A 70309-nucleotide genomic window follows, 5' to 3' on the forward strand; every position below is an offset into this window, starting at 1 on the left:
TGGAGAAAGCGCAACGCTTTTCTGGAGAAAGATGTTTTGGGATTTGAAGTTTTGAGATTCTTATTTCTGTATGCAGATCTAGCTGTTCTGGACTTTACTGACGGGGTAGCTTGAATGCTATTTGATCAGTTTGGATTGTTGATCGTGGACGTGTTTAGTTTACTTGTCCTCATTAAGGAGACGGAGATGGATCAAGGGTTTCTAGTGATGCTATCGAATCTGCTTCACTTGCAGAACCACTTGGATCCCTCCTCCTCTGTTTTCTCTTCTGATGCCACCTCTTTATCAAGCTCATCCACATCCTCTGTTTCATCTCTCCTTACCTCCTCCTCTGCGGCCCCACTTCTCTTCTTCACAATTGCCTCAGTTCTCTCCTTTGTTGCCGCTTCTCGGCCATCCTCTTCTTCCTCTCCTACCTCCTCCTCCCGCTCTCCATCTCGTTCTCGGTCTTCTTCCCCTTCTGACCACTCCCTCTCTGCCTTCAGAGCCCTATCTACTGAGCTCATATGGTCCATGGACCCACCTGTCCGTGATGCACAGTGGCGCTCTTCCTATGGCCTCTCCTACCCTGTCTTTACTACTGTTGTAGATAAACTCAAGCCTTACATAGCTCAGTGCAACCTCTCACTTCCACCTGATTATGCTGTTGCCATGGTTCTATCTCGCCTGTCTCACGGTCTCTCTGCTAAAACCCTTGCCAAACGCCACTCCTTAGACCCTTACCTTGTTTCCAAGATCACCAACATGGTCACCCGTCTTCTCTCTACTAAGCTTTACCCTGAATTCATTAAAATCCCTGCTGGCCGTCGACGCCTCCATGAGACTACACAGGCTTTTGAAGAGCTTACCTCCCTTCCTAACTTGTGCGGTGCCATTGATTCAACCCCTGTCAAACTCCGTCGCCTTCCTACTGATGTTAGTGATCCGTCATCTTACCATTGCCGATATGGGTACCCTGCTATACAGCTCCAGGTGGTAGCCGACCATAAGAAGATATTTTGGGATGTTTGTGTCAAGGCCCCGGGAAGTGTTGATGATGCCACTCATTTCAGGGATAGTGTTCTCTACAATAAGCTCATGTCAGGTGACGTTGTCTGGGATAAAGTAGTGAATGTGAGGGGACATCCTGTTAGGCCCTACATTGTTGGGGATTGGTGTTTCCCGTTGCTGTCGTTCCTTCTGACCCCTTTCTCTGGTACTGGTAGAGGCACCCCTGCTCAGAATACATTCAATGCTGCTCTGATGAAGGCAAGGTTAGCCTCAGTGGAGGCCGTAGGACTTCTCAAAGGGAGATGGAGAATTTTGCAGGATCTTAATGTAGGTCTCCATCATGCTCCTCAAACGATTGTCGCCTGCTGTGTGTTGCATAATTTGTGTCAGATTGCAAGAGAACCCGAGCCCGAACTTTTTAAGGAGCCCGAAGAAAATGGGTCTCTTCCTAGGGTCTTGGAAAGTGAGAGGTCATTTTATTATTATGGTGAGAATTTAAGGCAGACATTGGCTGATGATCTTCAGCAACGACTGTCGTCTAGATGAAACCCAAAGATCGTAAGAGGTAGATTGTATGCTGTTAAGAGTTGATATACTAATTGGAAATAAGGATGACCTTGGATTGTTTCTCAAAGGCATCTGTTATTTCAGCATGCCTTGTTGTAATTTCTAAATACATCAATTTTTTTTGTACTGAATTGCGAATGTAATAGTTAAGAAGAAAGCAATGCGAAGTCTTATTAATCTGATCCAACTCTTGTAAGCTGTAACTTCTTTTAAGTGACTAATACTAATAAACCCTTTGACCTGCAGAATTGTTGGGTATTTTATGTTTTAATACATGATGTATGAATGCATTTCGTAAACCAACTCGAGTACCTTGATTTTTACTACTTCGTATTGCATACCTTAACATTCTCTTATCAATTTTACTCGCATCTTTTATAATCTTGTCTTAATAACACATTACAAAGACATCATCGTATCCTTCTCTATTGTCACTAAAACGTGTTGTTCGGGTAGGGTCATTTTGGGTCAATCAATTCCAGTTCGGTTTCGGTTTGGGTTGGATCAATTTGGATTTCGGGTTGATTTTGTATCGTTGTTTCGTGTGAAAATCGGTTTACGAATCAGTTTTTTAGGTCGGGATTAGTTTTGCCAAGTCTAGTTACAAGGCTTGATGACAAACGTAAATGTGATAGTTTTTTCCGCCTCCAAAGACGCGTTATGATTCTTATGAAGACTATGTCAAAAAAAAGAGTTGTGGGCAACCTAATAACACATTACCAAGACTTTCTCAATCAACAATTGCATAGCTATTAACAAATGTAACTGAATTTCTCCGGTGTCTGATTGCTTAATAGAATATGTTTTCGGAAAGGAAACGAACTCATCGCTACGCCGTGACTGATGGGCTTTTGAAGCCATCCGAGTTCGTCTAGGGCCCGACAGTTAATTATTTCCGAATTTTGTTTTTAATTCCGTTTCGTAGTAGGGTTTTGGGTTAACTATTTAAACATTTTTGATTCGTCATTAGAAATAAATTATTCTTTCGATAATAAAATTCTGAGAGTTTATGTATAATCTACGTTCCGTTCTATTGGATGTATTTCGTTTGAACTTATTTTATCTGAAATAAACTTATTTGTGTGTGAAAATGGAGTTAGGATCACTCGACAAACTTGTGTTCAGTGAGCTCAAAAAAACTGTTGAATGGCACAAGTTATATGACATTGCAATAGGGACTGCTAAGGGGATTGCTTATCTGCATGAAGATTGTCAACAGAGGATTATTCATTAGGATATTGAACCGGGAAACGTGCTTCTTGACATGAATTTAAACCAGAAGGTGGCTGATTTCGGAACACCATGACACTAATCTTAGTGGTTGTAGCCAAGAGTGGCTTCCAAGATGGACATATGAGAAGCTTGATAAAAATGACTCTGTATAATATTACTCAACAATACTCCCTCCATGTCCTACTGTTTTACCATGGAACTTCCGATTTTTTACTTTATTTTCCGTTCATATGTAATCGTTATTAATTTTGAGTGTAACACAGAAAAAATCTCATCAATGTATCATGAAATGTGACTACATATCATAGTTAAGGATACAGGGTAAAGGGGCTCTGGTGCAGACTACAGAGTACAGACACTCAGAAATTGGCTTTATTTTTTTGGGTGTAAGGAACTAGAACAAGAGTTAAAGTCACTGTGACTCTATCATCTACGAGAGTGTTTGGTTGGGCGTAAAACAAACCATTTTCCTTTGGGATTGGTTTGTAAGGACCAAGGAGTAGAAAATAGCCCTCCCAAAGTTAGAAAACAATTTCCTTTTTTGTTAAGGAAGCCACTTTTCCTCTCTACTCCCTACAACCTTACGGTCTTACCTTCCTTCTTCTTTTCTCCCTTACCATTTCCATTTTCCTTCTCTTTATTTCTCTGAAAGAACCAAATCATGGAAATCTAATTTACAGCTGTGTCTTCCTCCCTTACAAAAATGTTTTCTAATTCGTATGAAAAAACATTTTTCACTGAATAACTTTTTCCTGGAACAGTTCGGAATAAGTGTCAACAGTTACATGAACAGTGGAGTTAGAATGGAAAGCAATCTGATTACCCAAAATTATCCAACAAATTATATATAATAATTTTGATTACATACAAAGGAGTTGGCTAAGAAACAATGCACAAAATCAACTCTGTGTTTCAAGTATATCACACTATTCACAATTGTTCCTGATAAAAATGAAAAACTATGTAAACAATGAGTGAGTTCAGAATCCACAAATGCTGAAGCTCAATCAGTGTCGAATTCAATCAGCATGTTTTTTTTGACGGATCCAATAGATTAGTGAATTCAATCCATCAAGTCCAAATTGGGAACATACCAACCTAAGTGTTCTACGATCTTGGTCATTCTCTCTATCTGGCCTTTTGAATCCCCAAAAGCTGTTGTAAAGGGGTAGATGTAGGTTACCTTGGAGGCCATACAGCGATAGGTTACAACGTCCCCTCTTACCATGAATTCCATCACGTCTTTTCCAAATCCTCCATCAACCACAGCTCGAAGGTATTGTCCTGGGGGTCATTTTCATTATTAGCTTACACTTTCTCAACTAAGGAAATTCAGGTGTAAAACTTCATCAGCAAGTTCTCATCATTAGAATTAGCACAATGTAGAATGAGTTCTGCGTATATCACCCTATATAAAACAAAGCCTATAAAAGGTGCTTATTATGTTTTGCATTTTTGTCAATCATAATTCAAGTATGCTTACCCAAATAGACACATTTCATACATCATACATATAACACAGAATTCCAAAATATTTACTTGCAAACACAAGTTAAAGAGCATTTATGCTACGATTACCATTAGGTGTGTCTTCCACAACTTGTATTTCGGCATTTTTCTGTGTACTCAAAATTGCTTCTTGCAATTTCTGCAGCAACCCCAACAATAAAATCATGAGCTCTCTACTGTATTTATACTGGAAGTAGAGAATTAAAAAGAAAAGACGGGAAACAAATTGGTTTCTTCTTGACAAATGAAGCAAACAAACAAAAAAGTAAAATAAAATAAAATAAATGAGCAGAACACTATTTAGAATGTTCGTAATAAAAAAAAATTAGGGGGGAGGAGGGAGGGGGCGGGTGGGGGGCAAACATAGGTTAATTTTCAAACAAAAGGAGGAAAACAGTGGACATAGAAGCTTCAGAGAAAAATAGGTTATTTATGTTGCACAATACAAAGTGGAGTACAATTTTGCATACAAGAATAGGAAGGATAACAAAGGAAACACACAATAATTACACACATAAGATGACAAGGCGAGTAGAATGGAACATAACTGCCTCCTCTCCCTCTGCCTCATCGGCCCTCATCCTCACTAAAGGTATCCTTCAGCAAGTATAACTATCACAATGTATTCATCCCCAACTCCTAAGTACATGTTGCTCTTGGCAGTCGTCAGCACTGCAGCTTCCCATGATTGGTCAACTGCTTTGGGCTGCCAATGTAAGATACATTTTTTTGTTTCTATCTTAGTTTTTGCCACTTCTACAATATTTCCAATTCAGATGTAAAATTGAAAAGTTTAAGATGATAGTAACTCGTGCAATATGCCACAGAATGGAAGTTTGGCCAAATCATACTATTGCTAGCATTAGCGACAGCAATTGGTTGCTTTGGGAGGGAGGAAGAGGTGTGAATGTAGAAGCTTGCTTCTTCATCTCTGATGGTTAGTAATAATAAATCTATTAGGCTTAGAATAAAAAGGGTTCAAAAGTCCAAAACTTCAAGACCCTAATCCACTTCTACGAACTTCTTGTCTTCATGACTCTTTTCTAAACCTGTTCGCCCTTATTATCTGAACTTCTCTAAGCTATCATTTTCTTCAAACATATTCACCCTTAGCTAAATTCGTTTGACCATATTAGCCTCATGTTCTGATTACTAAGGAGTTGATTAACATAAAGATTCAGATTTCAGTATTTCACCATTTGAATGATTTTAGAGTCAGTGAAAGTGCTATATAATCTGTAATTTCACTCAACTAGACATGGGCTCCTAGATGCACTTGACATAGAAGTTAACCTCAACGCCCCTCTATGAATCCATGAAACCATTATTGTATCTTTCTACCTATCAAGTATCAACCATAACTGCAAGACATATCATTACATAGCCTACTAGCCGCTCAACAAACCTTAATACATTTCGCAGATTCACATATTCTTCTTTATCAATACGTCTACCTCAAATCCTCAATGGCGTTGTACATTCACACCCTAAAATTTGCTAGCCTTTTTGTCCTCAAAGCTGCTGTTTCTGGTTTTTTCAATCACAATATCTTGCTACTAGGCAGGTCTAAGTCTATATTCCACAACATCTTTTCAATTAACTTTAAGAGTTCCGAACTTCTAATCGAGTTAAAACTTACTTCCTCCATTTTTTAATAATTGCACCATCTTGGTTTTAGCACTATTCACATATTCTTATATAGTTATTTTTTGTGATTTATATTAAAAGAAAAATATATTCATGTGGGATCTTGTTAGATTCGTCTCGAAATATATACTTTCAAATCATCAAATTTTTATAATTTTTTAAAATGTATAATGAGAGATATTAGTGGTTAAAATAGTGCATTGGCAAGCGTGAAATCAAAGATGGTGCAATTAAAAAAAAAATGGAGGAAGTATATCATTCCAACTTCATTTCTACAAAACAAATTTTAATTTCAAACCCCCAAAATGGCTTGTCAAATTGACCTCATTTTCAACATATGGATAACACAAAATAAACTAGCATGAATTGACCAAGGAAACAACAACAATATAAACTAACTACATATAACTAATTTTTAATCAATCCAAATAAAAAAAAAAAAAAAAAAAAGGTGCAAACCCTAATAAAACTTGTTTCCTGGAAAAGAACAAAAATTAAATCAGAAGAACACTGAATAAAATTCTTAATTACCTGAACAGCATTTTCTGTAGAATCAGAAGGAATCTGCCATGGGAATTCGAAATTGGAAGATTTTGGGTTGGTAGTAACACACCCAGGATTAACTGGTGGGCAACCTCTAATTTTCCTGCAATAACAAATCAAACTTTAGCAACAAAAATTACTTTAATACTTATCAAATTAAAAAAATGGGATAGAGAGAATAAATTAAAAATTACCCATTTTCCAACCCAATTGCCAAGTTTTTGGACTGAGAGAAGGGAGTGGTAGGAGAGACAGAAGGGGGTCGTGATTGTGAATTTAGTGAAGGCAGTGCAAAAGAGGATAATGGAGATGAAAGAGTGAAGGTGAGAGAAAGAGAGAGGCTGAGTAAACTGGTGAGAATAGAGCGTTTGGTGGTTGTGGTGGTGGTGGTGGTGGTGGTGGTGGGAATAAGGTGGGGAGAAGTGGGGGTGGTGGAGATTGAGAGTTGCGGAGGAGGAAGAAGATGAGTTATCGAGTACAAGCTCATCTTCTTGGTCCTAATCTTTTCCCTACGCTTTTGTTTTGGGCATTAATGCATTATTATTAAGCGCCAAATTCATAACACTGTCAAAATGTAAAGTAAATGGCGAATGAATTCAGCAAAATATGACTGTCAAAGTGTCAACTGTCAAGCATTATCAAACTACAATAGTTTTGGCCATTTGGATATGGTTGGAGTCCAGATCGTTCGGGTCATATTAGTGGAAAAAAATTATTCGAACTTGAGACTTATTGTAAACAGAGCATCAGTCTTAACTACTAGGTTAAGACATCATTAGTAGTACTTCCTCTGTCTTTAATTATTTGCCCCATATATTATATGACTATATATGCTTTACGAAGTATTAAGAGTTGGGTGAGTTAAATTTAGAAGAGACAAAAATAGTGGGACTAAATATAATTATGTGAGAGTAAAAGTTGTGATCACATGACCTTTTTAGTAATGGAGCAATCTTTTGGGATGGACCAAAATGACAAATGGAGCAAACAAAAAGGAACAAAGAAAGTAGTATAGAGTAAGGTTACCTTTTTTGGGTGAAACAGGGTAGGTTTTCTGCTTATGTACAAAAATATTGATGAGTTGCTACAGAGTAGAATATTTGCAAAAGACATTCTCAATTTTGCTATGATGATCCAACTTTATGTCCTCTTAAGTATTTTGTGTAAGTCATTTGTTATTATACAATCGTTTATTCGTTTATACCATACAAGGTCCAACTAAGGGTAATTTTGTTGCTCATTTGGAATGCAAACTGGCAAATGAGGCGGTGGATGAAAATAAAATGCAAGATTTATGAAATATTCTCATAGTAAATCAAATCACATAATATAACACTTAATCAAGTATGTGAAATATATTATTGACTCTCGTTAAACTAAGTTATATTTTTGTTCTAAAGAAACCCTCGAAAAATCATAGTTCTTGTAGGAATTTGGCAAAACTAGGGTCGGGCTCACCACATTTCCACTAAAAAAGCACTAAGAAATCATGTTTTTTCCGACACCTTACAAGATTGCCACTTTTTCTACAATTATTTAATGACTCCAATTAATTTTTCACCCAAAAGTTTTAGATCTTCAATCATGTCAATAGGATCAAAATAAACTTGCACAAGAGGCTCTATAAATCACTGTTGGAATTTACTACGACCTAATGGAGTGCGGAACAAATCCATATTATGATCTCATGCAAATATCTAGATTAATCACAATACAAAGGGTGTTTATCTTATTACGTACTTCGTATATATATTAGGTGTGTGTTCTCCCGTTTGTACAACGATCGGATACATTGACCCGAATGATTGTGGGCCCTTTACAAGTATCCACACGATATGATCTGATTCGCCTTCACGTTCATTAGCTTAGAACGATAGAGAAATAGATTCACAATCTCACTTTTCCCAACGACGTAAGGTCTAGGGGTAGAGGTTGATAGATCAATATGTTAGGTGTGATGATTCACTTGTTATACTCCATCTAATAAATAGGTCAGAGTATATTTATAAAGTATCTAATTAACATAAGAATCCTAAGTCGACAAGGAGTCGAGGACCCCTTGTGATCGGATCCATCACACGCACTAACGCACATGCTCGAGCACTAGTGCTCACGGGCTGCTCGCGGACCAAGTCACGCTTGGGCCGAGCCTCGCAGCTCGTTCACAACCTCGTGGGCTTGTTGATTGTGCGCTTCTGACGCCATGCTCTTGTGCGTGGCTTGTGATGCGTGGCCTATGCGCGATGGCTTGTGGTAGTGCCTACGAGCGAGCACCGTGGCTTGTCGATATGGTGCTTGCGCGCATATGGAAGAGGTTCGTATAAGGCCTTCATCCAACACTTTGATCTATTTAATTTGTTTAATTAGCGACTAATTGAGCTTTCGGGTTAGTTTAGTCATTTGCATTGTTGTTAAAATCGTGAGATCCTACGATCCAATTTTTGCAAAACGATCTAGATCACAAACAAAATCGCAGGGATGGTGGGATAGTAGCAGGATCGGTAGAATCGCATAGGATCAGTGGGATCGGAATATGATCGGACGATCCTACTTTTCACTTAGATTGATGCAACATCGGTTAGATTGTCCAGGATCGGTGATGATCGGTCGATCCTACTTCTTCACTTATTAAAATAATCCCTAAAACAACTATTTTCTCTTTAAGCCAAAAAAAAAAGATAACCCAACTTTCCGGTGCAAAATTTCCCCCCCCAAAAAAAATTCCTAAAAACTTCTTTACTTTATTTATTGTTTAAATTTTCTATCATTTTTATTAACTATTTATGTATAGAAAAGGGAATAAGTGTTTATGGAAACAATAGATGTCACGTAAATATTGGTTATTTTTTGGCAATATTTTAGTCAAATTAATATGTTAATAATGAAAAATATATTTACTTAATATTTTGGTCAAATTAGCATATTAATATATCAAATATTTTGGTCTAATTAGCATATTAAGCTTATAAAATATGCAATATGTAATCGGACTGAAATTGCAAGATGGTTAAACGAGTAATGTTTAAGATTTATTAATTATGCGGTAACTTATGGGAGAGAAATATTTCAGTCAAATATATTAGAAAAATAGCTAAATAATTTTAGAAAATTTGTGTGTGCACGAGACCTAATCTAGTAGAAGTATATAACAATGAACTTATACATGCATTTTTGCCGAATGTTATGTTACAATTGAGACGGAATTAGTTATCTACTAAGTTATGTAATTTTCACCTTCTTTTTTGGTAAATATTTGATATTATTAACCAAAGTGAGCACAAGCTAAAAAGCCAAATAAGCTAAAACTCTCCATGGGAACACAAGCTGTCACTAATATCCCTTCTGGGGGCTCCCTAGACAGCATCTCAGTCAAGTAAAACTATACTCCACATTCTGGAGGTTTTTTACACATAAACACCGTACGAAACTCAAACAAAATCTGCCTATATATGTTGTTTATATCTTGAGAACAATTTCTGGAACTTCCTCATATTTCGTTCCCTCCGTACCATATAAACAGAAGTCATCATAGTCATACGATACACTTGATGCTTTGAAGAATTACTCTTGATATAATGATTAGCAAACTGAATTTTTTCATACCATGTATCAACTCTTCTAAAAAATCCAAGCCATGTCAAAACTTGATTCCAAACTGCAGCAGAGAAATTGCATTTGAAAAACAAATGGTCTATGCTTTCACCGAATTTACTTAACCTATCACATGTAGCTAGTCGTCCATGGAGTGCTAGCCAACCAATGAAAAGACATTTAGGAGGGGCATGATTGTTGCATATAAGCTTCCTCCAAGGCACACGAGTATTGGTTCCTCGAATCACATTATAGGCATTCCTGATGGAAAAAGTAGAACTTTAAAGTAATGTAGTTCCTTCAGGTGCATGAAGATAACTTCTGCATGTATCCATTATCTTCCTCACCATCCAGGAGGCTTGCTTAGGCACATCCATCTGCAAGACATTCTTGGACGTCACATAATAGGTATGGATCCACTTAATCCACATCCTGTCTTTTTTCTTCACCACATTCCACAACAACTTTGTATATGGTATCTTGGTTCCACCTGTTCATGTAAAAAATGTTCTAGCCACATGCATGTTTTGGAAGACAAAGTATTTCCCACACAACCAAGGCCCTCTTGGACAGACCTGAACTAGCGGTCCAAAGATATGATCTACAAGCAGATTGAATCACTTTAAGGACCTTTTCAGGGATAATAAATACCTGGAACCAGTAGGTTTGCAGACTATTTAACACTGATTTAATGAGTTGTAGACGGCCATCATAAGTCAACAGTTTTGCAGTCCAAGAATCAATTCTTGCCATAACCTTTTAAATGAGAGGCCGATACTGAAAAGCAAGTTAAGTTAGTGATGTTGTAAAATACTTCATCCGATTTTTAATACTCGCTACGTTTGTGATTTCTACATTATTCACGTAGTATACTTTGATCATTGTTGGTGATTTATATGTAAGGTAAAACATAGTCACGTGGGATCTTGTTAGATTTGTCTTAATGTTATTGTCAAAATATTAACTTTTTGCTTAAAGAGAATTAAATATATTAATGATCAAAGTTATGCATTGGTATGCGTGAAAGTGACAAACGTTGCGAGTACAAATTAACGGAGGAAGTAATAAAAGTTAGTGATGTTGTAGAATAGTAAACAAATATAGTAATGATGTAGTTTAAAAATACTTTTTGCCAAAAGAAATTAATTTCACTAAGTAAAAATTAAGTAAAGATGATAAAATATTATTTCGTACTAAATATCGGGCCACTTTTAACTTTCAAAACTAGGGAAAAAAATATTACTTTTATAATTACCATTGATTAGGAAAAAAAATTGTGATTGAGAAAATTCCTAAGTAATATTTTGTACATTTTTAGCCAACTTGACATGTGCAATATTTATTAACCCGAGTTAAAATTGAACCATGGTTAGGGTTTTAACCCATCTAAGAAAAACTAATGTTTAGGTTATAGCCTAACAAAATACCTTTAAATACAAGGAAAACTCACGAGTCCTTTTTTTTTGTTTTTAATTTTTGGGTATTATTTGTGTAAATAATTTCTTTAGGGTTTCTGTATTTTATCAGAAGTCATAATTTCAGGGTGAAAAAAAAAATCTTCATCAACATAATTTGAAGAAAAATGGGAATTTTATATTCATGATCAAAATTCCAAAATATGGGTAAGTTATCGCAATTTTCTATTTCCAATTTTTTTTTTTATTTGATTTGTTACTGTTCCATTTCATCTTTAAAATGTGATTAGGGTTTGATTGGTTAGTGAACTTGAATGTTAGTCAAATTTTGCTTACTGTTTCTGCTAAATTAGCTGAATAATTGCTTGAAATTAGTATGACCTTTTACTGGGATTTCAACCTTGATAGATCTGTAGCAAACGGGTTTTTTCAAAATTTGGGGTTTTCGCAGTTTGATTTGAGCTAAGTTACTGTAAGATGTCGTAGTCGCATTTTTTTGCCGATGTAAAGGTGAAATTTCTGCTGTTTGTGTTTACGAATTTTGCAATTTAAGACCAAAATTACGTTCGTAGGAATGTGGGATTACTTGTTTTTAGTCTTCTGATCTGGTAAAAGAGGATTGGAGGTTTGAGATGAGGAGCTAGTCGGTAGAAAGAATCGTCGAGGGAAAAGCTGTGAATTTTTTGGGGCGATCCCATCGGGAGCTAAAAATCGTTTGTTGGACTGGGAGATTATAGCTTGGATCATTATTTTCTTAGAATTCTTACCCATATTCATCATGATGTTTGTTTGTGGCCACAACTGTATCTATTGCTCTTTAAATAAGTTTTTGTGAATTTTGTTATTTCTTCATTTTGTTACCATACCATAACTGTTCATGTGTTTCCAAGTCCGTTCTATTTCTGAGATACCAACTCGAAAGGAGGTAAATAGATTATTGTATGATATTTTGGCAATCTATGGACGAAGAGAACCTATCAAATAGGCCAGAACAAGAAGCTGCATAGGATATAGGACCAGTTTGTTGATTCAGTAACCATCCCCTAATTTCACATGTAATTTTAGATATTTGGTGTGCCCGAACTTGTTTTTCTTTCAACTTAAACATGATTACACTTGGATGCTAGTAACAAGGACGTTAAGGGCGTGGTAGCAATGGGGTCAATTGGAGTGTAAATGTTTTGATATGCAGTCCTTAATCTACTCTGTATATGCCTGTTTTACTGGATGCTGTCGGTTGGTTTTAGCACTCTTGACTTTAAGAGCTTTTGATATTAAACCCTTTTTGAGAGGAACATTGTGTTTCATGCTTATAATCATGTTTGTGACTAGTTGACGCAATAGAGAGGTCAGCGATGGCTTATCTTATTTAGTTGTCAGTTTTTCAACTTTGATATTTCATGCAGGAACTTGTCTGTGGTAGAAGGCACTTAGTGATCTTTCACAAAAGAGCGAAAGCAGACTCAAGACATTTGGTTCTGAGGTTTAACAGTATACTTGATACGAGAAATCCTTTGTAGAAATGGAATGTAACAAAGATGAGGCTGGTAAGGCTAAAGAACTTGCTGAGAAGAAGTTTGTGGAGAAGGATTTAATGGGAGCAAGGAAATTTGCATTGAAGGCTCTTAACTTGTTTCCTGGACTAGAGGGCCTTCAACCAATGCTGGCAACTCTAAATATTTACCTCTCTGCTGAGCGAAAAATTAATGGAGAAGTTGATTGGTATGGAGTACTTGGTGTTGATCCATCAAGTGATGATGAAACAGTGAAGAAAATGTACAGGAAACTTGCCCTTACTCTTCACCCTGACAAAAACAAATCTGTTGGTGCAGAGGGAGCATTCAAAATTCTTTCTGAAGCTTGGAGTTTATTGTCTGACAAAGGCAGGAGAACAACATATGACCAAAAGAGATGCGTAAAGAAGGTGTTTGAGAAAGTCATACCAAAGAAGCCTTCAAAACCAGTTGGCAAGAACAGTATTCGTCGTTCTGTCAACAATGGTAATTTTAACATGAAGAGTCAGAATGCCCCGAATCCCCATTTAATAAATTTAGTACGTCCACCACAACGTAATACATTCTGGACTATGTGTACCACTTGCAAAATGCAATTTGAGTATGTGCTTGTCTACCTCAACAAAAAGCTTGAATGCTACAACTGCAAGGAGGCTTTTCAGGCAATACAAATCCCACCTCCGGAGACAAATGCTAATCCACCACAAGCTGCTCGATTGCCCCAATACCCCGTTGCCTCAGGTATGAATATGATTCTGCTCTGCTTCATCTTTTTTAAATGCATAAAAATCAAATGTATAAAGCCCAGGAGCTGTCTGAATGTTGTATTTTTGTTTGCATCATAACATTAGTACATCACCATACTATGTGTTTATACCATTACCTGGTTCTCTAGATCTCACCTTGGGCATGTAAAGGTGTTTAAAAGTACTGACTTTTATTGGTAGAATTTTGAAGAGACTATTTAGCCTTACCCATGCAATTTGAGGAGTCTGCTTCAGTTTACAAATAGGTACTGAATGAGAACATGTGAAGTATTGGTTAGTTGAGTTTAAGGTGTTCTGTTTCTGGATAAAATTAGCGTTTTCCTTACTTTTATCAGAATGCTTAAATGTGATCACTAGTACTGTAGATTTTGTTTTTCTCTTCTTAGCCTAAATTGAGCCAAAAAGTAATGTTGTAATTGTGAACATACTTCAGGAAATGCAGGAAGCATGCCTGCTGCAGCTTCCTCAGCTGCGCAAGCCATGAATGGTACGAAGAGAATGCATGAAAATTCACAAGCCAGTGCTACCTTGGAGGCTGTAATGAAGAGCAAAAGTAATACCTTCAAGGGTAATGTCGGGGAAGCTAATGGAGCAGGCTCTACGGTGAACGGTCAGAAGCCTAAAAGAAGAAGACGTGCAAGTGAACATAAGGTGAATGACAGTGGAATTGCAAAGACCGAATGGCAGTTGAGGGGAAATGCAGCTTCTAGCATTGGGGTTTCAAATGGATTTCAGAATGGTATTACTGAAACAGAGAGGGTATCTTTTTTTGGGACTAGATTTCCAGCTATCTCAAGAGAATTGACACTACTTGAGACTCGATATATGTTGATGGCAAAAGCAAAGACTGAAATTTGCAAAAAACTGGAAGAATATAAGAACATGGATGGCAAGCTGAAGGCTTCAAACACAGAGGGTGGTTTGAGAGAAAAAGAAAAGACGAAATTATCTAGTTCTAAAACTCAGCCAAATTCTGTAGTAAGAACCGTTGGAAGCAAGCCTGAAGCATGTGCACAAGTCAAGCACCCAGATATAAAACTCAAGACCGATTCATCCTCCAATGAACCTGACTCCGAGGTAACCGAGCATGTACCATTGTCTATGACTGTTCCAGATGCGGATTTCCATGATTTTGACAACGACCGAACTGAAAAGTCTTTTGGTGACAATCAAGTATGGGCAGCTTATGACAATGAAGATGGTATGCCCCGGTACTATGCCATGGTTCATAGTGTGATCTCGAAGAAGCCATTTAAGATGCGCATCAGTTGGCTAAACTCTAAAAGCACCTCTGAGTTCGGGTCCATAAACTGGGTTGGGTGTGGGTTCTACAAAACGAATGGAGATTTTAGAGTAGGTAGGCATGAAATCAACAAAAGTGTGAATTCCTTCTCACATAGAGTGAAATGGACGAAAGGAGCAAGAGGGGCCATCCGAATATATCCAAGTAAGGGAGATATATGGGCTTTATACAGGAATTGGTCCTCTGAGTGGGACGAGCATACCCCGGATGAGGTAGTGCACCAATATGACATGGTGGAGGTCCTTGATGATTACAACGAGGAGAAAGGAGCAACTGTCATTCCCCTGGTGAAGGTTACTGGTTTCAAGACTGTGTTCCGCAAACAAATGGATCAGGAACAAGTCAGGGTAATTCCAAGGGAAGAAATGTTCAGATTTTCCCATCAAGTTCCTTCATTCTTGCTTACTGGTGAAGAATCTGCTACTGCCCCCAAGGGTTGCTGGGAGCTTGACCCTGCTGCTACCCCAGTCGAACTACTTGAGGTGATGACAACAGAAGTTAAAGCGGAAAATACTGAGAAAGCTGCAAGAGATGGTGTATCTGATATGACAGAAGCAAGTTGGAGTAACATTGCAACAAGTGAAGCACAGAAGATAGGAGAGGGGACAAGTTTTGAGGTGGGTGCTTCAGTTGGATAGAGATCATGAAAAGAAACAGGAACATCATACTGATTTATCGTAATTTATTTGAACATAAAATGGTATGGGGAATTTTTTTTGCGAGTGCTGAAGATTTGAAAGACGTTAGAGGTATCATGGGATGTTTCATGCAGTAGCTGGTCTCCTTTCTTCAGGTTTTGCTCGAGGGAACCAATCGCATAATCATTTTTTTTTGGTATGGGGGATCTTTTGTGTAGTGTACAGCTTCAGTTACCACAGGCAAACAGGTCTTTTTTTGTTCTTATAGGTACAGAAACTTGAAAAGTCCAACCTTCTAATTTAGTTTCAGAATACTAACTTTTGGGAGCTGGCCATGAAAGCAATTCTTTACATCTTTACTCTGGTAGTTCGTCACTGATGATGCTACCTTTGCAAACATTCATTTTGCAAATTGCAGACTTTTCTGATTTATATTTGCCATTTTGTTTTGATCAGTTTCATATTTTATAGCAAACAGCAAGGGAGGGAAAAAAAACTCCTGGATCTTTCTCTGAATTCCTTTTCCTATTTGAGATCTCAGTCATATTTATCAACTATTGTTTGATCATACTTACTATGGTAAGTCTGTGGCTGGTGCTGTAGCCTGTACAATTTCGTTTATGTATTGCTTAAATTATTTCTTGAAAGCCTGTAATTGTTCATTTGTGCTTCAGGCTTCTGAGTATTATATTCAGGATAAACTACAAATGTTATGCCTGCTGAAGCGGTCTCATATAAACTCCTTTGGTTGGTGGACAGTGGTAACCGGCTTTGTGTAGGCACGCCGTTACACGTCGACCTGCTGCGGTTTTTCCAGTAGAGGTTGAGCAAATGAAATATGAAGATAGTTTCTGAACAACTGTTGCATTTTGAAGGAATTGGAGGAAGTACACTGTATATATATATTTTTATCAGGAAAGAAAGCAAGAAGAACTACTTACAATCACCATGAATGATGAGTTACAAGCTTTAGGAACATAAATTTTTTTCCGCGCGACACATGCCTCTCTCGGTCCCAACTGAAAATTCATTCCCGTAATCTTTCATGTACCATACTTTTCATACACAAAATTTTGTAAAAGATAGTCAATTTGCTAATTATCATATAACATATTATGTTTTATCAAAAACAAAAAATATAACATATTATGTCATTAATCTCTATCTGATTGACGTGCTAATACCATAATTGATTCGTACTAATCACTATTCAACCTATTAAATAACTTTTATACTTTTTATGTGACATTTATTGACGTTTTTGAGTGAAAATTATTTGCAGTGTGTTTATAGCAAGAAATCACATATAATTAGGAAGTTCGATCCAAGTCTAGTTTTGCCAAACCAATTTTTTACTTGGATAGAGTAGAAGATTAGAAGCCAACATAAAAACAGAAAAAAAAAAAAAAAACAAAAACAATTGGTCAATGGTCCACCAATGCCAACTCCTCTTCAATAATTATATTTTATTCATAGAATAAAATAGTAACCGAAGTACCTATCCAACCGAACTCCCTGATTGGCTAATACCATCCACATCACACCCCCAAACCCATTAAACAAATAATTTAAAAATTAAAATAATCCAAAACATTTTTTATTTTTATTAAAAAAAAGGAAAAGCGACCTTTCCCTCTTCCCAAATCCCACACCCAACACATTCCCATATCTTACAGAAATCTGTACTACACTCTCTCTACCTTATCCCTCTCTTTCTCTCTCCTCTTCAGACCAACTCACCGGGAAAAATGGAACAACAAACCCCGCCACCATCCCAACCACCTCCTCCACCACAACAACCACCTTCAACCACCGGGTACCCACCGCAACCAGGTCCATATCACCACCTCCTCCAACAACAACAACAACAGCTGAATTTGTTCTGGTCCTTCCAACGCCAAGAGATTGAAACCGCCAACGATTTCAAGAATCATTCACTCCCTTTAGCCCGCATTAAGAAGATCATGAAGGCTGACGAAGACGTGCGCATGATCTCCGCCGAAGCGCCCATCCTCTTCGCTAAAGCCTGCGAGCTTTTCATCCTTGAGCTCACCATCCGATCGTGGCTGCACGCGGAGGAGAACAAGCGGCGTACGTTGCAGAAGAATGACATCGCAGCGGCGATTACGCGCACCGATATCTTTGATTTCCTAGTGGATATTGTGCCGAGAGATGAGATCAAGGATGAGGGGTGCGCTGTTGGGTTAGGGGGGATGGGTGGGATGGTAGGGCCTACTGGGGTGGTGGGGCCACCGGGTGTAGGAGTGGGACCGACAGCCAGTGGGGTGCCGTATTATTATCCGCCTATGGGACAGCCGGCGCCGACGGGGGTTATGATTGGGAGGCCGGCGATGGATGTGGGGATGTATGGGGTTGCAGCGCCACAGCCTCCGCCATCGTCTGCTTGGCAGAGTGTGTGGCAGAGTGGACATGCGGCTACTGGGGATGATGGGTCGTATGTGAGTGGTACTAGTGCTGGTGGGGGGAATAGTGGCCAGGGTAATCTTGATGGCCAGAGGTAATTTTTTCAATTTCCTGTTTTATGAATTATGATTCAAGTGTTTTTGTGTTTGGATCCGATTGAATTGAGGAAACATTTCATGTTTACATGGAATGTCTCCATTATCATTTTTTATTCTGGGTTGTTTTGAATATTAAATGAATTTCTTGGTAGTAGTAATATGAGTTTTTTAATTAGGTGAGTCATTGATGTAATGATTTGTAGTTGCTGATTGGTGGAAGAGCTTTTAGGTGGAGGGGGCATGAATAGGCATGTACTATTACTATTATTATATGCTCCGTACGCACTCCGTACAAACTCAGAAGCATGCAGCCAATGAATGAGCCAATGCTTGATTGAAAATCTCAACTACTTCGTATAGTTTTAATGGTTTCTTGCTATGACTGATGAGGTTGTACACTACTACAAATGATTCTGTTTAACACGACAGGTTTCTAGAATATTGTTGTTGTTGTTCTTAATTGGTCTATTCCAACACTCGGAATAAGCTGTTGCTTTAAGATGGGAGATGTTTCTTATATTGATTTCTCAATTCCCCACTCTCGTAACAAGCTTTATTGCTGAGTGTTTAATTAAACAAGCAGTTTTATTTTGGTTGTGATGTATTTGAGGTTATTGAGCACCTCTTGTCTATGCTTTGCTCGTGTGATAAAATGAGGGCAAATTACACGCTTTACAGCCTTACATGATGTTTCTGAAAAGTTGAATTCTTAATTGTTTTGATATTTGTATCATTCCCAATAAAAGAATCCATCTACTCCAAGGATGGAAATGATGGATATAGCATTGAGTTTTACATTTAAAAAAACTCTGATTTATGCTGCCATGTTATCCTTTGCCAGTGAAAATTTTGGCAAGTAATCATGCTAGTCTCTACTTAGGTCCATGTATTGACAAACAATGGAATGTAGTAGTTGTATACTTCTGATTTTATTTAGGGCTAACCAGTGGTGAAATTTTCTGAAAGAAGATGAGGGCTGATACCATTGACCTCGGCAATGTCTAAATTCATTAGTGCCCCGCCCCCCCAGAGAGGAGGAGGAATGGAGGATTAAACAGGGTCTTGGAGTGTTAGTAGTAGGCTGGCAACGATGGTGCTTAAGCAAGAACGAAAACCACTATGGAGAGATAAAACATTGGCACTTGATAACTCATATTTAGACATGAGTACGTGCCCTTGTAACAGAACTGTGAAAATTTTCTATTATTTGGTCTAAAACAAATTGTAGATGTTTTCATTTCCTGCCAAAGTGTCAAGGATCTAACACGGATAATTGAGGTTACTTAAGTTAACAGTCCGATTAACATAGGAGAGATGGAGGATTCCTCTTCTATGGGGCTTGATGGAGTAATTGCAAGTTGTCACAGCTTTAGAAAAATCGGTTACATCTTTTCTTTTGTGACTCAGGTTTTCTGAAGAGCTCAAGGACTGGTAATATGGACACAAGTTTCAGCTGTTGAGCTGAACACTTAGAAACATAATATTTGAATTGGATAGCTTTCTAAAACATTGGAGAAGAAACAATTCAAAGTCTCGTCCTGAAGCTGGTAGTATTCATAACTATACTACATTCCAGTTGTTCATTGTTTGTGAAAGTTTCTTTATTTTCTATTCTAGCATGTGCATAGTTAGACACTGTAATTCCAGGCGAGAGCTTAACACTGAGGCTTAGGAACATGAATCAAACTCATTTAAGTAAAACTTAACTGAGCACAAGGAGGTTAAGAATGCTGAAGAAAGAGAGAATATAAATGAGCTTTGGTGTGGTATTATGTTGTGCTTTTGTGAAGAATACATTCTGCTGTATTACCTAAAACTTCCCTAATTCCGCTGACAGGAATAGGCATCTTAACACTGTCAAAAGTCGAAGCCACACCCCAAACAAGTCTTAAAAGGCATTCATGATTTCATGACCCATTTCGTCCATTTTGGTTTTCAGTTGAGTTATAATGCTATGCGTGGAAGATCATGCCCTCTAACATTGTAGGAAATGAGGTAGCTTAGGTAGTAGAGACACCAATTCCACAATTACAGAGCTCATGCCCTTTAAGTTTTTTTATTGATGCTTGTTTAAACTACTGTGAAACAACAGTTGAGTTCTTGGGCATTATCTTTGGTTACATATCAACTGTTGCAGCTGTGCTGATCAAACGACAATTAAGTTTTTGTTGTAGTATTGACTAGTTTCCCATGAACTTGTTCGAGGTTTTGGAGCTTGTTTTCTGTATCTGAATTATTGTCTGACACAGAAAAAGGACTAATGCGATGGATTTTCATTTCCATGTTGCATGATTGTCTTCTACTACTGCCTGAGCGATGCTGTTGCTTTCTTCATTCCCTTGTAGAAGTATCACAAGTAATATCTATATTAGTAAATATGGCAACTTGTTTCGAAATATAGAATGCTCCCTTTACTGCTGGGTGATCTGGTTTTTGATGAATCTGTATATTCATTAGTTGGTTTAATGTAATGTTGAAGTACCAAGTCACCTGATTAGTGATGAAGAGCTTGATCTGCTTCTTGAATTTTGTTTTTTTGATTTTTCATATTCCTTTCTACAGGTCTGTCTGATTTATTCCTTAATAAAAAGCTGAGTTATTTATACAACATTTTTGTGTTATTGCAGCTAATCAATTCATTCGCCGATATGTCTACCAGTGGGGGTTGTATGTAGGGTGATGAGGCGTGCTGATCTCCGTACAGGTTTGGGCATGCTTATGAACTCCTAGAGCACAGTTCACCCTGGTATTATTAATTATTAATTAATTTGCATATAATTGCTAATGTAATGACTTCAGAACTGCTAGAAACATTAAATCTTGTTCAGTGGCAGTCAAAACTCTAAATGATTATTGTATTTGCAGTGCATTCTTAGCATCGCTTACTCCGTATTATGTTAGCTGCAGGGAGAACTGACCTCGCACCATTGCCAATTTGCCACCTCCCCTTTAATTGTCAAATAAGCTTTGTTAGAAAAACAGAAAAGGCGCATATATGGGGAAACATAATCAACTTCAACGTGTTCTTGTGTATTTTTGGTTGATTTCTTACAATAGATAACTCATTAATTAAAATCGTATTAGACGCCATTTTTTACACACTTTTGACTAGTTTACATTGCTCCGGAAATAACTATCGGCACATTAACCGCAAACGAAGCATGGCCAGGCCCCGTGTCACTGTCTGAGTTTTTGACAATGGTTTCGTGTGCCGCACTCTTACCTATTGGGCGGCAAGGGCGCGAGCCTTGTACCAAATGGGTGTCTTGGGGTTCGTAGGGTACGAACAAGTGTTTGATTCCAAAGGAGCACTCTTGGCTATTGACGACAAGAGTGAGGGATGGGGTCGATCGGGACGCTTGTGTGCGCAAGCACAACGGACTCAAGGGAGCCTGACCATGAAATTGTATATGTTTTGTGGGACTTGATGTACTTTAGGTTTTAAAGCGAGTGGTGGCACAATATCTATAAAATCATACAACAAAACACTAGCTGTAAAACATGGGGCAACTATTCGATCATCGGTGAGAAATAGGAGTTCATCCATTCACTACCGCTCGGGTAGAGGGTTTTTTCATTAGCTAAACTACTAGTAAGCATTGGATTGATAGAAACATAATCATTCTAACTAAAACCTACGTAGTACTTCATATTAGAAAAGTCCTCAAAAGCCTCAGATGAGCCAAATATTTAATATCAAATGGTATACAACTCAAGTAAAGAAATTTTGAATTCTAACACATTGGCACTACTGGTAATATATATGGTATACATCAAAATAATATAACCATCGACTAGTAGTTGGGTAATGAGTATACCAATACCGTTTTAAGGAAAAACAAATAATTAATAAAAGTAGAAACAAAAGTTAATAATCCAATATCTTACTACTAGTCAAATTGTGGCAAATAGAAACACAATAATTATTCATTTGTGATAATTGAGAGAAACTATCATCTCATAAAGGTCCATGTCCTTCCTTTGCTGAGTAGAATTAATCACATTTCCCGCCAAATAATTATTCATCATATCATCATCATCATTCGGTGCAATTAGCTGAGACATATCTCCATTCAACAAACCACATATTAATGTATCAGAGCTTATAAAGTTGTTAGAAGTACCTTGTTGTAGTGCCGCCATCATCATCAAATGATCCGTATTTGATGAATTCTCATGAGACTGAGATTGATTTTCCATCAACATCAACGTCTCATGATCACTACGATCGTCTAGTATGCTCAACAGAGAACAAGACTCGTTTGATACATCTTGAAAAATATGGGTGTAGGAGCTTTCCGAGCTAAGCGAGGTTGAGGGGGTAATGCTGGTGTTGGGCAAGGTGGTTGTGGTTGTGGTTGTGGTGGTGTTACGTAAATGTTGGTTATTTATGTAATCTTGTAAAATAGATGGTTCATTTTTAGCATCATGTTCAACCTTGTTCTTGTTACTGGTCTTTTTCTTTGAATTTTGCTTCCTTTTCGTGGCATTCCAATGGTTTTTTATTGAATTTTCGGTTCTTCCGGGAATTTTTTTAGCGATTTCTGCCCATCGATTGCCGTATTCCTTATGAGCCGCCACCAATATCCTTTCTTCTTCTTCATCCCATGCATCTTTCTGATATTTAATTCAAAGAAAATTATAAAACAAGTTAAATTTCGCCTTAATTTGTTCTTTTTTTCCATAAATACTAACAAAATTGCCCAATATTATGATAAAACGTTTACCATGACTATTAGAGTAATTAATTTTCCACAGTAGAAAGTCGGAACACCGGTCAGATCGACTAGTTAACTCTTTTTTCACATAGTCATTTCTATTTTTTGTTTAACTTATACTTGGTCCGACGAATTAAATCCATCATATTGTCTTTATTTTATTTATTAGATATAAAATGATAAAGGTGACAAGGCGACAAGCTTAAGGTGTGTATGGCAAGAAATGTTTTGCTTCAAACATGTCATAGCATATTTTGTTTAGATACTAAAAATCTACTCCAAGTGCAAATAAGATTCATTTACCACAATCGTTATTCATGTGTTAAACAAGAAGCCAAATATTAATAGTAGTAGAATAATCACAAAGATTACTTTAAGGTGCAAAAGTTTTTAAAAAATAAATTAAAATTACTTGAAGAAACAATTAATATTTTGATGAATTCATCAAAAATTATAATACCTTGATATTGTCTCGCAAATGATTATGCCATCTTTCACGACACTGCTTCCCTGCCCTGCCTACCATCTTCTTCGCGATTAAAGCCCATTTTCGTTCTCCGTGTTTTTCCACCAAGCTCTTGAGACGACTTCATTAGAAAACATTAAGACAAAAATTAACATCACATGCAAACACTTAATTTCTTTAACATACAAATATTTTAAGAAAATTAGCTTAACGAAATCATAAATGGGAAAGTGAGAAGCCTTCATTGGTAAATATAACCAAAACAAAATCGAGAAACCAAACCATTTCATTTCTTTAACAAATACCTTTTTTATGACAAAACAAAAATAAAGACAAGAACACCTTTTTTCTAATTAAAACAAAATAAAGACTAAATTTCTTGGAAATAAAATAAATTAAGAAAGAACAATAAAGAATTACCTATCTTCCTCGGTAGTCCATTGACCTTTGACACAAGCATTTCCTTTGTTTCGTCTATATTTCCAACCCTTAGACACGAAAGATTGTGCTTCATGGCTTACTTCACTATTACGAGATTCGACTTCTTCTACGTACGACTCATTTACAATGTTCATATTACCATGCATGATACCGCCAATTCTATTATCCCCAACACCGTAAAAATGACAAGGATTATTATTATCATAATAATTATTAGACGACGATGACATAAAATTTCTTAGGTAAGAATGATCTAATGATGGTACATTAGTAGTAGGGATAATGTTTGTTTCCGATTTACTTCGAGTAAAATCGCCACCGAGTAAAAACCTATCAATGGATGTTGATGGAATTTTTGGAGGGGTGAATGTGTAGAGGGAAGGGTTTGGATTTTCTAGCAAATTTAGATAAGAATTATTGCTAATTTCATCTTCTTCCATAACCATGGTGATAAAAAAAAATATGTTGTTTTTTTGTAAGGTTTGAGAAAAAGAAAGAGAAATGAGAGAAATTATTATTATGTTAAATGGGAATGTACGGAATGGAGTAATTAGGGTGCAAAATTAAAGAGAGAAAGTGATGAAATGAGATAGGAAAAGCTTATCTTAAGGCTTGTAGTATGCTTAGTTGACTATAGTCGTTGATTTTAAAGAGAACCTAATGGTTGCTGATTTTTATTTAAATTTAAATTACTTTGTTGTAACTCCTCATCTTCCTTGTAAGAAAAAAATATATGTAGAAATAAATGGGGTTGTAATTAATTGGTTATTTTAATTGCCATCAATTTTGGACAATTTATGGCATACTAGAAAACAAATTAGGGACAATCAAAATTAATTTGCGAAAAATTATTTAAGGAACGAGTCTAAACGAATAGTAAAAGAAGTTTATACAAAAACGAATAGTAAAAGAAGTTTATAAAACGGACCGAGCTGAGGGGAATAAAAAAATTAGACTCATATACAAAATACTACGTACTGAAAATTAGTTTTTATACAAATGAGGTTTTTATTTATTTATAATGTTACATTTGTATTTTATTGATATTTACTCTTGGCATAGACAATGTATGTTTTTTAATATAAATAAACTCATTCCTTATTCTGATAAAAAGCACTCCGGATTTGTTATAAAAAAAAGTCACTCAAGAGATGAGGATGAAAGCTTTAACCAACTAAGCTATGCCTCACTCTTATAATTTATTTCATTTAAGGTAACCATGATATTTTTCCAATTTCAGTTAACAGCCGACCATGATAATAACAATACCAATTGAGTTTGGCATGAGTGGTTAAGAGTCTCTTGCTCTTTAAACAAGATCTCGGGTTGGAGCCTTGGGTATGGAAAAAACCTCAACTGGGAGGGATGTTGCCCTTCGAGGGTACCCATGCAAACTCCCGTGGGAGATTAGTCCACTCACCGAAGGCGTTGGGAACTCCTTGTAGTAGAACCAAAAAAAAATCGTAAAAAATAGTACAGGCGCTCTGCTTATTAGTCATTCATTCTACGCGATTTTCACATACAAGAAAAAAAATGTGAAGGTTTGCTTAAAGTTTGAACCCCAAACTTTATGTTTAAACAATAAAGCTTTTACCACTAAGACATGACATGTTTTATGTTATCATTGCGAAAATAAAAATAAATAAATGCAAATGTAGTAACCCGAGGGGCATTGCCCAAGTCCAAATACTAGTTATTATGTCAAATATAGTTTCCATAAGGTTTGAACCACCAACCTTGAGTTTAAGCAATGAAGTCTTTACCACTAAGATATGACACGTTTCATGTTATCATTGCGGAAAAAAAGAGTAAATGCAAATGTTATTAATGTAGTAACCTGGTGCATCGACCGGGCTTAAAAACTAGTTTCTTAAAAGGTTTTAATTAGGTTGTGTTCTATTCACCTGATTTCCACTTTTGTTTCCTGAACTTATCTTATCTGAACTTATCTGAACTTAACTGAACTTATCTGAACTTATCAAAACTTATTTTAGTTATAAATTGTACTTTGCCAACCCTTATTTTTCCTGAACGTATCTTATCTGAACTTATTTTTCCTGAAATAAGTGAAAATAAGGTGAAACAGAACAGAGCCTAACTCAAATGCAACTTTGGCCTCTCATTAAAAGTGTCTATCAAGTTTTACACTTGTAAACTCACACTTGAAAATCAAAGAAATATCGATTGATCAATGCAATAGTGTTTACGTTATCACATAAACCTTTAATACAATACCACGTAGTACAAAGTATGTACTCCCTCCGTCCCTTAATACTCGCACCGGTTTGGCCGATGCGGAATTTAAGACACTTGAATTGACTTAATAATTTAATGGGTGTTGGTTGATAGTGGAGTATTTTTTTTAATATAGTTAGTGGGAAATGTGTAAGGAATGGGGAGTGGTGAGTGGGAGGTTGTGAATTTTTAAATGATTTTTTCTAGGGGTGTACGTGTGTTAGTAGGTAAGTGAGTAATATAATATTGCTAAAAATTTCCATTTATAGAAGTTGTGCAAGTATTAAGGGATGACTCAAAAAGGAAAGCGGTGCGAGTATTAAGGGACGAAGGAAGTACAAGAGAAGAGAGACCGAAAGATAATACTTGCGACTAATCGATGATTTTTGTATTACTGGTCTAACTTATCATCAATTATACTTTTATCGGTTTTTTCATGAAATGCCCCTGAGGTCACGAAACGCACCAAATACATCTGCGCGTTTCAAATCAAATAATATATCCCTATTTAAACTTTTGGTGCTACACCAAATATCCATAGATTTAACGGAAGTCTAACTCCGTTAACATTAACTCTTAATTAATCTAACTGATCCTAATTTAACCCTAATTAACTATTGATTAGCCTAATTAATCCTAATTAACTCTAATTCCCCTCTCTCCTCTCAATCTCATGTCTCCTTTTTCTGGGTATCAAAATGGTGAATCCAACCACAAATTTCCCTTCTTCAAACCATATTCATCAAACATCAATTGCTAATTCAAACCCCAAATATTCGAACCCATTTTTTCGAGTGAATTGAAATCGTGAATTGAAGTTTGATGAAGAAGGGGAAGTTTAAGACAATGACGAATGGTGATGATGATACTGCGGCGGCGGTACTGGGTAATGCAAAATTGAAGATGAAATTGATGAATTCAGTCAAGTAAGTTGAAGATGAAATTGAAGATGAAAACGGCGAATGGTAATGCAACATTGAAGAGGAAATTGATGAATTCAGTTAAGTAAATTGAATCGCAGCCCACACCAGAATCAGCGCGCCTGTAGCCCCACCGAAGCTTCATTTGAAAATGCTATTGTTTGCAAATTGATGTTGCAGAGCCGAGCACCAGTATCAATTTCGTGCCGCTACACATGAACACGGTGCTGCCCCTATTTCTAGGCTGATTTTTTTGCGAATTCGGGGGGTTGGATTCGAAAGACGGAGAATAAAAATAGATAGAGTAGAGAGCATAGAGGGTAGCTGCGATTAGTTATAGAGGATAGAGCAACAATTAGAAGAGAATACAGAGCTAGAATTTCATTTATTTTTTTTGCAGATTTCGTTCACGAATTCGTTCTTCAACATTTATGTTCTTCTTTTTGGTTCGAGGGATCAACTGCGATTAGAGGAGATAGAGAATACCGCAACAACATTTGTTTTATGTTTTTAGATTTTGATTTTCGTTAATTTTCCTATTTTAGATTTTGGAGCTAAGTTCTTCGTGAGCATAGAATAGCAGCAGCAACAAAGGACGAAAACAACATAATTTAGGTAGATTAGAGAGAGATTAGAGCCACTTAAATTCAATTTTGTAGTTTAGATTTTCGATTATAGGAATTAAACTCTCAAAATTTCATATCCTCTTCTTCAATTTTATGGGTTTTGTTCTTCAATTTTCAGATTTATTGTTCTTCAATTTTTGGCTTCAAATTCAATTATTAATGATATAACTCTCTTTTATTCTTTAATTCTCTCTTTAATTGGTTGTTCATAGTTTTTTATTAGTTTATGCTAGATTTTGTGATTTGAATTGTGATTAGGTTATTTGTTAGCTAGAGTTAATTAGAGTCAATTAGAGGTTAATACTAACGGAGTAAACGGCCGTTAGTCATTAAGGATATTTAAGGGCATTTGGTGTATTTTTTAAACAACATGGGTATATTATGTGATTTGAAACACGCAGGTGTATTTGGTGCGTTTCGTGAAACCTCATTGGAATTTCATGAAAAAATCGTACTTTTATTTCCCATCAAAAAAATACTTTTATATATTACTCATCAAACCATTTTGTGGTCAATTATATTCAAACATGGTGTTACATAAGAAAAATAATGAAGTAATAATATTAGAGCCTATAAAACCTAAAATAATAATTAAAACTAGTATGTAACCCGGGCGTTGCCCCGGATTTTAACTTTTTTCTGGTTTTCTTTTAAATATGTGCACATAGAGATGGTGTCATCTTCAAATTACGGTGGTGACATAAGATTAATGGCCGATCAACAACCTCCCCGATTAAACCCCACATCCAAAAATATAAACAAAGTTGGATCTTTTTCTTCAAAGTAATAATTATACATTTATGAATTAAGTAATCATTCCTTTTTTGGCATTCACTTTTATTTAATGTATTTGTTTATTGTAAAAAGAATATATAGGCTGTGACGGGGTCGAAAAAGCACGAGGCTAATGCGTGACCTCGTCCCTCGTGGGTGTGACGATTCTTTTTATTCAATCAAGTGTAATTGGATTCCCTGTGAGTATACACCCAATTGACAAGTAATATAGGAGTCGCCATTCAGTTTTTAACGACAATGAGAAAAGCTGACAAAACCCGGTTATCGTGACATAAAGGGAGTGCAATTATGTTTGACCACGACGGCCGTAGGTTCCCTTGTGATCCCTGGTGTGGGGATCTCTCAACATACACCCGCAAGGTAGAGATTGAGGGTTCGGGGGACTGTAACTACCGAGAGGAGTACTTCGCTCGTCGATAACTCCAGAGGCAGGATATCCTTACTAGCTCAGCATAAATAATTGAAGGGACATGCGTTAACTATTAAACTAATCTGAGTTGATTTTAGCAATATGCAACATATAATACTAGATCGATCGCGATTATCTGATTTACATAGCATTAAGGGACCTAGCATGATAATCCAATTTCCCAAAAATATTATATTTGTTAGGCGTGATAGAACAATCAGATTTAGTTAGTTTAACAGTTCATAAAAAGGGCGAGGAAAGCAGTTAAATCATCGAAAAGGGACACATTACGACGCACCCTTGAGAGGTGCGTCACGGTTCTCAGAAAACTAACCACTTTGACTTTGCTATTTCTCCTTTTTATTTAACGAATCTCAATTATGAGACAAGATACGTTCTGTTCGATTTATGGATCGATTGCGACAGAACGCGTGAACAGTTTCGCAGCGTGAGGCTTAGGCTAAGGGTTGGAGTCAATACTCAGAACATAATTATGTGTTGTTGTGTGTTCCTTTCACGTCGAATTTAGGGGTCTATTTATAGGGAAGAGTTCGTGGAAAGATAGAATTGCAGAGTTCTAATCCACAAAGAATTAGGAAAAAACACGTACCCAGGTATTTTCAGCGCCCAGGCCTGGGCGCCGAAGATTTCGGCGCCCAGAGCCAGGCGTTGAAAATAGGGTCTAGGCTGTTTTCTTTAGTCAGATTCGGATTCCCGAAATCCGTAGAGTTTGAGATTTAATCGAGTCTTTTAGCGCGTATCAATTTTATGACGGAATGCGTCTGGGGCCGTTACGAACTCTAGGCTCGTTAGGATTTTAATTAATACGTAACTCTTATTTCCGAATCCTATTAGGAATAGGATTCTCGCAGTTTTCTATCTCATTTAGGATTTATGTTGGCATGCAACACCTAATTCTGACAGGTTTCTATCCTTTATGATTTGCCACTTTTAGAAGCTACCTTTTACGGCAGTTACTATTTTTAGCAGGTTTCCATAAATAGCAGGTTTCGGGTGAAATGAAAAGGGGAATTGAGATCCGTTTATTTTATAGGAGATGCGTTGTCAAGTGGAGATTTTATGCTTTCATCATCGAACCTTTCCCTTTCGGGAATGGGGACAAAAGTAGGTGTCTACATAGGCTTATATGGAAAGATATTACATCAGATCTAGTTGGTTAAGATGGTAAGAAGTGTAACTTTTAACAAAGAGGTTTGGTGTTCGATCCTTATTAGATGTTTTTTTTTGTAATGACGTGTCATGGTGCTAATTAGTGGTGACGTGGCGTAATAAGGAGAGGTCTACGTGACACGTATACGTTCTTCAAAACGCCTTTTAATATATTAGTATAGATAGATATATTTGAGATGGTTCAATTGCCCTAAGAAAGAAGGGAAAAAAGTGTCCCATAAAATTGAAACACTAGCATCGGGAATAAACTAATTAGTTCTACGAGTTTACTTATGTGGACCATTAGACCTCTACATAGTACTCCCTCCGTCTCTTTTTGTTTTTTATGTTTTGTATTTTTCATCCGTTTTAACGAATAGTTAATTTGCATCGAGATTCCTCAATTTTTTTATTCAAACAAGATAAATTACGTTTATTTATAATGTTTTCACTTTTATCAAAATTCTGATATTGGGAAATGAAAAAAATTTAATGTCCCAATGGAAAAGTGTGAGAGATTAAATGACCAATGAATTTAATTGGTTAAAATAATAATTGGACACAAATTTTGATAGAATATAAGTTATTTATGTGATAATATAAAAAGAAATGTAAAGAAAATTTTGAAATACCCAAAAAGGAAAACGTAAAAAACAAAAAGAGACGGAGGGAGTAGCTGCTAGATTATTGCAACAATTAGACCTCTACATTCGTATAACGGACAATGATAGAGTAACCCTAAGGGTTGGTAACCCTTTCAATATTGAATTTTGATTGGTTACAAACGTATTGAAACTTTACATACAACACTTTATCTCTCCAATTAATTATGCTTATATATTATTTTATGTTATATGTATCTTAGGGGTTGTCAACCCTTAGGGTCAACCAAACATTTTCCTATATAACGGACTCTAATTATATTGGAGTCATAAGTTGTTTACTGTAAATGATAGTTAAAACTATATATAAATAAATGCGAGGAGATGATTTAAATAGTATAATTAACATTATTTTTACAATACATAGTACGAAACCATCTAGAACACGATTTAATTTCCAACGATTTATCATATTATACGAATCTATACCTAGTTTATAAAAAGGAACACCATAGATTATTAGAAGCCATATGACATCTCATTATTAGAAGCCATGTGGAACTCTCCTTTCATCCATCATTTTGTTTTGTTTTTTTCAATTTTTCTTTATTGTTTCTATGATTTACAACTTCTAATGCCTCTTCCACTCCATTTTCCTTATTCAACATCAAGTTATTAATAGTCTAATATGCTCATTAATCTCTTCCACTCCATCCCTTTAACATCCAATATTTATTCAACATATAATTTTTATATTTTTCCAACCTTCAAATTACACATCTATTTAATTCATATATTACCAAAAATCACAAGTACTCACTAATTAAAACTTCAAAAGATATCTGAACAACCACTATACAACCGCCCATTCTATGAACGATTTAACGGACTCAAAAGTTAGTTAGATGAATACAACACAAACACAAACGCAAATTGACACGAGTCACACGACGCCTCTACCGCATTTGCATACATGGCCTTTTTAAAGTATTTCCCAATATAATGTAGGATTGTCGCATTAGTTTCTAACCGCCCGTTCTATGAACAGACTCAAAAGCTAGTAATAATTAATGGCTGCATACCTATCCAGCCAGTAATAGCTGCATACGCACACAAACGACGCGTATCATTGGCTTTTTTGCTCTACACGCAAAACCCGCAGCAAATCCACAAGCACTCTCTCTCTCTCATCTTTCAAGTTGATTTTTCATTGAAACACCGTCAAATTTATGAGATTTCTCTCTCATGACCGACCAAATTGTGATTAAATCATCATCTACGGCGATAAATCGCCATCAACCAGTCCTCAATCAAACCCTAACTCCGTCGCAATAACCTCCATCAAAGTCTTCATCAAAATGTTGGAGAAGTCGGCGGAGAAAGATGATGATGAAAAAGAGGAGAAATCATGGAGTTCTTGGAGGAGATAATAATAATTAATGGCTGCATACCTATCAGCCAGTAATAGCTGCATACGCACACAAACGACGCGTATCATTGGCTTTTTTGCTCTACACGCAAAACCCGCAGCAAATCCACAAGCACACTCTCTCTCTCATCTTTCAAGTTGATTTTTCATTGAAACACCGTCAAATTTCTGAGATTTCTCTCTCATGACCGACCAAATTGTGATTAAATCATCATCTACGGCGATAAATCGCCATCAATCAGTCCTCAATCAAACCCTAACTCCATCGCAATAACCTCCGTCAAAGTCTTCATCAAAATGTTGGAGAAGTCGGCGGAGAAAGATGATGATGAAAAAGAGGAGAAATCATGGAGTTCTTGGAGGAGATAAGGTGGGGAGATCTGGTGGGAGCGAGGTATACTATAAGGCTGGGTTTGTTGATGGATTGATAGATAAACATCGAAAGGAGTTTAAGATGATCAAGATTTCAGTTGAATGTTTATTCATTCTTTTGATAAAGGAGTTTTCTTTTTCTATAATTTTTTTTGGGGTTAAAAGTTTTTTCTATTCATAATTTATAAGGCCCTCCCTTAGTAATTTCTGAATATTGATTCAGAATTTGTTATGTTCAGTTTATAATTCATCATGTTCAACTTATAAAAGATGATGTTCAATGTTCAATTTATAACACAAAAAATTCAACTTTATAAAACTATGATATGTTCATAAATAAGAACACTTTTGTGTGATGTTCAGTTTCTCAAGTCTTATGTTCAAATTATACCGAATTATGTTCAACTAGTTAAAAATATTATGATTTTCCGGTAGGAAGGAAAAGGTTAGTTTGAGGCAATTTATGTGTTATATTTTTATTATTATAGCACATACGATTCACCTTATGTTCAATGTATTAGATCATATGTTCATTTAATCATTACATATGTTCAATAATGAACTTTGAACTAACCATTCTCCAATCTAAACAAAAATACAAAAAGAAACTTAAACGCCAAGCACTTAAGAAAGTGACGTAAGATATTACTCGTAAATAAGATGTTCAAATGTATTACATATTGATATTCGACGAATAAAATATCTATAATCGTTATATCAAACTATTTATCAAAAATGGCCATAATCTCATCATAGAGCGATACACGAACATCAAGAGAAGTAGACAATCCCGCTATTGAGAGTACATTCAAAAGGAACCACATGAAATTAATAAAGATAATGAATAATATATTAAGACAAAAAAAATCTTCAAATATACCTTATTAGCATAATTTAGAGCATACATCGAATATATTACTTTCTTTTTCTTAGATTGAGATCCAAATCCACCCTAAAATGTACTAAAACACAAATTGAAGTGAAATGTTCAAAACATGACACACAATGTTCATAATTAAGACAATACATGTTCAAATACTTACACAAAATATTACAAAGTATTAACAACACCCGGTAATGCTCTCTTACCACATATTTCCTTCTAGATATTACAAAAATAGAAATGTTCAGTTTCTCAAGTGTAATTTTCTTGACCACTATTACTTCTTTGCATACTGTTAAAAACAAAGGTAAAAAGGATGTTCAGTTATAATTGTACATTGTACATAATATTAACATCACATGTTTATTATCTGAAAATAAAATAGGTTTATACTAATAACTTAATAGCAACAACAAAAATGTTCACATATAATATAATAATGTTCATACCTTAACACTTTATGTTCAAAGACGAATAAAATTAGTTTCGTATAAATTTAAAACAAAGGCATTCATGTTCAGAATATAAGTGATTCATGTTCAGAATATAAGTGAGATATGTTCAGAATTATTGTAAACAGATTTTACCTAAAACATGCCTGGCCATCCACAACTTCTACTTCCTCAATATCCATCATCTTCGCATCATCACTATTTCCAAAACTCACCTCTTCATTACTCCTAAACAAGAACAAGAGAACACATCAAACATCAGACACATTTCAATCCCCAATTTCGTCCTCCGCCACAAAACCCAACCTCAACAATGCATAATTATGATAGGAATCTCATATTAACAACAAAAATAAAAAGGAAAATCAAAAAATTATCCCCAAAACAAGATAATCTAGGAAATGATTACAAAGCAGGGGCAATTTAACGAAGAACCGTTAAACACCCATCATTATAAACTAAAATCATATTTAAAAAAAAGGGTAATAACAATACTAAGAAAACAAAATGCGGATTTACTCCACTTAATTAGCTAGAAATTAAAGTTTTCAGACTAGCAAATTGAATAAGAAAAGAGAAGATTAAAAGGAAAATTAGCGAAAAGATAAACGAAACTGAACAAAAATACCTTGGGGTGATTAATTGCTGCAAAATTATCATAAACAAATCTGAAAAGGGAAGAGGAGAGGGAATGATTTGAAAACAAGCTTGATAAAAGAGAAAAGGGAAAAAAAAGAACACAGAGTCAGGCGCTAAAGAAGGAAGGGGAGATTGCCTCTAAAACTACATAAACGGCATCGTTGAAGGTAGTATGCACGCTGAGTTGCGTGCATACCTATCCAGCCAAAAATTTGGGCAAAAGCTAGTTAGATGAATACAACACAAACACAAACGCAGACGCATCTACCGCCTTTGCATACATGGCCTTTTTAAAGTATTTCCCAATACAATGTAGGATTGTCGCATTAGTTTCTAATATAAATAAATATTGATTAGTGCATAAAGAACAAAATCTAACAACTTCATATCAACCGGTGTTCTAATTGAGGACGAAAGCCAAGCAAACGTTTCTCTCTCTCTCCTCCTCCTCTCCAGATCTCATCATCTCGACTTCAATCATGGTATTCCAATTAACTCTCTCTTCGTTATTTTCTGCAAGATTTCATCTTTTATTAAACATTTATAGCTTTTCGCCGCCGATCTCTTTCCTAACAAGATTCATAATTTTGCTTTTACTTAGTTCAATTTAAGCCTAGATCTAGCCTACTTTAGGGCTTCGACCATTAAATTTAAGCAATTTCTTTTATTTTGTGTGCATATGCTTGACGTTGATTTCTGTAGCCAATGTGATTTGATCAAAGTTTTTTGCTTATACTTTGTGGATTGATGTTGATCTTGTAACTATTTATGGATGTTAGATATTGGATTTAGTCTGACGGTCAAATAAATTCTTAGTCACTGAATTATTTGACCAATTTATGTGATGAACTCGTGTGCATATATTTAGAGGAATTTGAGCTTCTGGGTTGGTCTGATTTTCCAATTTTGGAAAGTGAAAGCTTAGAGCATATACAAAGGGCCCCGATGCTGACTTTCTGTCGATAAGAGGGGAATAGTAGAGCATGAATTAATGGCCTCTATGGCTCTACGGAAGATATTAATGGATATGTAACTATGTTTTTGTTGAATTTGGAAAAACACATCCTTCAAGGCTAAATCCTAAAGTACTTTAAAGAATAATACACTTAAGCGTTCTAGCTTACCAATTTGTAAATTTTGATATGCTAGTAGTTACTGAACCAGAATTTCCTAGTATGCTAAGTAGTCTAATGCTCAATTTGCTTTTTGATATAGACAATTGACATAGCCATTTTATGAAAAAATTGTATGATTTTTGTCCAAAGAGAAGTGTCTGCTACACCCATGTGTGAGTGATTGAGATTTCTACACGGGTACTTGTGGCGATTCGGTGAAACGAAGAGTCAAGATACACATTGTTTGTCAATATTGTGAAATATTAAAGGACCGATGGAGAGTTGAAGCTTTCCCGGGGATTTGAAATTTCCCTCTAAGATGTGATGAATCTGATGATAGCCAACATATCGTCTTGAATACAAAGATTTAAAGGTCTTACCCAATGCACAAGACTCACGTTATTTAGTGATGGGCTACATAAGGTTCAAATGTACGCAACCTTACCTTTTTATTCATAAGGAGGATGTTTCTGAACCCGTGACCTAGCGGATAGCAAGTATACAAAGCTATATGTGTATAAAGTAAGAGCTAACTAGAGGTCATCTCATAGTGAGACAATCCTACAACCCTTGTCAAGATTGGAGAAGAAGAGCCGATATCAATAAGGAAGGCATTGATAATTAACCTAATTCATCTCAATTACTTTATCTTGGATGATTACCTCTCTAGAGCTTGAGGATACAATAGATGAGCCAATGATTTGTTGACAAGTATACTGGAATACTTTACTATGTTAATGCAGACGTATAGTCACTTTGTTTATTTTTCTTTTTTTCGTTTTTGAATCAGTAGTCTGCTTTCTTACCACCACAAACCAATCTCTAACAACCAACCACCCCTCCTGCTGCTGCCTTCTTCCAACACCCATATTGTACTCTTCGCTCCCCCTTCTTCCATCAGGCTGCCCCCTTTCTCTCTCACCTTGGCTCCTTCCCCCTTCTGCAACCAACCAACCAACGACAGCCTGTCCGGCTCTCCTTCTCCGCCCAACGACAGTTGCAGACCCCTCTGGCCCTCCCCCTTTTACAGGCACCGACTTCTGGGAAGCAGTTTAGTAACCTTTTCCTTTTCCCTTCCTAAACCCCATCAAATGCCCCATTCTTTCCCCATCTGGTCTGCTTGTGGAAGAGACACTACTCAAGTTAGGGGTATGAGAATGGAGGAAGAGGAGAGAAATAGAAGTAGGAGGGTCGTCAGAGAGAGATGGCTTAGGAATGAAAGTTGGGTTGGTGGTCGGTTATGGGAGGGGAGGCTGGTGGTTGGTGGCAGGGTTCATTTATTGGTGGAGGAAGGTGGTGGTCTTGGCTCATAAAAAAGTACAAAGACAAAATATAAACATACTGGTATATAGAATGTTAACGTGAGGTTAACAGTAGGGGTAAGTTTGATTAATTTTAAGAGTACTGGGGTACAACAAGACTTTGTAGAAAGGGCCCAAGTAAGATTTTGAAAAACAGGGGCACAACTTAGAAAATCCCTATTTGAAAAACAGGGGCACAACTTACACAATTGGTCCACTTACGTAACTTATATCTTTAATTGATATTAAGGAGTAATATACTATAGAACCTTGTTGTACTGTATAGGATTATGTTTGTTGGTCTAAAGCTTTAGGTTTACATAATCCTTGTCCATTTCTCGTTGGATCATTTGCTTGCTGTGAAATTCATTTTTCTTTACAAAGCTTACTTGGCGAAAATTTATTTGGAAAAAACCACTTTCCGTTGCTGTCTGTGTTTTTCTAATATTTCTTCTATCGTGTACAGACAACTTCAAGGCGTCTTGCAGAGAGGAAGGTGGAGAAATTTGACAAGAACATCAAGAAAAGAGGTTTAGTGGCCGAAACCACAACAAAGAAGGGAAACTCGTATCCTGTTGGACCTGTATTGCTTGGATTCTTTGTGTTTGTTGTTATCGGATCATGTAAGCGCTTTCTTCTACTTTCAAATTGCCTTGTGCTATCCTGCATTTCAATATCTAGTTTTGCATTTGTCACATCATCATTACCACTTTAGTCTCCAACTGAATCTTGCTCAATTTGTATTACCCCAGCATATACTCGCAAGTTGAAACAATTGCGAGGACCTGCGACACTAAACATCTCTACGCTAGTAGTAAGGGTGGGGGAGGATATTGTTGTATAGTGAAAATAATACCTGCATCTTAACTTGAGTTTCTGTTGAACTAATATTGCCACATGCAAATTTGACATTTGTTTGCATGTTTCTTTGTGACCTTCAATAATTGGGGAAGCCAGGAAAGGAGTGTGATTAGTTTTTTGAAAATGCTTACAGCTGCTGCTTCTATAAATGGTTAGGTACTTAGGTTAGTTAGGGCCTTGGAGTAATGTTCTGGGTTAGAAGGCTACCTTAATTAGTTTGAAGTTGGGAGTGAGTACATCTCACGAGAAAAAGGCGCTTTCACAATCTTGTATAATTAAGCATGTTTGTGCAAGTTGTTGCTCATTCCTTTTGTATGTCTCATCTTTATCAGTTACACAGGGTAGGCTAATAGTCCTCTTTTACCTTCATACAATTCAACCCTTCATTGATTTACTGTCATATTCATTGATTTACTGTCATATTCATTGATTTTTTTGCTTTTGCAGCTCTATTTCAGATCATCAGGACAGCCACTACTGGCGGGATGGCTTAGAGATATACTGAAAGTGTCTTGCCGCCGATGATGTAGGCTAGTAGTGTGTTATAGTTTTAGTTGGGATTCCAGAGAACTGTCATGCTGGTGTCGCCTAGAGATTGTGAAGTTCAATTAATGCTAAATGTTATCGTGGAAATATAATTTTATCTTGTATTTTGATGAAATTACTCTCGGCATTTTATTTATAATGTTAAATACGTATTCTCGTAGTTGAAGAATGACTTCTATATAATATCTTGTGCAGAGTTTGTTTTGATTTAAAGCCTTTAATAACAAACTGATTAATGGGAAAAGAAGAAAAAACTGAAGTCCAGGATATAATGTTTATTATATCAATTAGGATACAAGTTAATATCAGTTCATGTACATTAACATTACAAGTATGTATATTCAATCTAACTCAACATAAACATCAAAACCATGGTTCAGAGCACAGACAGTCAACTGAGCTTCGTAACAGGTTAAACACCTCAGTAATCCTTATGTCTTAAACCTTAACTTGTGACATGTAAAACTCCATAAAATTGACCAATCACCAATTCACCACCATGAATACCATTATCCATGCTGATAAAACACAACAAACATCCTAATAGAGAAAGAAGAAAACCATGCCCACAAGTTGTTCACATACCAGCACAACTACCCCGAACTTAGAATTGGAAGACCGTATCTCCTAGTTCCGCTTAGGAGTTGAAATAGGATGAATTCTTGCACTTACTTTCACCTTCTTGAAGGATTAAAATGTCAGATTGGTTAGGAAGGATGAGAAACCACGTGAACGAGAAGTTATTAGCGTACAGAGTTGTCTTCAGTCAGCAAGGCTGGAGTATTCCCCACAAGAAATGCTTTCGGTATATTTCTGCAGTTACAAAATGTTGTCAAGAAACGGAGATATCAATTATCATCAACAAAACTTGGAACAGTATAAGGAATATAAGGATGAAGCTTACTACGAGAACCCTCTGGCAAATACTTGGAAGAAAAAACTAACAACTCCACTTTATCAATCTGAGTTTTCAAGAGCAGTTCATGCTTGTCCAGGTACTCCAAAAGGAGGCAGTAACTTTGTTCATGTCCAACAGTTGATGTAATCTCCGGTTTTGAACCTCTGTTCAAATCGGACATCCTAGGAGAAAGAAAATAGAGTCCGATATCAAGCTCACTAGGGATATCATCCTCAAAAATACTGATTCGCGTGTTCCATTGAGGCAGCATTTCAAATTCAAGTGTCTCGGGGAACTGTTTTGACAGCTTGTACACTTTACTATGTACTTTACAAGGAGGATGTGCTTGAATTTCATCAAATATATTACATGGCAATGCTTCATTTCTGATCTTAAAAGTTCCCCTGGTACACCAAACAAGACTTCCAAAAGTGAGATATGAAAGAAAAAAGATTTGGCAAACAAACCACCACACCTTACAAAGTTATTCTTAGCGAAAAACTGAGATATGTTTTAGGAACATCTGTTTATATTTGGCTAAATGCATTGTTGTAATACATTTTAACAAATGAATCCGGGATGTATATATATCATATATGTTCGCCTAAACAAGACAGTGAGAGACGCACTTCTTAAAACTTACAAGTAAAAGATTATATATGTAAATACAGGTTACATTGCAGAGATGAAATTCAAGTCAATATCTAGCAAGAACCTGTATTTACATATAGAAGGAGGATGACAAACGCAGTTATAATCAAAAGTCAAGTGTAACACACACCTCCAAGTGGGCGTCATTGCAGGATGGTTTGGTAGATAGCTATCAAGGACCACTGTATTATTCGGAGAGTCAATTTTCTGTGTCTGCGCTTCTGCACCAACATTGATTCCTGTTCAAGCGTAATTTTAACTATCATTCAGGAAAATAAATTTACAGCTTAGGACAACTTGACAACAATTGTTATAGTTATGGATTGATGAAAATAAACTCTTATATTAAAGAAACATATACATCGGCCTATGGTATAATGTGGTTGAGGACATGGGTCATGGAACAATTTTCTTAACCAAGAACCTGTTGCTTTGTTTCTTTTCATGGTTCCATATGATATAATGACTCACTAGTACACATTATAATATGTGGACAGTGGGCACAATCGTTAATTAATGTCTCTGATGAATGATGCTAAAACTTATGAAGAAAGATACCATTCACACTAATCTCTATAAGTAAAATTATAGTAATGTAGTAGTATATGTGAACCATGATGAAAATTATGAATAAAAATATCTCTTTTATCTGAGTAACAGACATACCTGAACTTCCAGTTGGAAAAGACTGGAGTAGCTGAGAAGTGCGATCTGGATTTATGTCAACTTTATAAAGTTTTCCCAAAGACAAATACTTGGAAGTTGTTCTTTTACAAAATCGCTGTGGACGTTCATCTGGAACAATGATCGAGAGGCAAGTTGAGAAGAATATTCTAAATAATAAAGCTACAAGGATATTGGTGCTTTGATGTTATGGTAGCATAAGAAAGTTTTTAATAAGGAAAAGCATATCTTATACAATAGTAAACGATTGATATAACCTCATAGTAAGCATCTTCCACGATCATAAATCATCTTGAGCAGAAATTTTACTGCATATCTGAGGGTAGATGTACCTGAACTTACAGCAGGAAAACGCTGGCCTAACTGAACAGGAGTGTGGCCTAATTTTGTTTTGTCTCTGTCCACACCAGGCTTGGGAACTTCCCCAAAAGATACGCGCTTAGCAGTTTGATTTTCCCCACAATGTTGCCGTGCAGGTCCATCTGAGAAAAGCACATGAAGACAAGTTGATCACTTGAGATTGAGCAGTATATTTGCATCAGTTAAGCTGAATAATTTCTGTGCAAGAAAAATGTAGATATGACCTTCGTTTATGACACCCCATAACCCTCTAATGCAACTCATAATCTTGTTTGTAACAAAGTAGCTATAGGTACCCATTTATACATTTTCTTACTAATTATGAATTATGGAACTTCTTTAGCCAGGACTGGGGTTGCAGAAATTCATTGATCCACTAATGAATATGTCTGGGGCTCATCAATCCAAATCTGGTTTATTCGCAGCTCACTCATAGCTGACACTTGAAACAAGGGTTTTGTACACACAGAAAGACATGATTATCAGTCCAAATCTGGTTTATTTGCAGCTTCATGAAAATTGAAAACAGACTGTGCATAGATTTCTAATTGGTTAATACGTAGTATTAAAAATTGCTTCCTTGCCTAGACATGTAAAGGATCTAGGATTTGGAAATGGTTCCATCTACACACTGCCTAAACATTCCAACTACCCCCCTTTCAACACACACACACACCACAAATATTTCAAGGAACTTTGAAGAATGGAAGTAAAAAGGGTGTAATACCAGTAAAAGCTGCCATTTTTTCATCCTTAATACAGCTAGGCATGCTCCAGTTATTCAGGGGCTCCCTGCTTCCTGAAGGCCCAACTGGAAGATATGGTTTTATTCTGAATTTAGGAGATGGATTGGATGGTGGAACGACTTCCATCTTGGACTCATATGGCTTGTTCACTGGGGGGCTAAACGCAAAATGTGATGTGCTCGATGAAGACCCCAAGACTTTTGCTTCCTCGGGGGATATATAGTGCACCTTGGAATTTTGAGGAGGTTTCTTAATCGGTATCCTCAACCTTGTGCCAGTAGGCTGTTTATTTGGAGCTGCAGAACAAATTAGTCATTGCCAAAAATCTCACAAAATCATATATGGATTCTACCACAAGTTTGAAAAGGTACCAGGTATTGACAAAGGTATCTGATTGCAGGATTTGCATTCTTCACAAACCCAGTTTTCCTGGTCAGCATCATCATCACACATTACTTTCATGCAATACCTGGAGTATTATATAAACGAAAATGAAATGGGGCTGTCAAATAATAAATATTTCTTTGAAGTAAAAGCAGTTTATTCATGTTCATGAAGATGCAAGAAGCAAAGTTAGAAGTCGTCAACATTGAAAAATAGAAAATACGTAGTAGCACATAACGGTCTTAAGGAAGTGAAAATGTGAAATCCTCCAACTCTGAAGACCACATACAGTAAACTACAGTACTACCAAATTGCCAAGAAACCTAGCTTCTGAAGTTAACTTCAGCAAACAAATTCCTCATCCTCTTTTACCAGTAGAATCTTATCTGCTACTAACAGTGATATGCAACTAAAATCAAGTAAGCATATGCTGCAGTCGAAACTGAACTGTATATAAATGTTTCTAACATAACTAATTATGTTTCTTTTAAACGAACAAGCCGCGAAAAGTTACAGCATAACTAACTAAGTTTATCATTTGAAACCTCCTTTTCCATATAGAGATTTTACAAGAGAGGAAAACCACCAAAATAAAATAAAGCTTAGGAGATGTTTAAAGGAATAAGGGGTGGCAATAAGGATTATTATGCTCCTAGTGAAGGCGTTGTTATTGTTTGATTAAGGCCATGAGATTTTATGGTTGGGATTAAGAGCCCTTTATTCACAAGTGACTCTTATTGGTATTGATTAATTTGGTATAGGTATTGATTAGTGTAATATTGGTGTATCAATATGCTCCTAATTGAATTGGTACAATAAGAGCCACTTTTGTTATTAGTATTGATATACTCTTTATTAGTATTAAGGCTCCGTTTTATCGGACTTATTTTGACCGAACTTATATTATCTGAACTTATTTGAAATTAACTTAACTTATCTGAACTTATCTGAATTTAACAGAACTTATCTAAACTTATTTTATCTGAAATAAACTTATCTGTGTGTGAAAATGTCTAAAAACAACTTATTTTTTCTGAACTTATATTATCTGAACTAATTTTGTCTAAAATAAGTCAAAATTAGTCGAAAAGAACAGAGCCTAAAAGTGGTTGTATTAGGTGACCTGTGTCCAATTTGGTCACAAGTCACTTGGCATTTAGAAACCCTCTCTTATTCCCACCACAACAATAACACGGACGGGACATGTTCTATGTATCATACATTATAAACCCATGTTTTTAAAACTGAAACCCATACGTGATACCTTTCGTTGAACCAAACATAGCCTAAGAGGGTTTTTAAATCTCCATTCCCAATATCTCTATTATATAAAGAAACTCTTGAGAACTTTAAATGAAAAAAGTTCTTATTATATCTTTGCAATATTCAAATAAAATATCACGCACGCATTGTGTTGGATATAATATCATGTGCTATCGAGTTATGTTGTATCTTAATGATATGATATGAAGTAGAAGTATATATATCAATATGATATGAGGTAGAAGTCCATTGGACTTAGGAAACCTGTGAAGGATATGATATATAGTTTGTAATATGAAGAGAGACATGTACCCACGAATAATATGATGAGACAAACAAATGGCATAATCGTAAATAAATTAATGGAAAAATTGATATTATTGGTCTCAACTATGGCCGATTTACTTTAAAAGGTCTTAACTTTTGATTATTTCAGAGTGGTCCTAACTATAGATAGTCCTTTCCAAAAATGGTCCCTTAGTTAAAATTAAATGCTAAATAACTTAATTAAGACTCATATCCCTCGTGCAATAATCATATTTTTTATTTAAATGAAGTAAATGGAATAGTATGGTATGCTTAAATCAACTTAATTAACAGTTTAATAAACTAAAGGACCATTTTGGAAAAACATGCCTCAAAGTTGAGACCACTCTAGAATAATCAAAAGTTGAGACCTTTAAAAGTGATGTGGTCATAGTTGGGACTGTCAATATCAATTTTTCCTAAATTAATTTAAACTCAACTTTTATTCATTTAACTCAAATTTATTCATTTAAACTCAAAATTTATTCATTTAACATCAAATGTTATTTAATTCATGTTTTTCTTTTTTATTTCCATCTTTTTGCTCTTTTCTCGACTTAATTAATTGCTAAAATTTCATGTTATTTGCACTATTACAAATCAAAGTAGTAAAATTAGGTTTAGGAACGACGGTCCTGCCCACCACGAGGGCACGAAATAAGCATGGCCTGACACGGGCGGGAAGTCATGGGCCGTGGGCCGTGCCTAGGCCGCATTTGTTTTTGCAAAAAGCATGACAAGGCCCGACACGACAAAGCAATAGTTAAATTTAGTAAAATTAGGCTTAGGAACGACGGTCCTGCCCGCCACGAGGGCACGTAGGCAAAGGTCGGGGTTGAGTTGCATTTTAAAAAGAAATTGACCCAGCCAGACCAGTATCCATCTTTAGGTATAGCCCGACAGGCATTCAGTTGAGTCGAAGTGTTACCTAGTCAAATCACATATTCATGCTCGACTCTCCTGATTGGAAATTTTTAGGGTACAACCAAAGCTATTTCTTTTTGCCCCCCGGCCGGAAAATTTTGTAGTGTATTTTTAGTTAAGGACCCCCTAAAATTTGTGTATAATTGTTTAATTACATACTCCCTTGTAAAACTGTTCAAGGTCTGCCACTGCTTGTAATGTGTAAGGAGTGACTACATGTAAAGTTGGTTGTGGGTCGGGCGGGCCGAAGTCCGACCCAACCCGGCACGAAAAAAGCCCGGCTCGGCCCGAGCACGGAAAAAACTCGGTCCGGCACGGGAATGAAGTCGTGGGCCGTGGGCCTTAATTTTTTGGAAAAAGCACGAGAAGGCACGGCACGACTCGACCCGACCAACAAAGCATGCACAATTTTGTAAAATTAGCCTTAGGCACGACGGGCCGGCCCGACCCGGCATGAAAGCCCGTGGGCTCGTGGCGGGCCTGGGCCTTTTTGGAACTTTTCGACCCGGGCCGACACGATACATCGTGGGCCTAGATTGGGCCCGGCCCGGTTAGGCCCACGGACTGGGGGCTCGGCACGAAGCCCGACCTGGCCCGGCCCACGACCATCTTTAACTACATGGGCATAAAAATAGCCTTGCTTGTATGGTGAATAAAAATATACACAAATGTGTAGAAGCTTAGAGCAACTTCAGTGGTTAAAAAATGGATTTGCTCACAAAAATTAAAAAGCAGGTACCCAACTATTGGTACATCAATGACATAAACAACTATCAAAATCTTGTAGCTATTTTGAGCAGGTAGCTCAAAATCTTGTTGAATATTAAAAATTTATTTTGGATCAAATAAATAAATTAATTATTATAGAGTCCTACAGGGTATTGTAGCCAACCATGTAGAACTTTGTAGCTTAAATCAGTGGCGGAGCCAGGATTTTACCTTTGAGGGGGCGGTTGATGTCATACGAGTGATGTCGGAAAAAAAAAAAAAAAATTAATCAATTATATTATGAAATACGAGGTATAATTATAATAAAGAAATAAAAAAATGAGATCAATTTTAGAGTTAAAAAATATAATCATAGACGTTGAAACATAAAAAATAAAAAATAAAAATAGAAATCAAAAAACCTATTTTGCTAATGACAGAATCGATCACTATGTCTACCGACCAATGCCACATCGTACTACCACTAAACCAAAGTAGTTCATTTGACATTATATTGTGTTTGAACTAATTAGTAATAAAATAATAAAAAAAGAGACGCAAGTAAGACCTAGAGGAGAGAATCGAACTCGTGTCATAGTGCCACATATCTACTTGATAATCCCTCAAACCACTGAAGCAAGTGGAGTTTAATGGTTATAACAACACTATTCTATTATATATATCAAAATTTTATTTATGTTTGGGGGGGCGGCTGCCCCTACCAGCCCCCCTGTCTCCGCTACTGGCTTAAATCAATTGTAGCTAGAAATTTGATGTGGCAAACTTAGCTACACCGCCATGTGGCTCACCATTGGAGTTGCTCTTATAATGTTTGTCAATTTGGATATCATTTTCAAATAGAGTGATTATATTTTATAGAAAATAATAGACATAAAAAAAAATTGAAGTAATTAGAAGAGATAAGATTGCCATACACATGTTGACGAGTTAATTTGCACTTGCAGCAAAGGAAGTTGCAATCAAGAAAGCCAATATTCCCACATATCTCACATGCTTCTACCTGTACATAATTCAATTCCCAGCGACTCATTCACAAGTACAAGGTAAAAGAAGGAAACAAGCAATATTAATGGACAAGATATGCAAAATATCATGGTCGTTTAAATTATGTTTTATCAACTCTCTCAATCCAAGTCAGGTAGTTTCAGTGTTTCACGAACCTTGAATTTTATGATTCCGACTTAAATATAAAATATAAGAAATGAATTCTTAGATTTGTGCTATTTTATTACCATATCCTATCAAAAAGGGTCTTATTTCAAGATGTTAAAATTAGAGCTTTTATTAAAATTCAGAAAATGTACCAACAAAACCAAACCCAGATCATCAAAAAATCAACCAAAAATTAGAGCTTTTATTAAAATTCAGAAAATGTACCAACAAAACCAAACCCAGATCATCAAAAAATCAACCAAGATATATTTCCACCCACGTTGTTCAAATTCTAAATGCACCCCCACACCAAATGTAACATTTAAACATAAAATACGAAAATAAGTAGGAAGTTTAGAAAGTAGGAAAATTCAATTTCTACTTTTAAAAATAAAAAGTTAGATTACAAGGAAACTACTCTACCAAAACCCGAAATTATGAACTCAGGAAAGGAAAAATATAAAATAAAATTGACAAACATGAATAAGGAGAAAAATATAAAAGGGGGTTTGAAGTTTTAACTGGTTCCACCGTAAATTGATTGTGGAAATCATCCATATTGTTGGTTGATTACAGTTGATCTCTCTTCAAAAACTGTAAAATTGGCTTCGAATTTTGGTAAGTGGAATGAAAATTGTGAGTGAATTGTGGTGTTAATGGTGGGTAGTACTAGTGGGTAGGATACTTGTACGAGTACCGAGTAGTTGGAAATTGAAGTTAAAGACTTAAAGGGAATGAAAAGGGGCAAATGATTTTATTTCCGTACGACTGTCAATTTCTAACAGGAATATATTTGATTCGTTTTTTATTGGTTTACACATTTTATGTTTTTGGTACTTGATTTGTTGTACTGGGGTTCCGGGGCCCAGGGGTGTGTTTTCTAAAATAGGTTTGGGTCCGGCCGTCCGGGTAGGGTATCTAAGGGTGGTTAACCGTCCCGAAATTGGATTCGGTTCGGCATTTTCATGAATCGTAACCGTATTGTATGAGCGGTTAACCCCAGTTTCGCTACGGTTATCTGGTTAATCATAAACCGCTATTCAATTTTTTTATTTTTATTTTGGATCGCATTTTCGTATTATTTTTTTACAAGAAATAACCGCATTTTCTGTTATAGAAGCCGAGCATTTGTTTTTTTACAATTTTATGTTGCTACATTTCATACTATAGCAAGCTTTACTCTCTAGCTGCCTGTGAACTAACTGAAGCCTCAGACAAAACAGCAAGCTAGCTAGGAAACTCCTTTAATTTTATGATTTCAAACATTTGATTATGCATTTTATACCAGGATGTTCTCTCTCATAGTTTCATTCCTGAATTCTAAGTACTACCTCAATGATCAAGCATATTGCACTCTTATTCCTCGAGCTCGGACGAATTTCAAAAAAAGTCTTAGCTACATTTTGTTATGTGATAGGTAACCTGTTATATTTCATGGCCAGTTTCTTAGTTCATAGGTTTAGTGTTGTTGCACCTGATAAAAAGGAAGGTGTGACTATCAGTATGGGACTATGGGTACATTAAGACTTGAGAGATTGCTCGAAATTCATCACAGAAAAATATATCTAATATTACATATACTGCCTCTTCTTTGATTTAGTTCAGTAAATAGATTTATGCATGTATGTTTACCCTAGATTAACCCTTACAAGACTAATTTATGCATGTACATAAACTGCTTTCGGTATAAGAAGAATAGTTATGTGACTTATGTCACTTAAGTGCATGTACATAAAGTGTGTGGTTGCTTCTTAGGATTAGGAAGTCCTTTTCACTATGTGGAATCAGGTCCGGATAATAGCATGTGCAAGCTGGGCTATAACACAGGGCCCCCACAGACAAAAAAAGAGTTAAAAGGGCCACATAATTTGGATTATATACTAACTTGTGCAACAAACTTGCAAGTCAATGTTGTTGCTGTAGTGGTAAAACATGGGGGTTGTTATTCAACGCCCTACAAATACACCAAAACGCCCTATTTGTCACTAATCTTTCCTGTTTTACCCTTACTCATTTACCATATTCTTTTCACTATTTTTTTTTAATCTTACCTCTCTATATTCTTTTACCATCTCTCTCACCCAATGACCCAACCAAACCACCCACCACAACTTCATAGGTGATCACCGTAGCCACCACAGTTCACGGAGCCCCTCGGAGTCCGGCGAATTTATGTGTTTTCGAGCAATGTGTTCGACCTCCCTCGACCGATGAACTGTTCTTCGTGAAGGAAATAATGCCCTTGGTCCAAGTATGCATTCTATGTTAAGTCTAATAAATGCGGTTCAGTATTAATTAACAAGTTAATAATTCAGTAAGATCAAGTGAGCTGAATGCCTAGCTAGAGGCCGCTTCAGTTCAAGTGGAATTAATGATATTAATCCACAGCTTACTCTTGACTGAACCCGTAGGGTCACACAAATAGTACGTAAACGGATCAAGTATTTAATGACATTAGATACTCCATCTATGGATATTCGGAATCGACGGATCTTGGTTTCAGTGGGAGCTGAGATCGTCACAGGCAAGAAATGAATACTCCGGATACGATGATATTGCCGGAAACGGAAATATGGATCGTATCGGAAATATAAATATTATCCAAGTCGTAGATGTTGCTGGAAACGGAAACATGGTATGTATCGGAAAATATTATCGGAAATGGAAATATTGCCAGAATCGGAAATATTGCCGGAAACGGAAATATTGTCAGAATCGGAAATATTATCGGAATCGGAAAATAATTCCGGAAACGGAAATATTAAATATTTGTTCGAAACGGAAATTGATTCCGGAATCGGAAATATTAAATATTGTTCGTATCGGAAATGAATTCCGGAACCGGGAATTTAATCGGAAGCGTATCGTACGAATTAGCATCGGACGAGGCCTGCCGGACGAAGGCCCGGCACGAAGTCGGGCCATCGCCCAGCAAGCCAAACGCGCGCCACAAGCCCAGCCAAGGCAGCGCCCAGGCCTACCGCAAGGCAGGCCCAGCGCGTGCCAAGGCCACGGCTGCGTGGGCCTCGCTGCGTGGGCTGCTGCTCGCACGCACGCGCATGGGCGGCCCTTGTGGCTGCCGTGTGTGTGTGAGTTTGTGTTCATGCACGATTCCTAAAACTATTAGAATTAGTACATGATTAAATTTCTATTCCTAAAAGGATAAATTAATTAATTAGAGTTCTTGTAGGATTCTAAGTTTAATTAATTCGTGTCCTACTAGGATTCCAATTCCCTTTCCATAACTCTATAAATACGTGCCTAGGGTCACATATTTTCAGAGAGTTATTCAAGTATTCAAAGTGAGTTTTTGAGAGAAAAATTCAGTCACACATCTTGCTCAAAAGTGCCGAAAATTTTTAGTACCTTAGGGGCGATTCTAGTTGGTCAATCTTAAGGCGGATCCGGACGTGCTGTGGACTATCTACGGAGGGACGACACTTGAAGTCCTAAAGACTTGTTCTTGTTCGGTTCGGGCGCAGCTAGGGAAGGCACGCAACAAAGAGTATGCATCTAAATTATGCTATATGATTATGTGTAAATAATATGTATTCCTGGCTTAATGGTTGTTTCCGCATGATTTATGAATTGTCATATGTATCATAACCTAACAGTGGTATCACGAGCCTCTTATTATTTTCATAATCTAAATTTCATGAACATGGTTAAATATTACAAATTTTCAAGAATTAAAAGGGGTGATTAATTTTCGTAATTGTTAATTAATTGCAAATTGCGTTTATTCAATTATACGTACGCAGTTTTTCGGCAGTTTCTTCGTTACTCATCCAAATCGAGTGATTTTTGTGTCAATTCCGCATGTAAAAGGCATTCTAAAATTTTGACAAAAAAAGTTTTTTTCTGCCGAACCCAGAATTCTCAAATTCGAAGCCTAACTATGACTTTTCGAAGGTTTTAGTTTTTCGAATGCAAAATTTCGTAAATTTAAGATGTTAAATTAAATATTTGCGATTCTTGTTGATAAATCTTGAATTTTTGATTGACCTACTGTATATGTTTAACAAGTTTGAATGCCTAGCCTTGTTAATTATGCAATCTAATTTGTAATTATGATTAATTTGTTGAAAATTAGAATAATTTAGAATTAATTTGATTTTCATAATTAATTATAATTTAATTAGAAACCTATGATTAAAAACCACCATAAAAATTGTAAATTTATGATAAATTTTAAATTTTTATGACCTAGAATTGAATCCATGACAATCGGAAATCAATTGAATAATAAATTTTCGATTTTTCGCCCTAAAATTATGAAATTAATATTATTTATTAATTTGTCATTAATTTTAAATATAAATTTTAAATTTTTATGCGATTCGTTCATATAACTTGCACGCACAAAGCAATGGACATTTCGTGTTACCCTTAAGGGGTGTTGTATAGTGCGGGCATGCGACGACGAGCAAGGGAGCTCGTCGCCCATGCGGCACGAATGCAATGAGCAAGGCATGGTGCACGAGCACAAGGCAGCAGCCCTGCCTTGTGTCGTGGGCCACGAGCTATGGACGTATGGGCATGGGCGAAAGGCAAGCCATGGCAGTCGCGTGTGGGCAGCAAGCGAGCTGCGCCACAACGCGCACTGCCTCGCGCAAGCGCGCGCAGCCTCGCGCGCAGCCAGCGCAAGCTCGCGTGCCACGAGCGCTGCGCCCAGCGATTGATCGCGCGCAATTGCTCGCGCGCACAGCGAGCGATGGCTCGCGCGCACAACGAGCACTGGCGCGCGCGCAGCGAGCACCACAGCGTGCGATGGCTTGCGATGGAAGATGCAGCAGCTATGCGACGAGCGCATGGGCTGCGCGCACATGGCCAACAATGGCTGTGTGCGTGCGGCCCATGGGCGTGCAATGCGTAGGGTGTTTGCGTTGCGATTAAATCGTTTTGAATGTTTAATTTGAAAATTTTCAGTTTACGTAATTTTAATTAATTTTAAAATTAATAATTTAAATTATTTTCTTGGATTTTAATTTTGAATATTGTAATTATAATAAATTTTATTTATTCTAATTATTTTACTAAAATTAAAATCATGAATTAATTTAAATACGACTGAAATTGAATTAAACTTTTTGGATTCAATTATAAATTTATATGAGCTTTAAATTTTAATTAAATTTGTATGTTTCTAGTTAGACTTGAAATACATTTTTATGTTTAAAATTAGTAAAGCATATGAATTTATTGGTTTAAGTGGGAGCCCTTTTAGTCATAAAACTCTTGATTAGGTCTACAAATCCTTAAGGTTAAAACAACTTGATTAGAATTAATAAGGACTGAATAATTGGTAGATTATTGGTGCCCTTGATTAATTGCTGCAAATGTTAACGTGATGCATAATGTGTTTTACTAACCAGCTATGTGGGCCATTCATGATAATGAATGGGTGAATGGTATATATTGTATATGTACTGTTTTGCAGGTTATGAAGTGACTAGTATGGCCCAAATAGGATAGAAAATATGGTCTGTGTACCATTAATTTGAATGTAATTGGTCTAAAGTACCAAAAGTTATTTTTCAATTCAAATATGGTCTGCGTACCATCAAATAGTTGTAATTAGTTATAGCTTATCCTATTTGAAGAAAATGGTGCCTCCCACGGAGATTTTCAAGACGGACTTTGAAGTCAAAGCTTCAAGATGAAGTCGGGCCATACTAGATCACATTTATCTTATGCATGTTTTAAGTTATTTATTGCTTTTAAATATGTCTTAAAATGCATGAGATCAAAAGCTTGATTATGTTGCATGATTAAGGATTTTAGTTCACTTAAAATCTAACCAACATAGTAAGAGCCTTAAGTTCCAAACTTAAAAATTGAGTTAAAAGGTGCCATGCCAAAATATACACTTGCTTGGATATCCTTTACATCAATCTAGTAATAGTTTTCGCTCAGCGAGGTGTTACTTATTGGTCCTAAAGGGGCAAGGTACACAAATAATTGTGAGTACATGTTAGTTTTGGTGAAACTCAACGATATAAGTAAGGAGTCCTTTTATGTCGTGGCAAAATCGATAGGTTTACCTAATAAGTTCTTAGACGTACCTATCAACCAAGAGTAGTTTCTAGACTATTAGCAAAAGGCTTTTGCTTACCTAAGATGTTTTAGGATTAAGTCGACAAACTGTGCTTAGTTCTTCAATGATTTTAGGATCTTGGAATCATTTTATTCACACCTGCCGGAACACATAATTCGAATAAAATGCTAATGACTTGTTTAAATTGCATGATTGCTTTCATTTTCAAGTTATTATTCATGATAAATGTTTAGACTTTGCATGCTTCAATATATGTTTTAATTATTGTTTATAATTAAATATCTTGCACTGCAATAAATCCTTTTAGAAAGGTAACAGTAAATTTCCTCGATTGGTAGTGAATCCAAGAACGATTCACGGAAATGAGAGAAAGTGAGCAATTTAAAATGTACGTTTCTTATAGCGACTTTTATGGTTGTTTTCGAGTATCAAAATCGAATGGCAAACCGATTGGTGCTTGTGAATTCAAAATACAATGTAGTTTTGAGATCATAAAGCATTGAGTTTAAACGCTCAGCTTTACCAATGGTTAAACAACCTAATATCTTTGTCCATTTAATTCTCGAATGAGTCTAGTCCCTAGACATTTGAATAGATCGATGCTTAGAGAACTTTAGAAGCTTCTGGTAAGATCATCTAGTTGAAACAAAATATTCAACATAAATTAAATGGTAAGAACCTTGTTGGGGTGACATTGGACATGTCTAACAAAGTATAAAAGTCAACACTAAAGAATTCAATTCTTAAGACTATAAGAAAGGGTACAAGAAATAGGAAAACGAGGAACAAATGAAAGGAATTTACGATTCCGTTTCTACCTATAAGTTTATGTTTAAAGAGAAGTGACCTAGCAATCAAACTTCCTTGGTATCATATACCGCTTGAGGTTCTTACTTCGGTAATAACTCAAACAATGGAAGCTAGTGTACACTAATGGCCTACAAGTAGGAAATGAAGCATGGCAATGCTACATTAGTTGTAGGGTCATCTAGTTTGTTTTAAGTCCTTTCAAGGCTGGAACTTAATGGCTATTTTGTTCCATAATCAGCATACCTAAATTTCTATTTTTCAAACACAGAAAGACTCACATTCAAGAAAAACAAAAACAATGTTTGTTTGTTTATTTGAGTGAAATGGTCAATTACGGGTTGAGTCAATATGCTTGATTAAAACAAACAACTCTTTACTAGGTTCAAATCAAACCCTTGATTTGAGTTCCACTAATCTTTGGCATTGTTGCTTAGACCATATCAACAAATTAACATTCAAAAGCTCTATTTTAATGGACTTTTGAAAGTTGGTTGATTTCTAGATCAACTTAAGACAAGCAAGTCTTACTTGTTGAAAGTAACAAAGAATATGAACTATTGTTAGAACGCCTAGACGATAGAGTTCAAAGCTAAAGAAAGGTTTTATGACTTTATTATTTCACATGGATTTGAGTGAATATAGGTTTATTTACTCAAATGTGATATAAGTTGAATCTGTTTGGCTAGTTCAAAGATTCAGAAGCATAAAATACACTTGGCAAGAAATCATAAAGATCTAGGTTAGATCATGTTGATGATTACTTGAGACCAAATATGATCATCAATGATTGTGTGTTGTAATTTCACAATCTAGCTCCATAAGATATGGCATATCTTAGTTGGAATAATCGAAGTCAATTAGTACTTGATTCGATTAATGATGGATCATAAAGACTTTTTCCTATAAATTCTAAAACAAAATGCTCAACTACCACCAAACTAAACCAAATTCGTCAAAGCTATTGAAAAGTAATTTCAGAATATCTTTTCATAATATATCTAAAGAGTTCCTAAACTCAGTGGGAGCTTAGTGTTTGTTATTCAAAAAACTAAGGCCCAAGTATAGATATATGTTTCATTGTGATTTATTCAAATGAGACACAAGGGTATTGTTTCTACCACGAATTTTTGAGAACATAATGTTTGTTTGCTCGAAATAATGTCCTTTTGGAGATTCGTTTCCAAAATGACAAGTGGGAGAAAATAGACCTCGAAAGTTTTCGAGGCGAACAACAAACATAAACGGACATTCCGAAGGCTTTTCGAAGTGCTTCAAAAAATCCGAACTTATCCCTTAAAGACTTTAGAAGTGGCTTTAAAGACTAAACATCTCTTAGAAGACTTTACAAGTGCTTCAAGGAGAACAGAATATTCAAAGGACTTTCAAGTAGCTATTGATATTCTATTGTTTGATGTTCTATACCCAAGTAGGCATAGAGTTCAAGTCACTGAAACTATGAGATTCTTCTATTAAATAGTGAAGAATCATGGAGTTCAGGTCACTGAAGCTATGCGATTCTTCTATTAAATAGTGAAGAAACCTACAACTTGCAGTCAAACTATTATCATGTAGATTAATGAGTTTGTGACTTGTAAGAAAGCTATGACGAAACCCAGATTCCCTAAAATGGTTAGAGGCCATATATAGACTCAAATGTTTTAAATGGTTAGAGGCCATAAAACATACTCAATGTTTTGATGACAAAATTGAAATTTTGTTGATTTGCAAGAATACTTTCACACCTATTGGTTGCAAGTTTGTTTTAAAGGATAAAAACCATCAAACATTGAATTGTGTTCACACACAAAGCTAGATTAGTTGCTAAAAGTTACAAGCAAATTCACGGTGTGGATTGTGTTGAAACCTCATGCATAATCGTAATGCTCAAGTCTATATTCAAGCAATGATTGCATATTGGTACATATAGCAATTGGATGACAAAACGTATTCCTCAATCAAATGTTGGAATAAACTATGTACATGGTATGTCATAGGATTTGTGGATCCAAATAAATGCTTGAAAAGGAATGCTAACTTATGAAATCTAAGTACAGATTTAAGCAAGCAATTGGGAATTGGAACTGTATTTTAAGTGAAGCTAATAAGCATTTTAGTTTCATAAAATATACATGATTCTTATAGATATATAAGAAGTTTGGTGGGAGTACTTAAAACTTAATTGGTCCTATGTGTATTACACACATATCTCTCTATTGTGAAATAACATTCAAATTCTAATGACTTAGATTTGAAATTATTCATCAATGATGGACCATGGCGAAACTTAGTACATACTGGGTATTAAGATCTATTTACAAAGATCTTATGATATTGTTTTGGATTAAGTAATGGCATTTACTAAATCAAACACGAAAGTCTCCATTGGAGATATTCGACCCATGTGAATAAATCTAAGTAAAGAATGTTTGAACTATGTATAAGCATTTACTAAGTTAAACATCAAAGGATCTAAATAAGATTCTTAACCTATATTATATGTCAAAGAATTTAGCTGGATTTAGTATCTACTGAAACTAGATAAGCTAAAGTTACATTAATAGAATTCAATTGTGAATTATTCTGCAAAAGAATTTATCATGTATGATATAATATGAGGATCGCCAAAAACGTATCGTATGACTTTAGGCATGACGAACATATACCAATCATTATTGATCTAAGTGAAGATCAACTAGATTGAGATCAAGAATACTTATGGTACTTGAAAAGGTACATAGGAATAGTTCTTGATTCAAGGAAATAAAGATATGCTAAATATTGATGCTACACGCATAAACACTGGCAAAGGATCAAGCAAGACCCTTTGGAGTTAACCATTGATAAGGACGAGCTATAGAGCATCGTGTTTTGAAATGGCAACATGGATTGGAGACCATGAGTTGTTGCGTGGGAAATTAAATATTAATTTCTATGTTCTGAGATACAACTGGAAAGTCTTCCACATATCTGTGAACTGTTTGGATAAGTAAATCCAAACAAAGCATCACTAGCAACCTAAACAGTTGAAGTAAAAGTGATTATTGCCTAAGAAGCAATAAAACAGGGTTGTTTAAAGTTCTTCACTGAACTTGGGTAGATCACCTATCTGCTGGCTTGATGGTTCTTCATTGAAAAATGCGTAGAACCACTCTTGAAGGAAGAAAAGGTCTGCTAACTTGATGGTTCTTCATTGAGAAATGCGTAGAACCACCATTGTAGCGAGAAAGACTAGATCACAAAATAAACATACTCAAAAGATCTTATCATCTATCTCGAAGAACATTCGATGAAAAGGATATTAAGATTGGCAAAGCATGATAACTAAACCTATGCAACAAGTGAGAAGCAACACTTACATTGTAGCACTGGAAATCAAGCATAGCTTTGAATTCCATGAACTGTTTTAAAGATGGGTTTGAGGCCCATGGTTGTAAAACAATGGGGTTGAACATTTATCATATATGAAATGTATTTTCATATTCCATTTAATCTTGGTTTAGTATTAAATGATGAGTCCCTTCAAATTTGACGATATATTCAAGATAGACTGTCAGGACCAGTCCTGTGACTAAGAAATGTCTATCAAGTGAACTTGAATGTCAAAGGTTGAAAATGGTCCCTAGTCGGAGTTTTCTATAAAATTGGACGCATAGAATACGTTAGACGATTAGAATGCAAGATGACTAGTAGTTCTGTTTCTTGAACTATGTGGACATGGCAATGTCACAATCATTTGCATAGATACTTACTTTGGGAAGACTAGTATCGGACAAGACCTATGAAACTTTACTGTAAGAGATGAGAATCTGTCATAAGTAAATTTCATTAAAATTATTAGACACTAAATCCTCAATACCTGAGTGATTTGAGATTACTTGTTTGAGAACTGGTTACTTTGACGTTGACCAACCGTCGCACCGTAAAAGGAGGCTATAAAGGCAACGCTCAGGTAATCACCTATCAAACGAAGTCTAATCTCAAGATCGCAAGATTGGGATTGTCCTCCCATAAATCGGGATGAGATGCTTAAAAGTTGTACAAGGCCACTCGGAGAGCTAGAAACTGTGAAATGCATGGTCGTGCTCGGATGAATCATAGGCTATGATTATCTTTTTATTTGATCAGTTGAACTCTGAAACCGAGGAACACCTCTGGACATAATAAGGATGAACACTTACCTTATGTTCAAGAGCAAGCATCGAGCGACAAAGGAATTAGGAAATGCACACTTGTCCCTAAGGACAAGTGGGAGACTGAAGGAAATAATGCCCTTGGTCCAAGTATGCATTCTATGTTAAGTCTAATAAATGCGGTTCAGTATTAATTAACAAGTTAATAATTCAGTAAGATCAAGTGAGCTGAATGCCTAGCTAGAGGCCGCTTCAGTTCAAGTGGAATTAATGATATTAATCCACAGCTTACTCTTGACTGAACCCGTAGGGTCACACAAATAGTACGTAAACGGATCAAGTATTTAATGGCATTAGATACTCCATCTATGGATATTCGGAATCGACGGATCTTGGTTTCAGTGGGAGCTGAGATCGTCACAGGCAAGAAATGAATACTCCGGATACGATGATATTGCCGGAAACGGAAATATGGATCGTATCGGAAATATAAATATTATCCAAGTCGTAGATGTTGCCGGAAACGGAAACATGGTACGTATCGGAAAATATTATCGGAAATGGAAATATTGCCAGAATCGGAAATATTGCCGGAAACGGAAATATTGTCAGAATCGGAAATATTATCGGAATCGGAAAATAATTCCGGAAACGGAAATATTAAATATTTGTTCGAAACGGAAATTGATTCCGGAATCGGAAATATTAAATATTGTTCGTATCGGAAATGAATTCCGGAACCGGGAATTTAATCGGAAGCGTATCGTACGAATTAGCATCGGACGAGGCCTGCTGGACGAAGGCCCAGCACGAAGTCGGGCCATCGCCCAGCAAGCCAAACGCGCGCCACAAGCCCAGCCAAGGCAGCGCCCAGGCCTACCGCAAGGCAGACCCAGCGCGCGCCAAGGCCACGGCTGCGTGGGCCTCGCTGCGTGGGCTGCTGCTCGCACGCACGCGCATGGGCGGCCCTTGTGGCTGCCGTGTGTGTGTGAGTTTGTGTTCATGCACGATTCCTAAAACTATTAGAATTAGTACATGATTAAATTTCTATTCCTAAAAGGATAAATTAATTAATTAGAGTTCTTGTAGGATTCTAAGTTTAATTAATTCGTGTCCTACTAGGATTCCAATTCCCTTTCCATAACTCTATAAATACGTGCCTAGGGTCACATATTTTCAGAGAGTTATTCAAGTATTCAAAGTGAGTTTTTGAGAGAAAAATTCAGTCACACATCTTGCTCAAAAGTGCCGAAAATTTATAGTACCTTAGGGGCGATTCTAGTTGGTCAATCTTAAGGCGGATCCGGACGTGCTGTGAACTATCTACGGAGGGACGACACTTGGAGTCCTAAAGACTTGTTCTTGTTCGGTTCGGGCGCAGCTAGGGAAGGCACGCAACAAAGAGTATGCATCTAAATTATGCTATATGATTATGTGTAAATAATATGTATTCCTGGCTTAATGGTTGTTTCCGCATGATTTATGAATTGTCATATGTATCATAACCTAACACTTCGCTCATATACATCCCAATTACATTGATGTAACCCCTTTCTCTCTCTTGGACATGCTTGATTCTTCAAAATTTGAGTTTAAATTTCTTCAATCTTGTATGTAGGAGAAAAATCACAATATCTCGCATTGCTGAAGACGATAGTCGTAGAACAACTATGGTTCACGAGGTAATGGCAATGTGTGAAATTTGTACGTTTTCGGGAAAATAGGGCAAGACTACATCTAAATGAGTGTAGCCCATGGGCTTGACTGAAATCGTCTTAGTGTAGCCCATGGGGTAGACTAATACAGTCCTAGTGAAGCCCATGGGACAGACTCACATTGGATTAGTGTAACCCATGGAGTGAATCTGAAATTTACCTAGGAAATACCAGGGGCTAGACTAGACTGAGGTTACTCCAGTCTATGCCATTGACCTCAACCTTATTTCTATTATTATTACAACTACACCAACAATACAAACGGGACTAGCCAAAAACCCAGTTAGGCCCTAAGGGAAGACAAAGGTAAATTGAGTCTTAACCATTGACAGGACTAGGTCTAACAGAGTCTGACCTACGGACAAGACAAGACCATCTCTAGTCTTATTCTTGCCAAAAACCAGTAAGGTCCCAAGGGAAGACTAGCTTTAGTTGAGTCGAAACATTGAACATACTACATCTAACATAGTCTTACCCTAGGGCAAGACTAGATCAACTATAGTGTCATTCTCGTTCTTCACCTGCTGAATTTTACAGATTCAAACCAACCATGGGAAGAACTGTACCTTTGGGGCTTTGACAACCACACCTTTTCGACGCATATCCAAGTATTTGATTCATCTCCAACAAATACGAAAGAACCCTTCACCATAAATCCAATTTCAGAAATTGGGATGGAGCGGTGGTTGGCGGTGGTTGGAACCGTCGAATTCAAATCCCTTCGACATATAGTCCGCGGAGGTAGGAACGAGCAACGACTTCAATTGTAATGGTTAGATCTTTGAAGAAGAGAGAACATGAACAAGCAAGGGAACTTCGAAGGGCAGCGTCGGTGGAGGACGGTGGACAATAACGGTGGTGCCGGATTAACAGTGAAGGTGAGGAGAGAGAGTGAAAGGAGAGAGAAAATTATAGATGAAGGAGAGAGTCAAGTAAATGAGGAAAAGGGGCAGGTAATTGGGAAATAATCTAGTAAGGGTATAATGGGAAGTTCATGATAAATTAAGGCGTTTTTGTTTAATCTTAGGGCGCTGTATAACAAATCACTAAAACATTGCATTTACATCACAAGGAACCAGAGTTCGATTCTAGCGGTGAACTTTGTTTTAATTTCTTGAACTTTAACTTTTGGGGCCTCATTATTAAAGTTAGCATAGAAAGTACATGAAATTTATCCGTAGCAGTATATTCTCATGTTTGCATAGTTTTACTTTTTGAGCATATTGCTTGGTAATATGAAGTAAAAACTTCATGTACTTTCTATTTATTTTACGTTCTCCTAATTCTATTTCTGTTGATTGTTCTTGATCCTGAGTTGAGTTTGTCGAGGCCTTGAGAGTTTCGGGGTATTGCAATTTCCAGCTTAAACATTTAGAATAGTATAATATAATACATTCCATTTCTACTTCCTCTTCCTGGACTCAATTCGTCTGCTTTGTTCCCTTCTTATACCGAGACCAGTTTATGTAGCAAAATTAACCCTTGTGCTTATACATTATACATTTAAACCATGCCTGAATTCAAACGGTGTATTACAAATCACTGATGTTTATATAATCACTAGCGTCTACTCAAGTTGTTGTCACTTGGGCTCAAAGTGTGGCTTCATAAAGACAAGGTACACCATGTAATCTGAAAGAGTCTTACGTTATCAGTATTTGAATGTTGTAGCTTATGAAGTTCGATTTGAAGATGGACTCGGACCATCTGCGAGTCACTGGAATCGAATCAATTGCAGATGGATGACCTTTGAGGAACAACCTGAAACAGTACACTACTTATAGCACTATGACAAGATTTGTCATGATATAGGATAAAAGCTCCAAGGATATGGTCCCCCAAAGCAATAGGCTTGTTGCATTGTAGTCAGCTTATGAGATATTGTAAATGGTTATACGAGGTAAATTAAAAAGATGGATTCAATGTTGAGCCGAAATAGTTATTTATGTAGATGGATTCAACCATAACATTTTCCGTAGCTATCGAAAAATCATGTAATACTTCTCTAATTGGTCTACTCCCTCCGTATTTATTTAAGAGATACACTTGGTCAGACACGAGTATTAAGAAAAAGAATTGAATGAAATAAAGTAATAAAACAAGTGGGGTTGGGTAGATATTTTAATAAGTAAAACAAGTGGGGACTATGTCATTTTAGGGGATGGGGGGGTGGGGGTGGGATGTAGATAGATTATTTAATTAGATGGTGGGGTTGGTAAGTTACTAAAAATAGCAAGTGTATCTCTTAAATAAATACGGCCGGAAAAAGCAAGTGTATCCCTTAAATAAATACGGAGGGAGTATTTCTTTTTGGCTAAGTTATTTTCCTCGATTTTTTCCCCTAACCAATTTGCTTATTTGCTAATTTGATTTTATTGATTGATTTCAATATATTGGGGGCGCGCGATCCAACAACTAGTAACTAATAAGTGTACAACTTATAGTATAAAAAGTATCCCATACTTGTAAGTATAAGTGAGGTGCAAAAATCTAAGTGAAGTACTCGAAAATTATCTCCATGATATTTATTCATTACACTTAAAATCAAGTTACCAATTATCTTTATTCAATAAGTAACTAGTGATAAAAATAAGAATAAAAACAAAAAATTTACTACTAATAATAACATAAATATTTTTATTAAAATTTCACTTGTATGATCTGATTTTTTAATTTTTTTAATCATTATGGTCTGATTTTAATAAGTTAGTGAAATAATGTAAAAACAATATATCCTAAATCAGATTGAATGGAAAGAAAGAAGTTAAAATCCGATTATTAAAAAGTTAAAACCTTTTCCTGCATGAACTTTGTTTTGTCTAAAGGCCCTATTCGACTCCTATAAATTCAGTTTATGTTGCCAAGTTTGACTTCACTCCAATTCAACGCGTCTCCCTCTCTTTGTCCAATTTGTATCGCTCCTCTTTAAAAAATCATAAAAAATTCCAAACAGTCAACCAAATCCAATTTTCCAAACTCCTCGCTTTCTCTCTCCTCGCTTTCTCTCTCTACAATGGATGCCTTGGATTCAGTCGTCGATCCCCTCAGAGAATTCTCCAGGGACAGCATCCGCCTTGTCAAGCGATGCCACAAGCCCGATCGCAAAGGTACATTTCTTAATACATCTTTACAATTATTTCAATTTCCCCCTAAATTAGGGTTAGTTGTGAATTCCGATTTTTACCCAATTGTCTAATTTTGTGTTTTTTGTGGGTTTAGAGTTCTCTAAGGTTGCATTGCGTACCGCGATCGGATTCGTTGTGATGGGTTTTGTTGGATTTTTCGTCAAGCTCATCTTCATCCCCATCAACAATATCATCGTCGGCTCCGTTTAGGTATGTTTCTTTCGATCTAATTTCTTGCATGTTTCTGATTATGAATTTTCGAAATTTAGGCGTAATTATGTATGCAATTATACTAAAAATCAGAATTTGATACTAAGTGTTCTTACTTTTGTTTAATTGATTTATGTTGTTAATGTTTGCCAATTGCTGAATTTCCTGATGGTTTAAAAAAATATATTTGATGTTTGTTTTAAAGTATATCATTCTGTCCACCCGAATTTAGTTGTCACATTAGTAGCTTAAATTGTACTTTCAACCTAACTATTGATTCCGAATAGGGGGAGTATCGTTTACTTTTGCTACTAGGTTTAAGATTGTTGAAGATTGCTATGCTATGTATTGGAGTTTAGGGTGAATCATCTAGCTTTTATGTGGTGTCAGATTTTTGATCTGGTCCTTGGGTTTGTCGAAGGCCTTGAGGCGTGTTCTGAATGCTGTAATTGATTATGCGTGTCTATATGATTATAGGATTAGTTGATTTTGGTAGAGAATTTGCAAATTAGGGACATGGTTGGTTTTTTGGGTTAGCTACTCGGACATATTAATGATAAGGCAAAAAAATAGGCCTGTATTTCCTGGATATGATAGCTATACCGCTATACAGAGTCGTTCTTTACTAATAAAGGGATTGAGAACAACTATGGTGTTTGTGGATATGATAGCTATACCGCTATACGGAGTATATCTTTGTGGTCTATCGTTTTTCCCTATACAGAATCCTTCCTTTGGTGAGCCAAAACCTGATTCTAATGAAAAGAGTAGGTGCCAGAGCGGACATGATGAAACTTATATGATCTTAAGATTCGTAACCCTTTCACGTCTGAGAGAAATACTAGCACAGTGATGATTCCATGCAAAAGACTGAATCACATCCATTACATTTTACTGGTGACGGGTGAGATTCCCACCGCTACTTGAGCCCACCTTACTCCTGCATGGGGTGCTTTGTCTCCTCAGTCCCCGCCTAGCTTTTCAGACACTATTCTACAATCAAGTAATGTGATTGGCTCCTCGCCTAGCTTTTCAGACACTATTCCCACCGATGAGCCAATCACATTACCAGATCCATTATAAGCCTCCTTCATCACTAAAAACCTTCTTAATTGTAGTCATTTTGTGGATGACCGATCTCAATTTTTTTTCTTCTGAAATAATGATCTCTCTGTTGTTCCAGATAGCCTATACAATTCAGGAAGAAAAGAGTGACCCTCCGTTATGGAATGCGTGAATATATATATTAAACCCAACCCACAATCTTTTATGATTAGTTTACTCGGAATCAACATTAAGGCCCTGTTCTGTTCACCTTATTTCCACTTATTTCAGGAAAAATAAGTTCAGATAAGTTCAGTTAAGTTCAGATAAGTTCAGATAAGATAAGTTCATGAAAAATAAGGGTTGGCCAAGTACAATTTATAACTAAAATAAGTTTTGATAAGTTCTAATAAGTTCAGATAAGTTCAGTTAAGTTCAGATAAGTTCAGATAAGATAAGTTCAGGAAAAATAAGTGGAAATCAGGTGAATAGAACGCAGCCTAATACTCAGTCAACTAGCTAAATTTTAGATGGTAATTTGTCCTGGCTGAATAGAAAATACTGAAGTTTGTAGTACTTGTACAGATGTCCACCTTAGTTGAAGTATTGCTTATTTGAAACAGATGTAACATCCTTCACACATCTTGTATATGACAGGTGCTAGAGAGAAATAATTGGGGGAAAAGTTGGACACATTAGAATTGGTCATAATCTGCCATAACACCCAATCCTGTTCTATGAAGTTTATGCCGTTTCATTCTTTTCTTTGCAGCATTGTAAAGCATATTTGTGATGATGGTCTCAACGCGCGAGTTTGGCTAACGAATATAATTTTCTATTCCAGGTTTTAGTTACTGTGGAAACTCGAAGAGGAGAGAGGCAGTTCAACGTAATACACAATGTTTAGAATGCTTAGCTGATGATAGGACTCAAGTAGATGTATTTTCTACCAGCGGCTTTTTTGTTTGTTTTCTGAAATGTATGTTAGTCAATTGCCATGAATTATCCGATTCTCCAATATGCATCTTGGATTGATTCTTTTTGCAATGGAGTTTAGCTGTTTTATTAACTATTTTCCGTTACCTTAAGACAGAATTATACACCCTTTTAACCAACCTAAATTACCATGTTACCATTAGCTCATCAAGCTATCGTTTTACCAACATAAGTTGGTGGAGTTGGTGGGGAACTCACCTTGTGACTTGGAGGTCACAAGTTCGAGCCCCATCAACTGCGAAATGCTTGGGAGTGGCTCAAGCGATGACCTGCGGAGCTGGGTTGGTTAACCTGTGCTAGGTGCTGGTTCAGTTAGGGTCCCTTCTTCTTATCTATTAAAAAAAAATAAAAAAAAATCAAGCTATCGTTTTTCTCGTGTTTCAAAGCCTTGGCATAAAAGGTTTTAAATAAGTTTCAATCATAATTTTCCAATAATTGTGATGTGTTGTTATACGGAGTGTCACGTGTATGTATGAAAATAGAGCGGTCAAAAGTCAAAACTGTTAATCAGGTCGGATCTGGATCGAGTCACATTGGGTCTCGGTTTATTTGTCACCCGGGTTCACGTCCGGTTGGTTTCCGGTTGGGTTATATCAAATTACTTTTCCATTTCGAGTGTAGGTTGTGTTGAGGTCGAGTCATGTTCAGGTTGGGTTCAATTTTGGATTCTGGTCTTATCTAGTCGAGTTTATGCCAATTTTGTAGCAGGTAATTTGAGGTTTGGGTCAAGTTTGGATCGGATAATTATCGGTCGATTAAAATTCAGGTTTTAACCTATGATTATTTTTTCTTGGGGGTGTTTGGTTAGGAGAGGTTTGAGAGAAAAAGAGCTTTTTGGGGTGAATTAGAGGTTTGACCTTTAGAAAAAGCTAATTGGGAGTGTTAGGTTATGAGAGGATTGGAAGAGAGTTTTGGGGTGAAAAAGCTATTTTTGAAAAAGCTCAATATAGGAGCTTTTTGCAATTAGAGGTTTGAGAAAGTGGATGAAAATGACTATTTTGTCCTACTATTGCTTATTATTACAACCACAATCAACCTTGGTACCCAGCATATTTTTCTCCTAAAAACATTACTTACACTTTCTTTTTCATTTCATCATATTTACTAGATTCGTTTTTTGTTGTAATAAATTTTATATTAGTACTTTGAAGCAATCGAAGTATATATTGCAATCATGCTTAAACTTTCATTAGTAATATTTATCTATTTGAAAAATATATATTAAAAAAATTAAATAAAGAATAATTTTAAAATAAATAAATATTTTATTTAGTCAATGTATATATATTAGAAAAATATAGAGAGAAAAAATTAACACAATAAAATATTTGTCTAATATTAATAAGAAACAAAGTATGTCAATGTTCTTAATGGTCATTTTACATATTAAACAGCTAACAGCTATCAGCTAATTTACCAAACACCTTTACACAAACAACTAATGTAACCAGCTAGTCAAATCAACTAATGCAAACAGCTAATAGCTAGTCAAACCAGCTATCAGCTAACAGCTCCTAACCCCAAAAATTAATGTTTAGGGGGGTACTTGGTTAAGAGAGGTTTGAGGGGAAAAAAAGCTTTTTGAGGTGAATAAGAGGTTTGACTTTTTTAAAAAGCTAATTGGGAGTGTTTGGTTATTAGAGGTTTGGAAGAGAGTTTTGGGGTGAAAAAGCTAATTCTCAAAAAGCTCAATATATGAGCTGTTTGTATTTAGAGGTTTGAGAAAGTGAATATAAAATTACTATTTTGTCCTAATATTGCCTAAAAATCCAACACTTAAAAACCTAGCTTAGCATTCGACATTATTTCATTTTCCCCATTTACTACTCGTTACTTGTTGTAATAAAATCTATACTACTATTTAATAGCAGGGAGTTTGGAGTGCCACTTGTCATCTCCTTATTTTTTCTAATTTAATATTATTTTCTTTGAAAAAACTCCTCAATAATCTTAGTAACTAACATTTTTCAAAGTGTCCTTTCATGTATTTCATGAAGCAAAAGATAAGTAACAACTCTCATATTTTCTTTCTTTCCTTTTCATATTTCATAATCTATCTTAATATTTTAAAACAGAAATATTTGTGTGCCCACTTGTCACCACCTTAAAATCTCTTATATTTTTATAAACTTTAACTTATTTTGTACAACTCTCCCTAAATATATAATAGAAAAACTTTTAATATTCTTATAACTCCCAATTAATCAATACTTTATTATAGTTAATTGCCCGGCATTCAACGTTTATATCTAACATTATTATTTAAGTTGATTAAAAAATATATAAACATGCGTAGCACGGGCAAAAAAACTAGTTTATATTAGTACATAGAAGTATTTAATTAAAGCTATTGCAATCATGTTTCTAATGTTATTACTAATATTTCTCTATTTGCATATCAATAATTTATGTATTTAAATTTTAAAATTAAGAACAATTTTTTTTAAAAATATTGTTTTATTTATTTTATTTTGTAAAGGATTTTTTGTCATTTAACACCTTAAAAAAATCAACTTTTGTAATTAAACACCTTACTAAATTAAAATATATTTAAACACCTTAAAAATTACAAAATTTAGAATTCAACACCGGTTAACGGTTTCCGTTAGAAAAAACGGAGGTGGGGCCCACTTGCATATTCATCCAACTTAGAGTTTAATCTAATCCTAGCTTCCACGATTCTTTTTATTTTTATTTTTTTTAATTTCATTGTTTTCTTCCCCCTTGCTCAGTTGCTCACTGCTCCCTCTTTATTTTCGTTATTTTCTTCCCCCTGCCCCTGCTTCCTCCTTCACTCTACCCAGTCTCAATATCTCAAAAAAAAATTGCCTAAAACTTTCTGAAATTGCTAGAGGGACTAAATTTATGCAACTTGCAATCAATCAAGAGGAGAAAGAGAATAATCAAGCTACAATCAGGTATAAATTAAGAGTATTTAGTTATCAGTTGCTTATGAATATTGATAATTTAAAATTGAAATTGAGGTGTTATTCATGAAAATGAAACGACTTTTTATGTATAATTCTTCCCGATTTATGATTTATAAGGCTTTAGTTGCTGATATTCTATTGTATTTGGTGAAATAACCCCTAATTTGAATTTGTAAAAATTAGGGTTCATAAGAAAATCGAATTGGGGATTTTGTGAATGTTAGTTGTTTATTCAAATTAAGCTTATTGAGTGGTAATTACCTTGATTATCACCAAATCGAATTGGGGAATTTGTGAATGTTAGTTGATTATCACCTATGAGAAGCAAGAGCAGTACAAGAGCAGGGGAAGGGAAGAAATAATAAGCGCGAAACTATCGTGGAAGATAGGTTAAAGTTGGATGAATATATCCAAGTGTGGGCCCCACCTCCGTTTTATCTAACGGAAACCGTTAACCGGTGTTGAATTCCAAATTTTATATATTTTAAGGTGTTTAAATATAATTTAAATTAAGTAAGGTGTTTAATTACAAAAGTTGGGTTTTTTAAGGTGTTAAATGACAAAAAATCCTTTTTTAAAAGAGAAAATATTTTTTTGTTTATTTATTCTATGCTAAGAAATATAAGAATGTTTAGTGGTTGGTGTTTCACAACAAATAATAGTGTGTGTAAGGGTGGTAGAGTTATGGTGGCTTGGAACCCAAACACCTTTACTGTGAATGTGTTAGGTGTTTCCAGTCAGATGATACACTGCCTTGTTTGTCCCAGAAATAGTCAAAAAGAGTTTTATTGCATTTTTGTCTATGCTTTCAATCATAATAATGAGAGGGAGGACTTATGGAAGGATTTGTGTGGTCTTGGGGGGAGTATGACCAAGCCCTGGGTGGTGTTAGGTGACTTCAAATGTGTTCTCAATGTGGAGGAGAGGGTGGGTGCCCCTGTAAGACATCAATCCATGGTGGATTTTAGAACTTGTGTTAATTGCTGTGGGCTAGAGGATGTCAAGTCAGCTGGCCATTTTTTCACCTGGAACAATAAGCAGGAAGGTAATAAGAGGGTTTTCTCCAAAATTGATAGGGTCATGGCTAATGACCAATGGATGCAGCTGTTTCCTAGTGCAGAAGCTGGATTTCTTTCTGAAGGATTGTTTGACCACTGTCCTATGGTGCTGTCTGTTTACCCTAGGAGCAATATGGCAAAAAAACCTTTTAGATACTTTGATATGTGGAAGCATGCTGATGGGTATACTGAGTTGGTTAAAACTAACTGGACCAGGAGTGATGTGGGTACTTGGATGTACCAAGTGGTAATGAAACTGAGAAGGTTGAAGGGAGTGTTTAAGCAGCTGAATAAAGATGGATTCAGTGACATTCAAGCAGTAGACGTAAGAGCTATGCAGGAATTGCACTTGAATCCTCATAATGGTGAACTTGCTGATAAAGAAGTTGTAGCTGCTAACTAGTACAGAAGTGTGCATGCTGCATACTTGTCTTTCTTGAGACAGAAAACAAAGGAGGCCTGGGCTAAGGGGGGTGATGAAAATAGTGCTATCTTTCATAAGAGCATTCGAGCTAGAACTATGCACAACTCAGTGTATGCCATTCATGATATGGAGGGGAGATGGGCGTGTGATGAGAAATCAGTGGCTAATGCTTTTTTGCAGTATTACCAGAATCTCTTGGGTTCAAATACTACAAATAGATGCTGTATTTTGCCAGAAATTGTTGCTGCTGGTCCTATGTTGACTTTGGTTCAAGGCCAGTTGTTGACTAAGCAGTTTACTAATGAGGAGGTTAAGGCTGCCATGTTTTCCATTGATGGTGACAAGGCACCTGGTCCTGATGGGTTTGGCAGCCATTTCTTTAAAGAGAATTGGCACATTGTGGGTGGGGATATCACTAGAGCTGTGTTGGACTTTTTCAAAACTGGTAAGCTACTGAAAGAGATTAATTCCACCACTATTACTTTGATTCCAAAAACTAAATGCCCTAATAGTGTTACTGAGTTTAGGCCAATTTCCAGCTGCAATGTTATATATAAATGCATCACTAAGATTCTATGTGAAAGAATGAAGGTGGTGCTACCTGACTTGATTGCTGAGAATCAGGGGGCTCTTGTCCATGGCAGATTTATTATGCATAATATTATGATATGTCAAGAGATTGTGAGACAGTATGGAAGAAAGAATGCATCTCCTAGTTGTTTACTCAAATTAGATATGCAGAAGGCTTATGACACCATTGAGTGGGATTTCTTGGAGGAAATGCTTCTTGCTTTGGGATTTCCTGCTCAATTTGTTAACTGGGTGATGGTGTGTGTTACCACTCCTAAATTTTCCCTCATGATCAATGGGAATATCCATGGTTTCTTTGCTTCAAAGAGGGGATTAAGGCAAGGGGATCCCCTCTCTCCATTATTGTTTGTGGTTTTCATGGAATATTTGTCCAGAATTTTGATTAAGTTGGGTCAAGAAAAGGGGTTCAAGTACCATCCTAGATGTAAATCAACAAAGCTCACTCACCTTTGCTTTGCAGATGATCTGATACTTTGCTGCAAGGGTGATTCACAGTCTATTCTCATGTTGCTTCAAAGTTTCAAAATGTTTTCTGATACTTCTGGTCTAAAAGCTAATATACAGAAGTCAGCTATTTTTGCTGCTGGTATGAAACAGGATGAGTTTAGTAGAGTGGTGGAGATATCTGGTTTCACTGCAGGGAGCTTTTCCTTTAGATATCTGGGGGTGCCAATTTACTTCAAAAGAGTTTCAAATGCAGATTGTGAGTGTTTGGTTGATAAAATGTTGGCTAGGATCAAAATTTGGAGCTCTAGGAGTTTATCCTTTGCTGGAAGAATCACTCTTATCAACTCTGTATTGATGAGTGTGCACACATATTGGGCACATGTGTTTGTATTGCCTAATCATACTCTCAAAACCATAGAGTCTATCTGCAAGGCTTTTCTCTAGCATGACACTTA

The 70309-nt window shown here is 36.1% G+C and overlaps 8 protein-coding genes and 1 long non-coding RNA gene across 18 annotated transcripts in view; 5 read left to right on the top strand and 4 right to left on the bottom strand.

Moving 5' to 3' along the window:
• The window catches only part of LOC110787274 (uncharacterized), a 2749-nt gene extending 944 nt beyond the window's left edge, over positions 1–1805 (top strand). Inside the window, exon 2 of the mRNA XM_021991864.2 lies at positions 77–1805. Coding sequence (XP_021847556.2) covers positions 115–1536 — 1422 coding nt within the window. The 5' untranslated portion in view covers positions 77–114 and the 3' untranslated portion in view covers positions 1537–1805. The remainder of the gene's footprint in view (positions 1–76) is intronic.
• Positions 1806–3609: 1804 nt separating this feature from the next.
• Positions 3610–7053, bottom strand: LOC110787275 (thylakoid lumenal 17.9 kDa protein, chloroplastic). Its single transcript, XM_021991866.2, has 4 exons — positions 6684–7053; positions 6478–6592; positions 4369–4438; positions 3610–4074 (listed from the first exon to the last, which is right to left on the bottom strand). The coding sequence occupies exons 1-4, from the start codon at positions 6974–6976 to the stop codon at positions 3854–3856; spliced, it is 699 nt and encodes a 232-aa protein (XP_021847558.1). The 5' UTR covers positions 6977–7053; the 3' UTR covers positions 3610–3853.
• A 4439-nt stretch (positions 7054–11492) lies between these two features.
• On the top strand, positions 11493–16920 carry LOC110787276 (uncharacterized). 4 transcript variants are annotated; one of them, XR_008921059.1, is made up of 5 exons: positions 11514–11702; positions 12902–13750; positions 14210–15985; positions 16174–16296; positions 16392–16920. XR_008921059.1 is itself a non-coding variant. In XM_021991867.2 (3 exons), the coding sequence occupies exons 2-3, from the start codon at positions 13018–13020 to the stop codon at positions 15715–15717; spliced, it is 2241 nt and encodes a 746-aa protein (XP_021847559.1). In that variant the 5' UTR covers positions 11493–11702; positions 12902–13017; the 3' UTR covers positions 15718–16114. The 4 variants fall into 4 exon arrangements, 2 of the variants coding, with proteins under 2 accessions (XP_021847559.1, XP_056684545.1); XR_002533059.2 differs by having other exon boundaries at positions 16174–16920; XM_021991867.2 differs by lacking the exons at positions 16174–16296; positions 16392–16920 and having other exon boundaries at positions 11493–11702; positions 14210–16114.
• Positions 16921–17343: 423 nt separating this feature from the next.
• LOC110787277 (nuclear transcription factor Y subunit C-1) lies at positions 17344–21124 on the top strand. 2 transcript variants are annotated; one of them, XM_021991869.2, is made up of 2 exons: positions 17344–18235; positions 20867–21124. In XM_021991869.2, the coding sequence occupies exons 1-2, from the start codon at positions 17466–17468 to the stop codon at positions 20868–20870; spliced, it is 774 nt and encodes a 257-aa protein (XP_021847561.1). In that variant the 5' UTR covers positions 17344–17465; the 3' UTR covers positions 20871–21124. The 2 variants fall into 2 exon arrangements, with proteins under 2 accessions (XP_021847561.1, XP_056684546.1); XM_056828568.1 differs by lacking the exon at positions 20867–21124 and adding an exon at positions 19647–19789.
• Positions 21125–21955: 831 nt separating this feature from the next.
• LOC110787316 (transcription factor MYB64-like) lies at positions 21956–24395 on the bottom strand. Its single transcript, XM_021991929.2, has 3 exons — positions 23844–24395; positions 23418–23544; positions 21956–22856 (listed from the first exon to the last, which is right to left on the bottom strand). Exons 1-3 carry the CDS (start codon positions 24308–24310, stop codon positions 22167–22169), a joined length of 1284 nt encoding a protein of 427 aa, XP_021847621.2. The 5' UTR covers positions 24311–24395; the 3' UTR covers positions 21956–22166.
• An 8933-nt stretch (positions 24396–33328) lies between these two features.
• On the bottom strand, positions 33329–34570 carry LOC130460638 (uncharacterized). Its single transcript, XR_008920537.1, has 3 exons — positions 34386–34570; positions 33893–33985; positions 33329–33597 (listed from the first exon to the last, which is right to left on the bottom strand). It is a non-coding gene; the product is annotated as an uncharacterized lncRNA (long non-coding RNA).
• A 156-nt stretch (positions 34571–34726) lies between these two features.
• LOC110787279 (uncharacterized) lies at positions 34727–38379 on the top strand. The gene is made up of 3 exons (XM_021991874.2): positions 34727–34878; positions 37279–37435; positions 38121–38379. The coding sequence occupies exons 1-3, from the start codon at positions 34876–34878 to the stop codon at positions 38165–38167; spliced, it is 207 nt and encodes a 68-aa protein (XP_021847566.1). The 5' UTR covers positions 34727–34875; the 3' UTR covers positions 38168–38379.
• A 95-nt stretch (positions 38380–38474) lies between these two features.
• LOC110787278 (uncharacterized) lies at positions 38475–47033 on the bottom strand. 6 transcript variants are annotated; one of them, XM_056827977.1, is made up of 9 exons: positions 46839–47033; positions 46079–46164; positions 41930–41987; positions 41540–41840; positions 40785–40934; positions 40435–40563; positions 39899–40007; positions 39124–39521; positions 38475–39032 (listed from the first exon to the last, which is right to left on the bottom strand). In XM_056827977.1, exons 1-9 carry the CDS (start codon positions 46872–46874, stop codon positions 38986–38988), a joined length of 1314 nt encoding a protein of 437 aa, XP_056683955.1. In that variant the 5' UTR covers positions 46875–47033; the 3' UTR covers positions 38475–38985. The 6 variants fall into 6 exon arrangements, with proteins under 6 accessions (XP_056683955.1, XP_021847562.2, XP_021847564.2 ...); XM_021991870.2 differs by having other exon boundaries at positions 41540–41854; positions 41930–42027; positions 46839–47030; XM_021991872.2 differs by having other exon boundaries at positions 41540–41854; positions 45375–46164; positions 46839–46920.
• A 14890-nt stretch (positions 47034–61923) lies between these two features.
• On the top strand, positions 61924–64477 carry LOC110787280 (protein transport protein Sec61 subunit gamma). Its single transcript, XM_021991875.2, has 3 exons — positions 61924–62136; positions 62249–62364; positions 64253–64477. The coding sequence occupies exons 1-2, from the start codon at positions 62043–62045 to the stop codon at positions 62362–62364; spliced, it is 210 nt and encodes a 69-aa protein (XP_021847567.1). The 5' UTR covers positions 61924–62042; the 3' UTR covers positions 64253–64477.
• Positions 64478–70309: the final 5832 nt, after the last annotated feature.

This window comes from Spinacia oleracea, chromosome 5, assembly GCF_020520425.1.
Source record: "Spinacia oleracea cultivar Varoflay chromosome 5, BTI_SOV_V1, whole genome shotgun sequence".
Lineage (NCBI taxonomy): Eukaryota > Viridiplantae > Streptophyta > Magnoliopsida > Caryophyllales > Amaranthaceae > Spinacia > Spinacia oleracea.

What these genes read in the sequence shown, in the direction of transcription:
- LOC110787279 (XM_021991874.2), top strand. An exon ending in GTTTGTTGTTATCGGATCAT is followed by an intron (nt 37,436 to 38,120) that starts GTAAGCGCTTTC and finishes TTGCTTTTGCAG; the next exon opens with CTCTATTTCAGATCATCAGG.
- LOC110787280 (XM_021991875.2), top strand. Translation starts at nt 62,043, where the DNA reads ATGGATGCCTTGGATTCAGTCGTCGATCCCCTCAGAGAATTCTCCAGG. An exon ending in CCACAAGCCCGATCGCAAAG is followed by an intron (nt 62,137 to 62,248) that starts GTACATTTCTTA and finishes TTGTGGGTTTAG; the next exon opens with AGTTCTCTAAGGTTGCATTG.
- LOC110787277 (XM_056828568.1), top strand. Translation starts at nt 17,466, where the DNA reads ATGGAACAACAAACCCCGCCACCATCCCAACCACCTCCTCCACCACAA. An exon ending in GGTAATCTTGATGGCCAGAG is followed by an intron (nt 18,236 to 19,646) that starts GTAATTTTTTCA and finishes TTTGTGACTCAG; the next exon opens with GTTTTCTGAAGAGCTCAAGG.
- LOC110787316 (XM_021991929.2), bottom strand. Translation starts at nt 24,310, where the DNA reads ATGGTTATGGAAGAAGATGAAATTAGCAATAATTCTTATCTAAATTTG. An exon ending in TGGACTACCGAGGAAGATAG is followed by an intron (nt 23,545 to 23,843) that starts GTAATTCTTTAT and finishes TTTCTAATGAAG; the next exon opens with TCGTCTCAAGAGCTTGGTGG. An exon ending in ATTTGCGAGACAATATCAAG is followed by an intron (nt 22,857 to 23,417) that starts GTATTATAATTT and finishes ATTAAATATCAG; the next exon opens with AAAGATGCATGGGATGAAGA.
- LOC110787275 (XM_021991866.2), bottom strand. Translation starts at nt 6,976, where the DNA reads ATGAGCTTGTACTCGATAACTCATCTTCTTCCTCCTCCGCAACTCTCA. An exon ending in CTACAGAAAATGCTGTTCAG is followed by an intron (nt 4,439 to 6,477) that starts GTAATTAAGAAT and finishes GGGTTGCTGCAG; the next exon opens with AAATTGCAAGAAGCAATTTT. An exon ending in TGTGGAAGACACACCTAATG is followed by an intron (nt 4,075 to 4,368) that starts GTAATCGTAGCA and finishes AATGACCCCCAG; the next exon opens with GACAATACCTTCGAGCTGTG.
- LOC110787276 (XM_021991867.2), top strand. Translation starts at nt 13,018, where the DNA reads ATGGAATGTAACAAAGATGAGGCTGGTAAGGCTAAAGAACTTGCTGAG. An exon ending in CCAATACCCCGTTGCCTCAG is followed by an intron (nt 13,751 to 14,209) that starts GTATGAATATGA and finishes AACATACTTCAG; the next exon opens with GAAATGCAGGAAGCATGCCT.
- LOC110787278 (XM_021991870.2), bottom strand. Translation starts at nt 46,874, where the DNA reads ATGGATGATTTCCACAATCAATTTACGGTGGAACCA. An exon ending in TTTTCCAACTGGAAGTTCAG is followed by an intron (nt 40,008 to 40,434) that starts GTATGTCTGTTA and finishes ACGCTTGAACAG; the next exon opens with GAATCAATGTTGGTGCAGAA. An exon ending in GCAATGACGCCCACTTGGAG is followed by an intron (nt 39,522 to 39,898) that starts GTGTGTGTTACA and finishes TTGGTGTACCAG; the next exon opens with GGGAACTTTTAAGATCAGAA.